This window comes from Chrysemys picta, chromosome 3 (assembly GCF_011386835.1).
Source record: "Chrysemys picta bellii isolate R12L10 chromosome 3, ASM1138683v2, whole genome shotgun sequence".
NCBI lineage: Eukaryota > Metazoa > Chordata > Testudines > Emydidae > Chrysemys > Chrysemys picta.
Window position 1 is genome coordinate 8,767,396 of NC_088793.1, and position 71,857 is coordinate 8,839,252.

Here is a 71,857-nt window from a genome sequence, read left to right on the forward strand (position 1 = left end):
ATGCTGTTAAATTGAATGGTCAGATGCTTCTTGGATTAAGGGACACGGGTGCTGAGATTTCTGTGGTCAGGAGGGACCTAATCCAGGAGAAGGATCTGTTGCCAGGTAAAATGGCAGAATTAGAGCTGGTAGGGGGTTACAAAGTCCTTGCACCTTTAGCTAAAGTACACATGCAAACTCGGGATTTGCAGGCTGAGCTGACTGTTGCAACGGTGGCAAACAATTTTGCACCATTTCTACTGGGGAATGATTTCTTTAGTGTGGCAGAATCTGTCCCAGGGTTGGTTAGCAGTGAGAAGGAATCTTGTGCTAAAAGCCCCAGAGGGGGGGGTGAAGTCACACGGACTGCTGGGGGAATAGGAGAGTGTCTCTTAGGTTCCTCTGCAGCAGTAAAGGATGCAGCTTCGGGGGCAGGGCTGGTTGTGGCCAGTTCCTGTAGCCCTGGGGCTCAAGGGAAGTTCCAGAGGGAGGAGCTGGATGAAGCCAGCTCCTGTCCCGTAATCATCTCCCCTGGGGAGGGGGATGTACCACCTTGTAGCAAGGAGGCCACCACAGCTGCTGACTGCCAGGAAGTTGCAGGTCAGCAGGGGGCTGGGCCTGCCCTGGGGTGCACAGAGGCGTGTGTCCCAAAGGTGGAAGTTGGGGTCCTGGGGACCGCTGTGGTGGGAACAGGCCCCAAGGACTCTATAGCTGAGTGCCAGCCCAACCCGAGTGGAAGGGGAGGGATTTTGCTGGCCAGCGAGAGGTCTGTCGTAGCTGGTAGCTGTGAGTCCACAGCTGGGGCAGGATCACCTTCCCTTTCAGGGGACACAAGAGTGTCGGACCCAGAGGGGAGATCAAAGAGGGAAGCCCAGATGGAAGGTCAGGGGGGGCCAGAGAGTCCACCCACCTTTTGTGGGGAGAGGCTTTCCCAGGAGGAGGGTGAAAAGTCTGCATTCGAAATGCCAGCCCCCTCTCCTGTGGATCAGGTTTTAAGGGAAACCTGGGGGTCAGGTCTCCAGGATGAGGGGGTCTATCCAGCTGACCCATTGGAAACAGAAAGTGGGGTGCCCAAAGGGGTCCAGAGCACCCCAGGGAAAGCTGCTGTTCTTGCTACACTTGCAAGAGATAAAACTCTCTCTCCAAGACGGGGGGGGGAAATCTCTTCATGGGGGGAACTTCACAAGGGAGTGGGGCCCAGCCCAGAGAAACTCCAGAGGGAGGGGCCGAGGACAAGTATGGTTGTAGTACACCCTTTCCTGGCCAAAGACCCAAGCACATGCCCGAACTAGAAGTCTTCCCCAAAGAGGCAGAGGAATCTGCATCAGAGGGTCTACCAGAGGGCATAGAGAACTGGGAAAATGCAATGGGTGCTAAACAAGTCAAATTGAGTGAACGAAGCCTGTTCACTGTAGATTTGCTGTTAACCTTGTGTCTTTTGCTAATTCACCTATGGGATAAAACAAAAGAATTCACACTAGTAGTAAACCCTTTAAAGATGTGGAACATATTTGATTTGTGGAATAAGCTGTTATACATGCTGGGGATGGTGATAGGACAGCCCCACCAGCGTGTTACTTTACAGCCCATACCTGTAAAAAGCAGCAAAAGCATAACAGGCCTATGCTGCTGTGTAGAAGGGGAAACTGAGGCACACCGCCTCATGGCATTGGTGGCTAAATGCCAAGATACCTCCACGTTAAGGAGTATTGCTGCCTGCATTCTGTTAGCAATACTACATCCCTACCTGTTTGCAAGCATCTGGGGACCAGGGACCCCAAAACGGGCTAGAACCCCCAGGGGTGACACCATATGGTTTCAAGGTACTGAAAGGAAGTGTGACCAGAAACAAACAGAAATTTTACAGGTACTGCCTCCGCCATGGACAGTGTCCAAGTCTCTGGCAGTAAGTTCAGGGGGAGGGTGTGACAGTGTACCCCATAAGGCTTTATGGGGAGGGGGTGCTTATAAATGTATGTATGACATAACTGGAATATGTTTTGTGCTGCCTGTGCCATGTAACATATCTCCGTAAGGGTTGTGATCTACTATATCTATTCATCCTATCTGTACGTATATATCATTTTCTACTCGAGCTTAAGAATATGGGCTGTATGCTTGCCTGATTTCTAAGTAAGCTTTGTGAGGCATTTGGTCAGCTTCTTTAGGAAGGAATTTGCCAGGTTAAGTACCTGATCAGGAGACACTTAGGGAACAATGCATCTTGGAATGCTCCAATCCACATGAGAAGTCTTCCTGGAGACATGCAAGATGCCATGTGGACAATGCAAAGACTGAGTCATGCAGGGGCATGTGACTTGCCCAGGTGACTCCAAAACTCCATCTTGGAGCTGGGCTTTGCAGAGGAGGGAGGTCTCCACCCACAAGAGAGAGTCTACTTAAACCTGTGGGAGACCCCTCCATTTTGTCTTCAGCTGGCTAAAGAAGGAGCCTCTCCACCCCCCCCCCCCCAGGATACTTGAAGGAGACTGAAACAAAGGACAGTAACTACAGGGGGTGTGAGTGATTGCTGGACCCAGGCTAAAAGGAGCTTAGCCTGTAAAAGGGAGCACTCTGGAACTGGTGAGGAAATTATCTGTATTCAGTTTGATTAGGCATAGATCTGCGCATTTTATTTTATTTTGCTTGGTGACTTACTTTGTTCTGTCTGTTACTACTTTGAACCACTTAAATCCTACTGTCTGTATTTAATAAAATCACTTTCTATTTAGTAATTCACTCAGAGTATGTATTAATACCTGGGGGAGCAAACAACTGTGCATATCTCTCTATCAGTGTTATAGAGGGCGAACAATTTATGAGTTTGCCCTGCATAAGCTTTATACAGGGTAAAACAGATTTATTTGGGTTTAGACCCCATTGGGAGTTGAGCATCTGAGTGCTAAAGACAAGCACACTTCTGTACGCTGTTTTCAGGTAACTTGCAGCTTTGGAACAAGTGATTCAGACCCTGGATCTGTGTCTGGAGCCAAACAGGAGTGTCTGGCTCAGCAAGACAGGGTGCTGGAGTCCTGAGCTGGCAGGGAAAACAGAAGCAGGGGTAGTCTTTGCACAGCGGGTGGCAGCTCCCAAGGGGGTTTCTGTGATCCAACCCATCACAGCGTCGTTACACAGGTATCTCCTCCCTAACCCAGGGTGAGACAGCCATTCAGTAATCATGTCCATCAGACTTGGCCTGGTTTCCAGTAAGGATACAGACTGGTCTGAGATGTGAAGAGTAGGATCTAGACTGAGGTCTGGTCTACACTGGGGTGGAGAATCGATCTAAGATGCGCAACTTCAGCTACGAGAATAGTGTAGCTGAAGTTGACGTATCTTAGATTGAATTAAAATCACTTACTTCGCGGCACGGGATCGACGGCCGCGGCTCCCCCGTCGACTTTGCTTCCGCCTCTCGCACTGCTGGAGTTCAGCAGTCGATGGGAGAGCGTCTACACTACACACGATAAATCGATCCCTGATAGATCAATCGCTACCCGCTGATCCGGCGGGTAGTGTAGACATACACTGAGACAACCCCTCCTCCCACCCCAGGGATCTCATCATTGGAGTAGCTTGGCTTTGCTGCTCTAGATGAATTTCCCTCCCCACCCCCCATGCTATGCACAAAGACTTTGTTTTGTTTTCTTCCCTAAATACAAAAAATTTTATCTTTCATTATGGATAGAAGATTGTATCTCACTCAGAAGAATGTGTATGCATGTATCCGCAAACTGAGAGCGTGCCCGCTAGTTCATTTGTACAAACAGGTTTGGAATTTTTATCAGTGAATGTCGATTTCATTGTGTCCATACAAACCAACAAAAAAATATTTCCATTGATAATGGAAACGTCTTACGATTTGTGTTTTAAGGGTTATAAAGCTTTAACTACAGGATTTGAATCTCAATGTCTACTATCATTAAATAATGATTGTCTCATCCCCCGATTGCAATGGTCCCTACACTGTAGGGCGCGCCCCCCAAGGGGTTGTGGAGGAACATTTGGGAGGGGCAGAGCGGGGCCCGGGCCAGCCCTCATGGGGGGGTGGGGAGTTAGCACCACCCTGCACCACTCTGCCCCCAGCTCTGCTCCAATCCTAGCTCCTATTGCAGCCCCATCCCCAGTTGCAGCTCCTGGCTGTGACCTCGGTCCCTGGCTCCCAGCCGTGGCCCCCGACTCCCGGCCGCAGTCCTGCCCCAGCCCCAGCCCTAACATTGGTCCCTGGCTCCTGACCGCGGCCCCAGCTGTGCTCTGCTCCCAGCCCTGACTGCGGCCCTGCTCCCGGCCCAACCTCCCAGGGCATGCAGGCAAATTACATTAGGGATGAGGGGGTGACTTAAAAATGTGGGGACCACGGCCCTATTGTGTGACACCCCCATAATTTTGTGCAACTATGAACATTTAAATAGATAAAAATCTAAACAAATAAAAATGAACATCAATATTATCTGTCAAAATCGAATTCTGCCAAGCCTATGTTTACATTAGCTCCACTTGCAATCTGCACATCAGCCGACTACAGGTACAGCCTTCATGGTCCTAAAGGTGTAGGTGACTAGACAAACAAATGGATGTGGATGGTAGGGCACTGGATAAGATCTTGCAGCATAGGCGCTGACTCCGGGGCTGGGTGGAGTGGGGGTGGGACCTGGGCAGAGTTGGGGATCAAGCACCCCCCGGCACTTTGCAAAGTCGGCCCTTGCGTCCAGGAGATGTGGACATGGCATGGGGCACAAATGAATTCTTGGAATTCCACAGTTCTGTGAAGACTTGGCCCTGTCTCTCCTTGTGGGTGTGACACTAGTGGGAGGTGATGCTCATTGCCTTACAATCCTCTGACCCTCATCCAGAGGCAGGATCAGAGTGGGGTCCACAAGTAGGTTCCCCAGAAGCAAGACTAGAGTGGGAAGGAACTGACCCATGGTCCTGGTCTCTTCCTCCTTCCATACCTAAAGGAAGCCAGCTTTCCTCCATGCAGGGTTGGCAACTCTCACAAGTTTGTGATGAGTCTAGCAATATTTTTCATAATGCCCCCAGACCTGGAGTCACATGATGATGTGAGACTCTCAGCCTTCATTTAAAAAAAATGCAAACTTCTACCCTTGTGGCAGGAGAGAAAAGCTTCAAAACCTGAACCCAAGTGCACTCTAAAGGCGCTGAGGCAAATCACCCCGAATGCTTTATTTTATGAAAACATTTCATGATTTTTAAACTAATCTCATCATTATGTTGAGGTCTGATTGGTGATTTTTTGAACAGTTTGGGGTTATATTGTCCATGTAGGGCCTTAGCAGCGGAGGTGATCTTATATGGAGGTTTGTGGGTGGAGTGCTCAGGAAGCCAGACCCAGTGATTGTGTCGATCACAATGATACAGTAGAAATAGTAAACTAATTTATTAATCATTTTTTGCTATGTACAAGTTTAATGGAGAAATATTTGTATGAAACAATTAAAAAGAACTGGTTCTTTTTACAAACAGTAACGGCAGTGACGCAGGTAAGACCCAGGCTCGTTGTTTATTGGTCATGCTTTCATCTGCGAGTTAGGCAGAATAGGGCCGAGCGGCAGGCACGGCGCCGTTTGTCATCCTGGGAGTTACAAAAATACACCCTCTAATGTGACAGCACTGAGACAGCAGCTAGGACAAGATACATGCCATGGGAAAGAGACATAATGAAAACACAGACACCGCTGTAACGCTGAGCAAAGAAGTCAACCCCGGAGTGATTATAAAACCTTGAGGAATGCTGACCAGGAAACCTTGTTTTCCTGCTGCTTCCTGTACCAGCCTTTAACTGACGGGCTGGTGCTGCCTCTGACAACCCTTGTATACCTTACTGGAATTGAACTGTAAATGGATCCCTGTGTTCATGGCAATAAACAGTTCAACTCTTAACTGGGATGGAAGGAGAAGTACTTGGTAACTAAAGAAGGGGACTAGGAGTTGGGATATCTGGGTTCTGTTCCCAGCACTCCTCTGGGCTGACTGGATCACCTTGGTCAAGTCATGTGACTGCCCTGTGCCTGGGTTTCCCTATCTGTAAATGAGCTATAACAATCCAAGAGTGATGTGAGGCTTAATGCGATCAAAATGTGTTAAGTGTTTTGTGGCCCCTGGGGGAAGATGCTAGAGAAGTGCAATGCATTAAAATAGTTACAGTAGGATCAAATTCTGATGCCCTGATTCATACCGAGTAGCAATTTAGTCCATATGTGGGTCCACTCATGCAGTAAGGCATTATTTAACATTATTTCTGTAGTTTCTAATAGCAATATTGATCTCCTAGCCAGACATTTCCTGGCAATTCATGACCAGTTGGGTAAAGGACTCGTGGGGGGAGGCGTGGACCAGCATTTTCTTTGCACTCTCCGTCAGTACCTGGCCCAAGCCAGGGAAGCTTGTGATCTGACCAGCGGACCAAATTCGGTGATGAATCCTGGTCACGTGCCGCCTGAGGCATGTTGCACATACGCTCAGAAGAAGGAGGATGACTCAGGACCTCGCCTGCCAATACTCAGACAGGGAGATGACAGCGCTTTGCATTGTGATAGCACTTGTTCTCTGAACTCAGTGCACTCTCCAGAATAGTAAGAGGGTAAGTATGATCATTACCCCCATTATACAGAGGGGGAAACTGAGGCACAAAGAGGGGAAGCCATTGCCCGTGGTCTCACAGTGAGTCAGTAATGGAGCTGAAAATAGAACCAGCAGGTATTAGAGACACAGAGGCCATAACAGGAATATCATTTTAAATATCCTTACATAGTACCACCACTTGGAATGGCCTCTTGCTATTATAAAATAACTTGGTTTTTTTTTTTTTTTTTTTAACAGGGGAATGAAAATAAATTTCTGTTTAAATTCCAGACCCCCAGATCTAATTTGGGATTTTCAGTGACCAATCAGATGTTAACTCTTTTGTAAAATGTGGTTCCTCCACCTGTTGTACTACCCATAGTCCTTTGCTCTAATAAATTCACAATCCAGTTGCAGATGAATGCACACTTCTTTACATCCTGTCTTTAACAGTTATTGTGCCGTTAAACGGTAATGTTACACAGCTTTCATGCCCCACCACAGAGGTGGCTGCATTGCGGTAGTGGGTAAAGTGATTCCTGAATAAGAGTGGGTAAAGTGATTTCTGAAGTGCTTTGGGATCCACCAGAATGAGTTGGATGCTTTACAGATGTACATGAGATATTTAATCCAAAGGATTTTTCTAAGGACAAACTGAAGCAATGTTCTTACGAATGAATCTGTAGTTACACACAGTGAAGGGGGCCACTAAGTTTCTTTGTTAATTTTTTTTTTAAAAGGGCAATGAATTTGGTGCTGGATCAGCAGTCCTGGAGACTGTAGTCCTCTTTAACCACAGAGCAGGGGCAGTACAGGCAATGGCAATGCCCACTCTCTTTGATCATCTATTACCCACTCCCAAAGTGCCTCGATTCTGTCCTGGAGTGGTAGATTGGGAATGGGCATTGGGAACCTAGTGGTAGAGCTCATTTCCCATGGCCCAATCACCCCTTGGTCTCTGCTGAGGCTGCCAGCCAGGGGCTCTCCTGTTCCAGGTGTGTCTGTGAGCGCTCGTTTGTTTCATGAGAGCGGAGTATTTTGGACTCTCTAATCGTGTACAGTTCCCTCCCGCTGTCCTACCATGGCTCTTTCACCTCCAGCTCTGAAGAGGCCCCCTTTTTATTTTGAAACCCTGCGCTGTAACCGTGCAGCTGTTGTGTAGATATGCCCTAACTCTCCTCCAGGTGGTGCAGGTACACAATCAATCCTCTGACCCCAGAATAATCCTCCTAGCCCACAAAACTGATTCTGGTGTCAGAGTTCTTTCCTCTCCAGCTGCGAGCCTGGGGGTTCATCTCGTAAGTGACACTGCAGCGTCTGGATAAAGTCACAGCCTAAGGGTGGTTGCCAGCTTGATTGAGGAAGGAGGGCAGTGGGCAGGAGCGGGGTGAACTCATGCAGAGAGGAAACATTTTCTCTGGCTTCCTGATGGAACAGAGGGGTCTACATGGGGGGCTGTGGTTATAACACAGATAAAAATTTAGTAACCGTATCCCTGTTACGGGGATAAACCCTTGATCAGTCCAAGGTGTTAACCTGGTGTGGGGACACAAATAGGTCCCATCTACACTACAGCTTTATCCATGTTGAAACTGGGCTATGGGATGACCATGTTCTAACCCTGTCCTCTGCCAAGATTACAGTTGGAGTGTACCTGGAGCTTTCTGGCATGGGTTAAGTCTCAGAAGAGAGCTCAAGGAATGAATAGGCATTGGGAATCAACTCCCCTCTCTGCCCCCGGGGCAGGCCTCAGGCATGGTGGTGGGGCAGTGTGTAGTGAAGTTTCTGTAACCACTGGGGAATGTATATTACAGGTCCCTGTTTATGCCTGGGCTGCAGACAGGGTATCGCAGCCAGAGCTACAGAGCCTGGCTCTTTAGTTCAAGCTGTAGCAGCTCATGTTTTCACGCTCAGGAGGTCCCTGATTCAGTTCGTGGTATGGTGGCCATCAGACTTGCACTCCTGCTGGCCCATGGCATACTTGTTTTGTAGTTGATTAGCCTCCAGGGATGTTAATCCAGCCAGGGCCGGCTCTAGGATTTTTGCCGCCCAAAGCAAAAGCAATTTTGGCCACCCTCCCCCCCCCCCCCCCCGTTCTTTAATTACCCCACCCCCGGCCCTGCCTCAACTCCGCCCCTTCCCCAAATCCCCAGCCCTGCCTCCTCTCCCCAGGCTCTCAAGCCTAGGAGGGAGGGAGGGGGAGCAGCGGCGCGCGAAACGGCTGCTCGGGATCTTCCCCCCCCCCCCTCCCAGGTTTGAGAGCCTGGGAGGGAGGGCGAGTAGCGGCGCGGGAATCAGCTGTTTCGCGCGCCATGGCAGCAGCAGCGGAGGTGAGCTAGGGTGGCCGGGGCACATTTTTAGGGGCGGCATTCTGGCGCTGGCCATGCCGCCCCTAAAAATGTGCCGCCCCAAGCACCAGCTTGTTTTGCTGGTGCCTAGAGCCGGCCCTGAATCCAGCACATTTAACCTGAAGAAAATGTATTTAAAATAAACAAAGATCCCCAGGTGGAGCAGGGAGAGCTGCATGGGTGTTAGGTTTGGAAGGGCTACATTTTAAAAAACAGAAGCCCAAGTTGAAGAAGGAAAGAGTGACATGACTGATTTTAACAACTCCATCTTGTTGGGCTAGAAATTGTATCCCCCAGGGCATGCTGGTCCCAGGTAGAGAGGGATGGCCATGGGATTTCCCTTGGCTGCTCTGGAGGGGGACTACCTTGGTGGTAATGGGTCACAGGGCCCATAGGTTGGTGGATTCTGTAGTTAGTGGAGGTTTGAGTTGCTCATGTAGCCCTAATGAGACTTAGGGTACATCGACGCTGCAATTAAAAACCGGCTGCTGGCCTGTGCCAACTGCGTCAGGCTCGTGTGGGGCTCAGGCTAATGGGCAGTTTAATTGCAGTGAAGGCGTTCAACTCGGGCTTTAGGACCCTGCGAGATGGGAGGGTCCCAGCGCTCGAGCTGCAGCCCGAGCCCATGCAATTAAACAACTCCTTAGCCCGAGCCTGAGTCAGCTGGCACAGGCCAGCCATGAGTGTCTAATTGCAGTGTAGACATATCCTCAGGGACCAAAACACTTGGAAATCCATTTTGAATGTGAAAAGAGAAACCTGACTGATTCTCTCTCTCTCTCTCTCTCTAGTAAACCTAGACTGTAAGCTCAGGGCAGGGACAGTTGTCTTGTATTTGCCTTCAAAAGTGCCATGAAAATGTAGAAGAATTAATAAATACATTGGATGATTCAGAAACAACCACCACGCGGCTTTCCCCCCTTGACTCTGAGCAGCAATGAATCCAGTTGTCTGGTGAACCATTCCTAACACAGGCTCTTTGGGATCAGGGAAGGGGTTGACTTCTTTGGCCACGGCAGACTTAAACCGATTCACTATGTGTCAGTGACATGAAACAGAGTTTCCGGTTAGATCTCGTTCTGTTCATTCAGGTCATTGGTTAAGCTATCGTACTCGCTGGAGCGCGGTGACATGCCCAGGTACTGCTTCAAGAACTCGCTAAACCTCTTCTGGTTGTTCCACTTCCGGGCCGACTTCCTGACCCCGATGAAGCCCCCGTACCGCTTCTGCACCCCCTGCACGGTGGGCTCCAGCACCTGCCTGTAACTGTACTTTCCTTTGAGGAAGCCACCGAGCCGCTTGGAAATATCCTTGGGCTGCTCTTGGAAGTCACCCAGCGGGGTCTCACTCCCATTGCTGACACCCTCGTCCACCTCCCGCTGGCGGATCAGGCTGCTCACCTTGGAAACTCTCTTCTCACCTTCCACTTTGCTAAGATCCACCACTTTGGTGAGGTCATCGAAGTGCTTCCGGCTGCCTCTGAACAGGCCACTATCGTCCATCTCTAAGGGCTGGTAGGAATCTTCTTCCAGGCTGTCAGCGCTCACCTGTATGGACGACTTCCCAGCCACTTTGGTGCAAAGCTCCCAGGTGGTACTCGAAAAGGCCTTCCCTTCGCACTCCATGATGCAGACCTGCAGAGAGGAACAAAGCAAGGAGGCTTTCAATTGGCCATTGAGCCTTTTCTCCAGCGAGTGTTCTCCTGCAGAACACTAGTGCAAAGTCTGTGCTCTGCTTCAAGCCCTACTTAAGCCCTCAGTGACAATTGCTCATCAATGTGAGTTTGTGTAACCTTCTGGGTGTGGTGTTCTGTCCTATCTAGTGGCCCTGAGACCACTTAGAGAAAGAGAGAGAGATTAATGAGTCTGCTCTACTGCCTTAGGTAATAGCCATATGGCTTTTAGCTCATGCGGTAGAAGCTCATGCATTTAGCTCCAGAGGTCCTGGGTTCGATCCTGCCTGCCACTAACCAGGGTCTGTCAGTGTTACACGGTTTCCCAACGTGGCTGTTTGTTAGCCAACAATTAATAGCTGTAGACCATTGTATAGATCTAGCAAAGGCAGCATAGCGTCTTTCCTGGATTTGGCCTAAACTGCTAGGGAACCAATAATCCCAAAATGTTTGAAAAGGGCCGTACAGAATAAGGATTAATTGAAGCAAGTAATTATGCTAATTCCCTGTCCTGCAGGCAGAGCTATCTTTGGTATGCATGCAGTTCTGCACATCAGAGGAATGGCACGACTTTGTCCTAGCTGGGGAGGCCCATGACATAGTATTGCTTCTTTTTTGACCTGATCAACTAGTTACATTTTGGGGCCATAATAGGGTGACCAGATATCCCGATTTTATAGGGACAGTCCTGATATTTGGGGGTTTGTCTTGTATAGGCACCTGTTATCCCCTAGCCCCCGTCTTTCACACTTGCTGTCTAGTCACCCTAGGTCATGGGGATGTTCTAGCTGGAAGTAGAAATTGATGGAGTCTGGTATTTAGCTTTGATGCAATCTTGTTTATTTACAAGGAATGTACAAGGTCCTGCTTCCCGAAACGCAGTAGGAACTACGAAAAAAAGGAGCTGTGCGCACTCTAGCTTTTTCCAGGGTTACACTACGCTCGCCAACTACTGCTGGGCTTTCTTTCTTTGTTCTGTCTGTTCTTGGTTTCTGTGTGTTCTGCCTACACATGTACACCCCCCCCCCCAACCAATACTCAGCAAAACCCCTTCCTCGCACTCAGTCAACGAACTGCTGGGTGGGCTCTCTTAGGCCTTGGCTACACTGGCGCTGTACAGCGCTGCAACTTGCTGTGCTCAGGGGTGTGAAAACACACACACACACCCCGAGCGCAGCGAGTGCAGCGCTGTAAAGCGCCAGTGTGATCAGAGCCTGCAGCGCTGCACGCTCGCTCGCAGCGCTGCGACGACACTCACGCTTCACAGCGCTGCCGCTGTGTAGCCAAGGCCTTAGGCTTTAGTTAAGGGGCCACACCCAAAACGCTTCACAGCTATTTTAAGTGAAGGGTGAATTCGCACATCAGTTTCAATGAGGTTTTAATTTCACCCATCACAAGGTTTAATCCAGTTCATAACAGCAGCATTTAAAATACAGAGTATGTGCGTTAAATGCACCCTTCTGCTGGAGGACATTTTGAAACAAATCTTTTGTTTCAGCCTCCTAGCAAAATATATTCCCATCAGCCACAGCTATCGAAGGTTGTGCTGAGGGGGCTAGATCCTCTTCGTGCTCATCCCAACTGTCAGATTACAGCAGCCTGTAAAATGCCTGCAGCTGTGTAATACTGAGGTTATAAAACTGCACAACAGCCCCTCTGACCTGCAGAATGGCATTTAATTAGCCTTGTGTAACTGGCTAAAAATCGGAGGGGAAAGCAGTTGTGCTCACAATGGGGCTATCTAGCCAGCCCTGTAATCCTGTCACTGAAGCATGTCTGGAAATAGTTAACGCCCTTCAGGTTTTTCCTTCCTCTCTCTGCTTTGGCTGCTTGGCAGCACTGAACTGTCTGTGCAGAGGATTCACAGACAACATTCAAACCTGATGTGGGAATTATCTTACTGCCCCCATCATAATAGTATCTGGGCACCTTTTACAGCCCAGCAGGCATCCCTTTAGACACTGTACGTAGACAGAGAGCTAGATTTTCTTCTCAGTTATGCTGGTACAAAGCCTGAGTAACTCCATTGACTTGCATTGGGTGACTAGTCCACCCAAAATCAGAACGAACTCAAACCTGAACTGATCCTTTTCTGAGCGTTGGAACTGCTCCCTCCCCCTTAGCTTTCATTTGTTTAAAAACCTTCCGGTCTCCGGTTCTAGCATCCCCACTATGAAAGATGCTGAAATACACATGTGGGATGTCTGACCTAACCTTTTGTTGGTTATTTTTACAAGTCTGACCCTGAGAGGCTTCCACCCCAAATGTAGGAGATTTGAGAGATTCCAACAGGTCAAGTAAGCATCTGAACTTATGGGTTCTCAGACAATGTCTCACTGTGTGACCTCGGGCAAGTCACTTTGCCATGTCTCCGTTTGCCCATCAGCTCAGAATGATAATACTTGCCTATCTGGGGGCAGTTAATGCTTGTAAAGCACTATGGATTCCCCTGGGTTGAAAAGAGCCACAGAAATGCAATGTCTTCTAGAAATGCATAATGTATTAATTATCCAAACTGATCCTCAAGACTGTTCACTTCACCCCCGCTTTCGCAAGGACTTATCTGTGGAACCTCTGTGTGACTACTGGGGAAGCAGACAGCAACTGCTTCAAAAAACAATATCCACTCATCGGTGAAAATGATTCACGTTTCCCTTTGAAGTTTGTGCTTCTGTTCCACTCTCCCTCTGCTTATTACGGCTCTGTCCTTAATCCAGGCATCATCCGCATCCTTCCTCCTTTTATCAGACCTAGTTCTCCCCAGGCTAGGACGTGGATCAAACGACGGGTCATGTGGCCACAGCTTTTGCTGTTAGTCATGGTTAGCAAGCCTCGTGTTGATGACTAAAACCAGCCAACGGGGAAAACTGGTCCAGGGGAAAATAGTATTTTTTTGTTATCTTCAGACAGAAACCGATTTGGTCCTCTCCAAAGTTGTTTGTATGACGCAGGCTGGGCCAAAATGACGCACTGGTTGCAGCAACAGATCGGATCAAACTAAACAATGTGTGTAGAGCCTGCCAGTTTAGTCCAGAGATGTAGCTCGCACAGGGAGCAGGGCCGCACAGACACTATCTACCTGGGCTGGAGAGAGGACACACCAGAAGTATGATTGGCAACCTGGGTTTCCTCTGGGAGGTACTGTCCAAGGGACTGCATGACCAGAGCAAGAGAGACCCAGAGAAGAAGGTGGGGGTGATTCTTAACCTCCACTGCCGCATGGAGAGGGAGCTGTTTTCTGACTGTCCCAGTCAGAGGGTCTGAGGCTACCTCAGAGAGCCCATAGGCCACTCTCTGCTCTGGAAGCCAGGAGTCAGCCAGGGCTTGATTCGACTGGGACATCAACCAGCTGCATGCAGAAGCTGCCTGCAGCTCAGACAGTGATACCTACCTGCCCCTCAAACAGCTCTCTTGATCAGGCTGGGGGTGGCCCTTGGGGAGGGGTGGGGGTTCTCTCCTAATACTGCTGGAAATAATCAAGAAAAGGATAGATAATAGGACAAAACATATGATGTTGCCTCTATTTAAAGCCCATATCTTGAATACTGTGTGCAGATGTGGTCGCCCCATCTCAAAAAAGATATCTTGGAATTGGAAAAGGTTCAGAAAAGGGCAACAAAAATTATTAGGGGTATGGAACGGCTTCCGTATGAGGAGAGATTAATAAGACCGGGACTTTTCAGCTTGGAAAAGAGATGGCTAAGGGGAGATATGATTGAGGTCTATAAAATCATGACTGGTGTAGAGAAAGTAGATAAGAAATGTTGTTTACTACTTCTCATAACACAAGAACTAGGGGTCACCAAATAAAATTAATAGGCAGCAGGATTAAAACAAATAAAAGGAAGTATTTCTTCACACAACACACAGTCAACCTGTGGAACTCCATGCCAGAGGATGTTGTGAAGGCTAAGACCATAACAGGGTTCAGAAAAGAACTAGATAAATTCATGGAGGATAGGTCCACCAATGGCTATTAGCCAGGATGGGCAGGAATGGTGTCTGTTTGCCAGAAGCTGGGAATGAGCGACAGAGGATGGATCATTTGATGATTACCTGTTCTGTTCTTTCCCTCTGGAGCACCTGGCACTGGCCACTGTTGAAAGACAGGATACTGGGCTAGATGGACCTTTGGTCTGACCCAGTAGGGCCATTCTTATGTTCTTATGTACTGGTATCGTAGTGGGTTTTCACTTGGTGTTTGTAATATTACTTGCAGCTTTTAGTCACCATCCCTAGCTCTGTCTCCTGTTCCTTTCTCCTCCCATAATGACCCCCTTTCCTGTTCCAGGGTGTAAACGGTTGTTGGTTTTGATGTGGTTTAGATTTGCTATGTTAGTTTTATTAAGAGGTCAGGTCATGGGGTATTAGCCCTGTGTATGCCTGCCTTTAGGTGGGGGCACCCGTCACCTGGACCCAGAGCCCATTGGTCCTAAGGGGAAGGGAGAGGGTCTGAGAGTAACCGAGGGGGGCGGAATCAGGGGCTACACCTCCTTTCCAGATTGGGGCACCGTAGGAGGCGTACCCTTAGAAACCATAGGTGTAGTTTGACTTCTATATTTGGGGGGGCAGCTGCAGTCAGGCCAGTGGGGCTGCGTTTGGTGGGACAAATTCTGTGCCTGCCAGTGCCCCACCAAACCACACCCATATTAGAAACCTGTAGGTTTGTTAAATATATAGCTCATGGGCCTGTCTTCCCAAAGTCCAGGGGTGTCTGGACCTGGAGTCTTGGTTGTGACTATCTCGTCTGTATATCTAATAATGGGGAGAAAACCTTACATTAAAACAGAGGGCCCTGGGAGTATGGAATGCTATTCTCAGCACTCCTGGTAAGATCTCTCCTGAGTTGTGAATGCTCTCTTCAGAGGTAAGTATAGACCTGTTGGTGAACTTTATGCCACTTGAGGGAGCTTTTTCACTGTAACTCCTATGTGGTGGTGTAGTTTTACTCTGTCAGTGTTCAGAGTGGTAGCCGTGTTAGTCTGGCATTTCTATAGCATCTTGCTTCTGGGGAACCCAAAGTGCTTTACAAACACAGTAAAGGCCCACTCTTGTTATATGGGTATTACGAAAAGGGGGCAGCCTGTCCATACAGTACTTAGTTGCAGCCAACTTCTGTTATAAAATCCTATTTTTAACATCCTACAGCTTTGGTTTGGAAAATTCCTTTAAACTAAAAAGTGCCATTTTTAGTCTGAAACAAAGGAGGACTGTTTCTGCAAAGGGCTACGATTTGAGGACTTCAATAACTCAGACATAGGTTAGGGGGTTGTTACAGGAGTGGGTGGGGGAGTTTCTGTGGCCTGCGTTGTGCAGGAGGTCAGACTAGATGATCATAATGGTCCCTTCTGACCTTAAAGTCTGAGTCTAAAGTTTTGAAGAAAATCAGTCAAACTGACTTACTGGTCAATAATTGCTTACAGTGTTTTTGTGAGGGATAGTCTGGGGCTCAGTCCTCCGGCAAAAAATGCCCTTTACATGAATGCCAACTGACTTCATTGGTAGTAGGATTTGGAACCATGGCCCAGATTACTGAAAGCGCCGAGCTCCTATTGTGATGCTTAGGGTCAGAGGAGGAGTGCAACATCTAACAGACTTGGCTCTTCAGTAATTCTGGCCCATTATTTTGATGCCTGACGGGAGCGGAGCTGTCTGGAAAATCTGGCCCCAATTGTGGGTGCTGAATTCTTTTGAAAATCTGTCCAAGTTTTGGTGCATCTTGCTCTCTATTGGCTAGCTGCAGCTTGGGAAGAATATAACGGTCTTTCTAGAGCTAATGGCTAATTTCCTTTAGCTCAAATGGCAGAGATCAGTGTCTTTTGAAGCTGTAGGTCTAGGGCTTTTGCAGGGGGATTTGCTTTAAACCTGACCGTGCCGCACACACACTGAGGACAGCAAGTAGAGCATCACTTCCCCACAAAGATCATGCTAACGCTCAGTTTAGCAAATCAGCTAAAAGACACTATCAACTGTGCCTCCCCATACTGCGCCGCAGCTTCACTTCCAAGCCAGTGAGCAGAAATAGAGGCCCTGAATGCTATTGATTGAGCTGATGGGTGCGGGGAACGGGAATGACATCTGTCTCTCCTTCCCCCACCCTGCTGCCCCCAGACTCTTCTCTGTCAGAATGAGAGCAGGTGCAATTTGTAATGCTTCATTTCCAATAAAAGATAATGAAACTCCTTTGTTGCCACTCAAGCGTACTTGCAAATGGGTTTCCACTTACTATTTAGGCACTGATCTGTGTCCACATTAGGAACATTACATGCTACACATGGCTTCCTCAGGAGGGTTCAGTGGAGCTCTATTGGAGTGAGAGGCCCTTGTTGTCAGGGTTCTCTTGTCTGTCTCTCTTTAACTTGTTCTTGGTGCTGCCTTCCAGGGCACACAGGCGCCTACTGATTATGGCTGACACAGTGACACTTCCAGGGGTTGGAATGGGGGTGGGAGATAAGGGTTGGGACTGTCCCAATTAATGCCAGATCCACTTCCCTACTCCCAGTTTCTAACACCCCTTTGGTTTTAATTTCCCAGAGCCATAATGGTAGATCCTTAGCTGTGAATGGCACCCCATTGGTTTACACCAGGTGTGGATCTGGCTTAGAGTGAGCTAGACTGAATAGCTCATCTACATTTGCCAGATAGACCTGCTCCACGGAGTTTCTCTCCCCAGCCCTTTCCACCTCACCCCAAATTCCTGCCCCACACTGACAGCAAGTTGATACGATGATGAAGGACTTGAGGTCACGCCCATAACTTTGGGGGATCTGAAGCTGGCTATGACATCATTAAGAAGTCTTAACCAGCCAGCCAATTAGGTCACAACACTGAAAAACTACTCCTAAGTTTTCAAAATGTTGTGTGGGGCTTCACCTGCCCATGAGACTGGATGAGAATTAGTTGGCTGATGCTTAGAAAATGTCCCGGTCCAGTATAAAGTTCTCGCTGTCAAAACCAAATCTTCTTTCTAAGTCTACCGTGCCTATCACTGTGGTATCTGAGCCTCCCTGATTCAAGTCATCCTCTGCTATTGTCTCAGTGTCACACACTGGCCCACCACCAGTCATCTCCCCTCCTGAAGCAATTATTTCCAATGTCACAAGTCACCTACATTTTACTGGTCATTGTTGCCAGTGGCTGCATGCCAGCTATCACTCATATCCATCCTGCCACGCTCTCAAGTGGAACAAGAAACTTAGCTCCTTGCAGGGCAAATCAAGTCTGTCATAATGTAAAATGCTCTTCTTCGGTGCTCAACTTGCATCTGGCTTGAAACAAAATGTGAGACTGTACTGGATACCACCCAGTGTCCCAGAATCACGAACCAGCAGGAAGTCTGAACTCTTGCCTACGTCTCACTTTCCTTGATCTTGCCTGGAAATATTTCCAACATGGACAACTATCGGTACTCAACGGGCATAAGATCTAACTACCTGTCGTCCTTGATATTAAACTCTGTCTCTTTAGGGGCAACCATGTACCAACCTTCTTGGCCTTTAGGGCTAAGGAGACAGTCCTCACTACTATTGCACCAGCAAAGAGTATAGCTGAGAGACTGGACAGAACCAGATCCTCTCCAAAACAGAACTTGTCTATATTCCTCAGCGAAAAGCCTGACCTCGCTTACACCAGATAACTCCTTTGACTTCAGTAGTTAAGTCCAAGTGTGACTGAGATCTTGAATCTGATCTAGTCATGCTACAGAACAGGTCGCCTGGATCAGTTTTCCCCAATTCCTGTAAAAGGGAGTTCCAGCTACATGCTCGGTACTCACGAGACACAGCAATCAGAGGCGCTGCCCTGACGAGCTCATGGATAAGCTGCTTACTGACACAGAGAAGCCCTGATAGGCCTGGGAAAGCAGAGACGGGAATAACTGAGCAAGGTTCAAGTTTCAGCCTTTTGAGGTAGTTCTGTGACAAAATGGTGGCGTGGGGGCTAGAACCAGCTCTGGGGAAATAATTTTTCACAATAGAAAAAGGGACTGGAGCGATTTTGCTCTAACTTTAAAGAGGAAAAAAATACATCTTTGAGTCTTGAATCTTAGCCTGAGCTGGGAACTTGTCAGAAATCTGAGCATATGGAAATGGGGGTTTATAGTAGCTGATTTGCAAATTATTGCTAGTAAGACAGAAAGGGAGTGCCACCTCCTGGGCAGACTATGGCCCTGATCCTGTTCCCCTTGAAGTCATTGGTCCTATATTAGTTACCAGAATAAGAGAGCTACAGGATCATAGGAACAGATTTGCTTTATTACCTTCTAGTTCTTATTTACTTCCCCATCCATTCCGTTCTTTTGTACTCATTTGCCACCCTCCCTCCTGCTCCAAATACCCGTTAGTTTAGCTGCCTGCCAGGGGCCACTCACGACGCCAGCTGCTAACGTGGATTCTTCCAGTGCCTGCATTCATTCATCTACCCTAGTGATTGCCTGGGCTACTGAGCCAGAAAGTGACCATCTGCTGCGAGGCCATCACGTCGCTGCTCCCAAGCGCAGCAGCTGCGAGCTCACGGAAGCCATCTCCCTTCTGCAGTGCTCCTGAAGGGCTGTTGAAGGTGCAGCATGTTACGGCAGGGATTAGTCACAGTGCTGAAGCACAGAGAGCGCAGCATGGGATAGTGATGGGTGTTCAAATCTAACCGGAATGATGCATCAGCTGTGTTAACTGTCTGTTCTCCTTTAGAGGGAAATTGGGGGTGGGGAGTCAAGAGCTGGGGAGGTTCCGAACGCTTCTCTCAGAGACCAAGTCAGCCAGCAGGAGGGTCTTCATTAAAGTGCTGCACCTGTGCCGATGCAGCATTTTAAATGTAGACTTGCCCTCAGAATGAATCAAGGGCTTGGTGTAGAACAGGGGTGGGCAAACTTTTTGGCCTGAGGGCCACATCGGGGGTTGCAAAACTGTATGGAGGGCCGGGTCAGGAAGGCTGTGCCTCCCCAAACAGCCTGGCCCCCGCCCCTATCCACCCCCTCCCACTTCCTGCCCTCTGACTGCCCCCCTCAGAACTCCTGACCCATCCAACCCCCCCCCGCTCCTTGTCCCCTGACCGCCCCCTCCTGGAACTCCTGCCCCTAACCGCCCCCCGGGACCCCACTCCCTATCCAACCCCCCCGCTCCTTGTCTCCTGACCGCCCCCTCCCAGGATCCCACCCCCTATCCAAGCCCTCCTGCTCCCCATCCCCTGACCAGCCCCAAGAACCTCCACCCCATCCAACCACTGCCTATCCCGTAACTGCCCCCCGCAACCCCCCACCCCCTTACCATGCTGCTCAGAGTGGCAGAAGCTCGCAGCCCCGCTGCCCGTGCGGCGGCGTTGCTGTGGGGGGACAGGACAGCAGGGGAGGGGCTGGGGGCTAGCCTCCCCGGACGGGATCTCAGGGGCCGGGCAGGATGGTCCCACGGGCCATAGTTTGCCCACCTCTGGTATAGAATATAAACCAGTACCTTCCTGGGACCGAGTCATTTGCACTGCATGTCCTGTGCATGGTTACAGGGTAGAACGTACAACAGGAGGTAACTGTAACTGGGGGACTGTTGTGCTCTAGGTTCTCAACTGGGGGACATCAAACTTTAGGGGAGTGCAGTGAACCAGGTCAAATTTGAGTTAGTGGTGTTGAGACCTGGCACAGAATTCAGGTTGCATTTCTCAAACTAGGCACTCTAATGACTTCAGCTCTATCCCTGCAGCTATGCCCTGAGTGTAGGGAACTCAGACCACCTCATCCAGCCACAACAAAGAGTTTCATTTGTCAGTGAAAAAAACAATCCTAATCATACAGTGACTGAGCCACTACACAACCTTCTTTAAAGTCGCACATCACACACACCAAAGCATTTTACAAATTGTTACCTAGACACAGAAGGCAGTCGTTCCCCACACCTTATTAAGAGCCTGATCCTTCAAGGTGCAGAGGATACTCAGTACAAATACATTAGAAGCAAGAGAAAGACCAAGGACAGGGTAGGCCCGTTACTCAATGGGGGGGGGGGGGGAACAATAACAGAAAATATGGAAACAGCAGAAATGCTAAATGACTTTTTTGTTTCAGTTTTCACCAAAAAGGTTAATAACAATTGGACGTCTAACACAGTGAATGCCAGTGAAAACGAGGTAGGATCCGAGACTAAAATAGGGAAAGAACAAGTTAAAAATTACTTAGAGAAGTTAGATGCCTTCAAGTCACCAGGGCCTGATGAAATACATCCTAGAATACTCAAGGAGCTGACTGAGGAGATATGTGAGCCATTAGTGATTATCTTCAAAAAGTCATGGAAGGTGAGTGAGATGCCAGAGGACTAGAAAAGGGCAAATATGGTGCCAATCTATAAAAAGGGAAATAAGGACAACCCGGGGAATTACAGACCAGTCAGCTTAACTTCAGTACCTGGATAGATAATGAAGCAAATAATTAAGTAATCAATTTGCAAACATAAGAACAGCATACTGGGTCAGACCAAAGGTCCATCTAGCCCAGTATCCGGTCTTCTGACAGTGGCCAATGCCAGGTGCTTCAGAGGGAATGAACAGAACAGGTAATCATCAGGTGATCCATCCCCTGTTACCAATTCACAGCTTCTGGCAAACAGAGGCTAGGGACACCATCCTGGACCATTCTGGCTAATAACCAATATCCTCCGTGAATTTATCTAGTTCTTTTTTGAACCCTGCTATAATCTTGGCCTTCACAACATCCTCTGGCAAAGAGTTCCATAGGTTGACTGTGCGTTGTGTGAAGAAATACTGCCTTTTATTTGTTTTAAACCTGCTGCCTATTAATTTCATTTGGTGATCCCTAGTTCTTGTGTTATGAGAAGGAGTAAATAACACTTTCTTATTTACTTTCTCCACATCAGTCCACACCTAGAAGATAATAAGGTGATAGGTAACAGTCAGCATGGATTTGTCAAGAACAAATCATGTTAAACCAACCTAATAGCTTTCTTTGTCAGAGCAGCAAGTCTTGTGGATGGGGGGGAAGCAGTAGATGTATATATCTTGACTTTAGTAAGGCTTTTTATACTGTCTCGCATGATCGTCTCATAAACAAACTAGGGAAATATAAGCTATATGGAGCTACTATAAGATGGGTGCAGAACTGGTTGGAAAACCGTTCCCTGAGAGTAGTTATCAGTGGTTCACAATCAAGCTGGAAGGGCCTACCAAGTGGGGGTCCCACAGGAATCAGTTGTGAGTCTGGTTCTGTTCAATCTCTTCATCAATGATTTAGATAATGGCATAGAGCAGGGGTTCTCAAACTGGGGGTCATGACCCCTCAGGAGGTCACAAGGTGGTTACATGGGGGTCGCGAGCTGTCAACTCCTTGGGACTGACAGCTCCCAGCCCCCATTAAATTAAATTACCCCTCCCATTTTTAATGGATCGGGGGAGGTCACACTGAGAGGTTTGCTGTGTGAAAGGGGTCACCAATACAAAAAGTCTGAAAACCGCTGGCACAGAGAGTACACTTATAAAGTTTGTGGACAATACCAAGCTGGGAGGGGTTGCAAGTGCTTTGGAGGATAGGATTAAAATTCAAAATGATCTGGACAAACTGGAGAAATGGTCTGAAGTCAGTAAGATTAAATTCAATAAGGACAAATGCAAAGTACTCAACTTAGGAAGGAACAATCATTTGCACACATACAAAATGGGAAATGACTGCTTAGGAAGGAGTACTGTGGAAAGGGATCATAGTGGATCACTGCTACAAAAAAAAGCAAACATCATGCTGGGATGTATTAGCAGGTATGTTGTAAGCAAGACATGAGATGTAATTCTTCTGCTCTACTTAGCATTGATTAGGCCTCAATGGGAGAATTGTGTCGAGTTCTGGGTGCCACATTTCAGGAAAGATGTGGACACATTGGAGAAAGTCCAGAGAAAAGCAACAAAAATGATTAAAGGTCTAGAAAATATGACCTTTGAGGGAAGTTTGAAAAAATTGGGTTTGTTTAGTCTGGAGAAGAGAAGACTGAGGGGGGACATAAGTTTTAAACTACATAAAAGGTTGTTACAAGGAGGAGGGAAGAAAGTTCTCATTGACCTCTGAGGATAGGACAAGAAGCAATGGACTTAAGGTGCAGCAAGGGTGGTTTAGGTTGGACATTAGGAAAAACTTCCTAACTGTCAAGATAACTAAGCACTGGAATAAATTGCTGAGGGAGGTTGTGGAATCTCCATCATTGGGGATTTTTAAGAGCAGGTTAGACAAACACCTGTCAGGGATGGTCTAGATAATACTTAGTCCCACCATGAGCGCGGGGGACTGGACTAGATGACCTCTCAAGGTCCCTTCCAGTCCTATGATTCAGCTGGTGCTCAGCATAACCTGCTGAATCAGGTGGCCAGCTCTCCAAGTGTCCTTAGACACATGGCTAACATGTCTCTGTATGCAAACTTTATTTGATCAGATCATGAAGGTAGAACACTTGTATGAAAAAGGAAACGGTTGCCGTGGTGCCAAAGCAGCACATTTACTACCAGAGCTATGTATGAGAAGTTAGAAAGCTAATATTCTGCAATACACAATTTCAAGACTCGACATGTGAATAAGATAGGCTGGCAACTCTGGGGGCAGTTTGGGTGCCTTGTCTGAGGAGTACACGGTAATGTAGCCGTATCATTTTTGCTGTTGTAAAAAGGGATGGGGCTCTAAGTTTTTAAAAAAAAATTCTACGGTGGGGGGTGATTCAGAAAAGATTAAGGACCTCTGCTTTAGTACAGCAGTTCTTAAACTATGGGGCGGACCTCCCAAGGGAGGCGCGGGAATGTGTCAAGGGGAGTACGAGCTGTGTGCTTTATTTTATTTTATTTTTTTAAAGAGCTCCAGCTTTCAGTGGGAGGCAGTCTCAGGATCTCCTCATCCCCAATCCCTCACCTGGTCAGCTCCGGGTGGCAGCAGCAGTGCAGAAGTAAGGGTGGCAACGGGGCGCGAAGTCTGCTGTGAAAAGTGATATTGACAAATTTCACTTTTCACATTGCCACCCTTTTGTGCTGCTGCTGGCACAGCGCTGCCTTCAGAGCTGGGCACCCAGCCAGCAGCCCCTGCTCTCAGCTCTGCCGTCAGAGCTGGGTGGTGACAGATGTACTTGGGGAGGGGACATAAATGACTACAGACACAAAGAAGGGGGCCTGATCAAATAAGTTTGAGAACCACTGCTCTAGTAGATTGAGTGATAGGATTAGTAACAAGTGAAGAGCTACAAATGTAATTAAGTCAAATTCTCATTACACTCGTGACAAACTAGAGTAACTCCATTGACCTCAGTGGGTCATTTGGATTTACACTGTGACTAAGGACTCAATTACCAGTGTGGGACTGAGTACCTCTGAGCATGTCCTGTGTGAACGTGATGTCTCCAGAAGTCTGAGCAGATTCAAGCGCTGTGCCTGACTCCTGCATACTAAGTTTTACTCTACTGCCGGTTACACTGTTCTGTCTATCTAGGTTCTTATACCACACTCATCCCTGTAGTATCTGAGCCTCTTCCAGGTGGTAGCACTTTTTCTACAAGATGGTAAATTATTTGTATGCGCTGCTGCTCTGAGAGCTGCTAAGCTGTGTGAGGTATTAAATACCCTGTTGCTGCTCTCCAGGTCTAAAAGAGTGCAGACTGAAAATGTCAACTGTCATTCCATGTTTTTTTAAGCAGGAGAATAGAGAGGAAGACTGGTTTTGTGGTGAAGGCCTTGGGAGAGAGGGTTGAGTCATTTGCTCTGACATAGAATCTTTGTGGCTTTGGGCAAGTTACTTCACCTCTGCTCCTTATCTATAGAATGGGGACAAAGATGCTTCCTTTGTCTGTATCTAGTTAGGCTGTAAACTTTTTGGGATAGTCCCTGGCCTGAAGAACTCACAATCTAAATCGACAGGCACCTGTGCAGTAGGCCCCAATCTTCGCCGCGGCCTCCTGATGCTACTGGAATGCATTGCACACAATAATTCTTCATTTAGAGATCTGTGAAATCCACACATGTTAAAAGACAATCCAGGTGCACTTTATGGTGAGTCTTCTCCTGGCAAACAGAGCCAGCCAGCTCAGAGGGTATGTCTATATTGCAAAGAAAAACCCACGGTACCAAGTTTCAGAGCCCAGGTCAAGTGACTGGGGCTTATGGGGATCGTGCTATGGGGCTAAAAATACTAGTGTAGATGCTCCCATTTGGGGTGGAACCCAGGCTTCGAGTCCCTCCCCATGGGGTGGATTTCAGAGCCTAGGCTCCAGCTACAGTGGGAACATCTATGCTGTTATTTTTAGCCCTGAAGCACGAGCCCGAGTCTCATAGACTCATAGACATTAAGGTCAGAAGGGACCATTATGATCATCTGGTCTGACCCCCTGCATGCTGCAGGCCGCAAGACCCTTCCCTGGACTCTACCGTTGAAGTCCCCAATCCTGTGTTTTAGTGACTTCAATCGGCTGAGACCCTCCTGCTAGTGATCCCTGCCCCATGCTGCGGAGGAAGGCGAAAAACCTCCAGAGGCTCAGCCAATCTACCCTGGAGGAAAATTCCTTCCCGATCAATTGACCTGGGCTCTGAGACTTACTGCCATGGGTTTTTCTTTGCAGTGTAGGCATAACCAGAAAAGTGCAGTGCATTCCCCACCACCCCAACCATCTCTACCCCCCACTCCCCCAGCCTTTCCAGGTCGGCACTGGCCAGAATCACACTTATAAAACATAAACCCAACGCAAAGTTTTGAAAGGTTTGGAAGATCCATGTTTGCTTCCAAAATCACTAGGCTGGGTGATGTGGAGGCACCATGATCAGCTGATGTCTTGGTTGGCTGTAGCTAGGCAATTACACTCTGCCCATCATCATAGTATCTGGTAATCATCATCTAAGCATTATTATCCCCATTCTACAATTGGGGAAAGATGGGCACAGAGAATGATTGATTTGTCCAAGGTCACTTGGCAAGTTAATGGCAGAGCCAGGACGGGAATGCAAGACTCTTGGGTCCTAGGGTAGTGCCCTAACCATTGGGCCATACTGCTTCCCACTCCTGCAGCTAACGGGTGCACTGAGCGTCCCTAGAAGGACCCCCCACAATAGGAATTAACTATTTATAGGAGGTTTGCTGATGCAGAAGGTGCCTCCTGCAGGCCAAATCGGGCCCATCTGCTGCAGGGTGATGGATCCTGCAGGGCATTCAGTGCAGAAGATGCATCCTGTGAAATGAACCCAAGTGACTCAGGACTTGTCACCATGACAAACGCAAGTAAAACACTGCAGTGATGTATTGGCTTGGGCTTGTTAAGAAATAGAAAGGGGGAGGGGAAATCAATACATACCAAGTAGAAAAGAACAATAGGGAAAGAAAGTCGCCTACCAAGGCTGTCACAGAGGATCAATAGAGAGGAAAAGAAAGCATTATGAACTGTGAAAAAGTACTGGCCAGAGTCTCTAATGGCTCTCATGCCTGTGTGCTCTTTAATCAAGTGCTGAAGGCAAGTCTCATTTTCCTGCACAACAGGCTAGAAAGATCGGAGCAGTGATAACCAAGGAATGAGAAGATACTGATCTAGACATGCAAACTTCCCTAGGGAAGCTAGGGCCTGATCCGGAGCGTGGTAAGCAAATGCAGCTCTTACTGACTTCCAGGGGAGATGCAGCTACTCATCACCTCTCAGGATCAGGCCCTTCATTTCCATCATAGGATAGGGAGGATAGAAATGTCCTTTTTCCTATCCTTCCAGTCCTGCTCTGCCCCTCTCCACCTGTGTGATCTGCATCAGGAGATGCTCAGAACTAAGGGGTGCTCATTAATCAGTTTATATGTCGAATCAGATCAGAACGTTGCCTTGTATTGAGCCTCGCTGGTCTTGACAAAGACAGTTTTCACTTGTATGTGTAAGGCTGAGTCCTGAGGGACAAACAGCTGGCAACAGGGATGAGTTGTTGAGACAAGTTAGATGGGGGGTGACTCAGGAGACTAGCAAGGCTTAGCATTGTTTCTGAAAATGTGTCTAAAGACTAGATTATAAAGTTACGCGCCAGCTCCCAAGCCTCATGTCTGTTGGGGTCGGGGAGTCGGGTCTGACATGCGGATTCATTCCTTTCCAATTAAAAGTTTCCATTCTGAATGCACTTACTGCTAGCTTGACAGCCCTGGAGTTTGAAGTCCTCTAGTTATCCCCAGAACATTTACAACAGGAGGAGTGCTCGTGCCAGCTTCCTCCATCACTATGCCTCAACCTTGCCCAGGAGGAGAGACCATTTCTAGGAGTCAGATGACCATGCACCCTCCATGGACCATGCAGTTGTTGGTCTCTGTGTTGAGAATGCTGAGAAAGGGGACCAGCTATTGTCCATTATGTTGGGACCATCTGGGCACTGGAAAGGGGGTGGGGGTTAAAGACACCAAGAATGTTTCGCAGAGGTCACCAAACAGGCAGCAGCGGCTTTTGATCATTACCAACCCAGGCTGGATTCAGCCAAAGGTGGTGGTTGTGTGTGTGTGTGTGTGTGTGTGTGTGTGTCTTCAACACACTATTTTGCATGTAAAAGAGAGGCTGTGACTTAATATACTTCAGAGTAATATTCATGCATGAAACTGTAAGGTGGCCAACGCCTTTATTCTAAGTTGTGGGTTGCAATGGCAGGGGCTGAGCTTCCGAAAAGGGACAGAGGTTTAGATGAGCATCCAAAAGTTTGGCTGACACTACTGAGACTGTAAGGGGCAGGGACTGTCTCTTTATTCTAGGTTTGTACAGCGCCTTGCCAAAGGGTCCTGGTTTCTGACTGGGATTTTAGGCGTCCCAGTAATACAAATCATGAAGAATAATCTAGACATTTTGGATTTACACAGCTGAGTCTGGAAATCACACAAGAACGGCTTCTCTCTGAGTATTTAGCACTTCTAGCTGCAGTGCACAGGGTTGTATGAAAGAGACAGAATAAGGATGGGAAAGTTCATCCAAACCCAACTGGCACAGAGGTGGACCTGGGGGGAGTTCTGCTCCCTCGACCCTAGTAGAAGAGGGACATTCCTCCCTCGGCTTTTAGCTGTGTATCCCCACACCTCCCTTATTGTAACCCTTGCCCATCCCTAGCTTGGAGTGGGAAGGCAGATTGCCCTCTAAAATCCATATGAATAATTGGCTCTTCAGAGCCCAACTGGTCAGAGTGGTCCCTGTTAAACTGAGCAGGCTTCCTGCACACCCCCTTACTGCCACCAACGCAGGTAGCAGGGGCCTGGATGGAATCTAAACAGTTGTACAGATAAGAGCACTAACCACTAGATACCTGGGGCAGCCAATATGCATTCAGCAATAGGATTCATTTGGCCTAATCTGTCATCATCATGTGGCCAGATTAGTGTGACCGACTTTGTAAATCCTTTTCCTGACACTTCAATCAGTTGACACCAGGAGGCATCTAAAGCCAGCCCTGAACATGAGTGTTTGTGGATCAGGACTCGCAGTGCAGCAGACTGTGTCAGTCTGAAGTCAGAGACATGGTAAAGCTGGTGCGTTAGATCCCCCAGCTCTGCCACCTAAACCCTGTGATGGGGGGTGGGGGTGGGGGTTGATTTCAGGCCTTGTATCCACCTCTTCCAGTGTAAATACAAATCCTTGGAAATTCTTCCTCTGCACAGCACACCAAGGAGTAGAAACTACTACTGAGGGATAGCTCAGTGGTTTGAGCATTGGCCTGCTAACCCCAGGGTTGTAAATTCAATCCTTGAGGGGGCCCTTTGGGGATTGAGTTGGGGATTGGTCCTGCTTTGAGCAGGGGATTGGACTAGATGACTCCTGAGGTCCCTTCCAACCCTCATCTTCTATGACCCATACAGATGGGCATTCTATCAGCCACTTCCCATTGTTTATTAATATGCACCAGACAGGAATCAAATCCTGACTCTCCTTGAACCCAACTGTAACTCCCTAGGCAAACTGCAGGAGCCCTTCTTCTGGGTGCAGTTACTGAGACTTGTTTTTTATGAGCTGGGATTTTCCGCTCCTTTGCCCGGTGCATTCTGTGGTACCTCTCGTGAGTCATAAACTTCAACAGAAATTTATAGAGCCAGACAAGGCCTTTCAAACACATTGTTACCAATAAAACTGGTCAGGACTCACTGCCTAACAAACACTGTGCCAGAGAGAGAGAAGGGGATGTGAAGAAGAAGAACAAAAGCAGGACCATTCTTCTCCATGGGCTTAAAGCTGCAGTAGAATAGGGGGATAGCAGTGAAATGTTTGGGTCACGCCAGCTGGGATCCAGGTGCTGGTCCTATCACTCCCAACAGCCTTGTCTCTGTCTGGGCTGACTCGAGGGTTGACACTTTGAAAAACTCTTTTTCCCTCAGGACAAAGTCACATCAGGAAATGGCTCAGATTGTATCTATGAGCATCTTGGGACTAGAGATTGTTTTGGAGTAGGGTGGTCAACTTTCTCATTTGTGAAAACCAGACACTGAGCACTGGAACCTCTCCCGCCCCCCTGCTCTGCCTCTTCCCCAGAGGCCCTGCCCCTAACTCCACCTCTTTCCCTCGAGGCCCCACCCTTGCTCCTCTTCCTCCCGCCCCCATCACTCACTGCTCTCTCCACCACCATCCCACTGCCTGCTGAGCAGGGCTCTAGAGGTGACTGGGGCAGGACACTGGAGAGAGAGCTGGGCTCCAGGGGTGAGTAACTGGGATAAGACAGGGGAGGGAGAGCTGGGCTCTGGGGGTTGGGGTGGGGTGAGTGGGGCAGGCAGAGCCGTGCTTGGGGCAGGACGTGGGAGCCACCAGTATCTCTCTCCACCTGAGCCTTTCCTGAGTGCTCCTCCAGGCTCCAGCAGCAGCTGCTGCTCTTCCTGCCCCCTGGTGGCAGAGGCCAGTTACTGTAGCCAGCCAAACTTTTAGTGTCTGGTCAGCAGTGCTGACCGGACCTGGCCAGGTTCCCTTTTCGACTGGACTCTCCGGTCCCTATTTTGGGGAGTGGGAAGCGGACAACACCAAGATCTCAGCTTTCTGATTACCATGGGGGCCCTCAACATATCAGATTGAAACTGCCCACTTGTGTGTCCACAGCCCCAGCCAGCCTGTCTTTCTGTGTTATTTGTAATGCACTCATTGCTGTAGTGTCGCAAGTGTCCTAGTGGAATCGAACTGGGAAATTCTAGGATTGTTGCTGGAAATAAGACCTCTCAGTGTCTAACTGACCTGCACACAGGTGACAGCGGGGTGAGAACTTGTGACCTGCTGCTCCTAAAATGGAGGCCTTTACCCTTGCTAGCCATGCGTATAATACAATAGCTGCATGCGGTGCTATGTAATAGGTATGCTGTGCCAAACAGACGGGTCCCACAGAGTATTCCAGCTTTATGACGTGCCTCCCAGGGCTCCTAACCAATTCAGAGACGAGGAGGGTGGACCTGATTCACTACGGCGCTATTCTAGTTTTACACTGGTGTAACTGCATTAACTTCAGTGGGATTACTCCTGATTTACACCAGGGAAAGCTAGCTCAGAATCAGGCCCCTTGTTTCTATGCTTTGTATTTACTTGACTGTCCCTCTAGCCCAGGGGTGGCCAACCTGAGCCTGAGAAGGAGCCAGAATTTACCAATGTACATTGCCAAAGAGCCACAGTAATACGGCAGCAGCCCCCCATCAGCTCCCCCTGCTCCCAGCGCCTCCCGCCCACCGGCAGCCCCGCCAATCAGCGCCTCCCCCTCCCTCCCTGCACCTCCCGATCAGCTGTTTCGTGGCATGCAGGAGGCTCTGGGGGGAGAGGGGGAGGAGCAAGGGCATGGCAGGCTTAGGGGAGGGGGCAGGAAGGGTTGGAGTGGGGACAGGGGCTGTGGCAGAGCCAGGGGTGGAGCAGTGAGCACCCCCCGGCACACTGGAAAGTTGGCGCCTGTAGCTCCAGCCCCGGAGATGGTGCCTATACAAGGAGCCGCATGTTAACTTCTGAATGTGGCTCCGAAGCCCCAGGCTGGCCACCCCTGCACTAGCCATTGATTATCTTAATCTGCAACCATAAAGATATGGCTGGATGTCTGACACATTCATAGATAATATAGCTCTCCTGCAAAGCAGCCCCCAGGTCTGTCACTGGAAGCCCTAGGTGATGGACGGATCTGATCTCCCCCCTTACTTCCAAATGCACCTGGGAATCCTTTGCATGGGGCTGCCCTGGTTGCTAATGCAAAGGAATAAAGGATTCTGGAGTGGATGGGTGCAGGTGGGGATCTCACTGTGGGGTACAAGATGACCCTGGTATATTTCAAACAAACAAAGAGGGATAGAAGGGCTCATTTAGTCCAGTGAAGCACTTTACCAATTCTACTGCCCCCCACTTCCTGATGTGGCTCTAGGTGATTGCCTATGTTATCTCTTCCTAATGCTGGTGATGCCGGGACAGGGCAGCCTTACTGATGCACCTGGGACATCTGCACGTCAATCGCTGGAGAGTGAGTGAGGCTATGGCCTTGACTGACTTACGAGAACGTTGAAGTTGTCCTGTTGGTTGTACAAGTGTCTGTTGCAGCTCAGGCAGTCCCTCTGACAGTCGCCGAGCACGTGGGCAAACAAACACAGCAGCAAGAGATCCCACAGCAGAGCCCCCATGGTGGCAGTTGCAAGACCTAGGGAACAGAGAAACAAAGACAAGTCGCTCATTGAAGAGATCACTCCCGGTCTGTTAGAAAGAGAAATTCTCCCATTGCTGAGTCACCAGAGCGGCAAAACCTCTTAAGCAACCAGATTATTTCCCCAGTACACTAACAAGATGCATGTGGTCTGACTGGTCAGTAACTGCCAGGGTCACGCTTTGATTTTTGGAAACCGATACTGCATTTGCTTTTGCCCCGGTCAGTTGGTGCTTCCCCAAACTGTCCATGGTTTTACAAAACTAATGATCAGGACTCCACTGTTCCATTACCAACTCTGCCACTGATTTCCTGTGTGACCCTGGGTGAATCATTTAACTTATTCAGGTCAGTTACCCATCATTAAATTGCAGGCCGTGTCGCTCCACAGGGGCAGTGTGAGACTTAATTGTTTGTAAGGCACTTTAAGATCATGGAACAAAAGGTGCAAATAGTCAAAGTAAACTGTTGATAAAGAGCCTCTGGTCTGAAAATGTATCTGTCGAAACTGTTCAGCAAATGTGAATAATGAATACATTCATAGGCAATCAAATTTGGGTTCCAAACAATTTGCTAATTTAAAGAGCAGCTAAATCCATAACAAACAGTATTACTCATAATACTCCATCAGCTCTTAGTGACACATGTAAGGGAGATATTGTCGAACATATGGAACCAAATTCTGCTGCCAGACACATTCATACAATTCACTTTGTCTTCAGTGAAAGATGTGCTTGTCTGGTATATTAATTTTGTATTTGAGATGGTGCTGGAGGAAAACTCCATATCAGTGAGCTAAAGTGGGCCAAGTTGTACTGTCACTCCTACGTTAAAATCAATGGTTGCAACTCTGCCCTTCTTTGAGGCACTCTTCAAACCCAAAGCAAGGCTTCAGTGTAACTACAGCAGGTTTTAGACGTTAATTCGGTGTTGATGAAGGATTGGCTGCCGGAGATGGAATTTGTCTAGACAGCAGAGGTATCCAGAAGTGAAGTTTACCTCAACCCTGGAGTGATCACACATAGGCGGCGAGGGGAAGTAAGTTTTTGTGACCCATCATAGTTTCTGAGCTGAGGCTGCCAGCCAAGGCAGCTGATTTAAAGCCAATTAGGGAGGTGGTTTGTGGGATGTGGTTCCTGGCTGCTAGGAGCTGGGCAGAGCTCGCCTCCCATCTGAGCTAGTAATCTAGAAGTGAAAGTGTTTGCATCTCATTCCCAGTCCTTGGAGACATCCTCTTCTCCAACTTCAGCTAGTGTGTATTCACTTCACTTCTCTCCGTCTCTCTATCGCCAACGCAGCTAGAATACAAGTTACTCTTCTATCTACGCTTCCATAGCCTTTGTCATTGACAATATGACAACCCAAGCCTTCTCCCCAGGTTTGGTTGGCTCTAAGGCTCTTCCTGAAGGACCTTTTTACCTCAGATCCTAATTTCCTATCCCACTCCACAGGTGCCAAAACCAGTTAGCAGGAATCAGTCAGCAGCTGCTGAGAATGTGAACATAAGAACGGCCATACAGAGTCAGACCAATGGTTCATCTAGCCCAGTATCCTGTCTTCCAACAGTGGCCAATGCCAGGTGCCCCAGAGGGAATGAACAGAACAGGTAACCATCAAGTGATCCATCCCCTGTCGCCCATTCCCAGCTTCTGGCAAACAGAGGCTAGGGACACCATCCCTGCCCATCCTGACTAATAGCCATTGATGGACCTATCCTTCATGAATTTATCTAGTTCTTTTTTGAACCCTGTTATAGTTTTGGCCTTCACAACATCCCCTGGCAATGAGTTCCATAGATTGATTGTGCAGTGTGTGAAGAAATACTTCCTTTTGTTTGTTTTAAATCTGCTGCCATTAATTTCATTGGATGACCCTTAGTTCTTGTGTTATGAGAAGGAGTAAATAACACTTCCTTATTTACCCTCTCCACACCAGTCATGATTTTATAGACCTCTGTCATATCGTCCTTAGTCATCTCTTTTCCAAGCTGAAAATTCCCATTCTTATTAATCTCTCCTCATATGGAAGCTGTTCCATACCCCTAATCATTTTCGTTGTCCTTTTCTGAACCTTTTCCAATTTCAGTATATCTTTTTTGAGACGGGGTGACCACATCTGCACACAGTATTCAAGATGTGGGCGTACCATGGGTTTATATAGAGGCAATATAATATTTTCTGTCTTATTATCGATCCCTTTCCTAATGATTCCCAACATTCTGTTGGCTTCTTTGACTGCAGCTGCACATTGAGTGGATATTTTCAGAGAACTATCCGCAATGACTCCAAGATCTCTTTCTTGAGTGGTAACATCTAATTTAGACCCCATCATTTCATATGTATAGTTGGGATTATGCTTTCCAATGTGCATTACTTTGCATGTATCAACAGTGGATTTCATCTGCCATTTTGTTGCCCAGTCACCCAGTTTTGTGAGCAAGAGATCTTTGCAGTCTGCTTGGGACTTAACTCTCTTGATTAGTTTTGTATCATCTGCAAATTTTATCACTTCACTAGTGTTTACTCCGTTTTCCAGATCATTTATGAACATGTTGAAAAGTACTGTTTCCAGTACAGGTCCCAGTTCAGACTCCTGGGGGACACCACTATTTACATCTCTCCATTCTGAAAATTGATAATTTATTCCTACCCTTTGTTTCCTATCTTTTAACCAGTTACTGATCCATGAGAGGACCTTCCTTCCTATCCCATGACAGTTTACTTTGCTTAAGAGCCTTTGGTGAAGGACCTTATCAAAGGCTTTCTGAAAATCTAAGTACACTATGTCCACTGGATCACCCTTGTCCACATGCTTGTTGACCCCCTCAAAGAATTCAAGTAGATTGGTGAGGCATGATTTCCCTTTACACAAACCATGTTGACTCTTCCCCAACAAATCGTGTTCATCTACGTGTCTGATAATTCTGTTCTTTACTATAGTTTCAACAAATTTGGTTCTGAAATTAGGCTTACCAGCCTGTAATAGGGTTACCATATCTCATAAATAAAAAAAGAGGACCCTCCACGGGCCCTGGCCCCGCCCATTTCCCCACCCCCTAGCCCCGCCCCAACTCCGCCCCTTCCCCACCCTAACTCCGCCCCCTCCTCCCTTCCACTCCCAGCCAGGGGGAAAGGGCTGCCCCAGTGCTACCGGCTTCAGGGTTTGCCGGACAGCCCCCAGACCCTGCGCCCCCAGCCGGCGCTTCCCCAGCGCAGCTGGAGCCCGGAAGGGGAAGCGCCCAGCCGGGGGCGCAGGGTCTGGAGGCTGCCCAGCAAACCGTGAAGCCGGTAGCGCTCAGGCTTTGGGCAGCCCCTATGCCTCTGGACCCTGCGCCCCCAGCCGGGCACTTCCCCTCCTGGGCTCCGGCGGCGCAGGGTCCGGAGGCACGGGGGCTGCCCGAAGCCGGTAGCGCTCGGGCAGCCCGGCTCTTAAACAGAGCCGAAGAGTCGGGGAGGAGCAGAGCCGCCATTTTCCCGGACATGTTCGGCTTTTTGGCAATTCCCCCCGGACGGGGGTTTGACTGCCGAAAAGCCGGACATGTCCGGGAAAAAGAGGACGTATGGTAACCCTAGCCTGTAATTGCAAGGATTGCCTCTGGAGCCTTTTAAAAATATTGACGTCACATTAGCTATCCTCCAGTCATTTCATACAGAAGCTGATTTAAATAATAGGTTAAAAACCACAGTTAGTAGTTCTGCAATTTCACATTTGAGTTCCTTCAGAACTCGGGTGAATACCATCTCGCCATGGTGACTTATTGCTGTTTAATATATCCATTTGCTCCAAAACCTCCTCTAACGACACCTCAATCTGGGACAGTTCCTCAGATTTGTCACCTAAAAAGAATGGCTCAAGTTTGTCTCCCTCACAGCCTCTGCCATGAAGACTGTTGCAAAGAATTAATTTAGTTTCTCTGCAATGGCCTTATTCTCCTTGAGTGCTCTTTTAGCATCTCAACTATCTAGTGGCCCAACTGGTTGTTTAGCAAGCTTCCTGCTTCTGATGTACTTAAAAAAATTTTTGCTGTTGCTTTTTGAATCTTTGGCTAGCTGTTCTTTAATTTCTTTTTTTGGCTTTCCTAATTGTGTTTTTTTTATACTTCACTTGCCAGAGCTTATGCTCCTTTCTATTTTCCTCAATAGGATTTAACTTCCACTTTTTACTCTGTTGGTTAGCCACGGTGGCACTTTTTCTGTCCTCTTACTATGTTTTTAAATTTGGGATACACATTTAAATTGAGCTTTGATTATGGTGTCTTTAAAAAGTTTCCATGCAGGGACTTCACTTTTGGCGCTGTACTTTTTAACTTCTATTTAACAGACTTCCTAATTTTTGTGTAGTTCCCCTCTCTGAAATTAAATGCTACTGGGGTGGGCTGCACTGGTGTTTTCCCCCCAGAGGGTTGTTAAATTTTATTATGTTATGGTCACTATTATTAAATGGTTCAACTATATTCACGTCTTGGTCCAGAACCTGTGCTCCACTTAGGACTAAATCAGAATTGCCTCTCCTCTTGTGAGTTCCAGGACTAGCTGATCCAAGAAGTAATCATTTAAAGTGTCAAGAAACTTTATCTCTGCATTGGCAGAAAGGGAGTATGGCAGAAAGGGATCTAGGGGTTATAGTGGACCACAAGCTAAATATGAGTCAACAGTGTGATGCTGTTGCAAAAAAAGCAAACATGATTCTGGGATGTATTAATAGGTGTGTTGTGAACAAGACACGAGAAGTCATTCTTCTGCTCTACTCTACGCTGGTTAGGCCTCAGCTGGAGTATTGTGTCCAGTTCTGGGCACCGCATTTCAAGAAAGATGTGGAGAAATTGGAAAGGGTCCAGAGAAGAGCAACAAGAATGATTAAAGGTCTTGAGAACATGACCTATGAAGGAAGGTGGAAAGAATTGGGTTTGTTTAGTTTGGAAAAGAGAAGACTGAGAGGGGACATGATAGCAGTTTTAAGTTATCTAAAAGGGTGTCATAAAGAGGAGGGAGAAAACTTGTTCACCTTAGCCTCTAAGGATAGAACAAGAAGCAATGGGCTTAAACTGCAGCAAGGGAGGTCTAGGTTGGATATTAGGAAAAAGTTCCTAACTGTCAGGGTGGTTAAACACTGGAATAAATTGCCTAGGGAGGTTGTGGAATCTCCATCTCTGGGGATATTTAAGAGTAGGTTAGATAAATGTCTATCAGGGATGGTCTAGACAGTATTTGGTCTTGCCATGTGGGCAGAGGACTGGACTCGATGATCTCTCGAGGTCCCTTCCAGTCCTAGAATCTATGAATCTACCCCGTCCTGAGATGACATGTACCCAGTCAATATGGGGATAGTTGAAATGGGCTAATAGAAGACCATGCTACCTTGTTTCAAGCATCTTTCATCTGAAGAGCTAAAACACTTTATAGCCATGAATGAAGACTCACACTTCTGTGAGACTGGGGTTGTTTATTGCCATGTTATAGATGGGGAAACTGAGGCACATAGTGGTGAAATGACTCAATCAAGGTGCAGCAGTGAATCAGAGCTGAAGAAGTGGTACCCAGGACTCCTGCCAGTGGCTTGTTTTTTTTTTTTTTTTAATCATCCTTCCTCCCCTTGTTAAGGAGACTTAGTACATCTCAAATTAAGATATCAACTTAAACAAAAGAGAGTAGAGCAGATGGCCCACCGTCTTTTCCCTTAGTTCCCCAAAGTTCTCACCACTGAAATTCCAGCACTGGATATATTATTGTTTATTGTTTGTACTATAACAGCACCCAGGCGCCCCGGTCATGGATCTGAGGGTCACTGGGCTAGGTGCTGTACAAGTACATATAGGCTGAGGTCTGACCTATCGGAAAGCTCCCTCTTCCGCTGTTATATTTAATCAGCAGGGCTGGGAGAAGTGGAACAAGGACTTGGGTCCTGGCACACAGAAGAAGCAGGTTTTCTTATTTGCATGACAGTGAGCGAGGAGACATGCCATGCCATTATTCATGAACAGAGTCCAGGAGCGGCGCTGCATTGCAGGCAGGGTGCCTGTCACCAGGGTGATTTATGCTGTACACAGTGGGGATGCCAGTCTCTCTGCTGCCTGTGAAATTCCTGAGGTGCATTTCCCCTGCATGGAGCAATGACTCCCACAAAGCACGGTGGCGTGACAGATGTTCTGCATTATGTCTCCTGTCTAGCAGGATGTTCTGTTTGTGATTCGCATTCCCGTCTTCGGCGTCACGCAATCTCTGCACGTGTGGCACGAAGCTGGCAGGCTTCGGAAGGCCCCCTCCCTGCAGTGTGACTTTCATTTCCTTCCTGGCCACTGTAAGATTCCGCTCAGAGGTGACAATCCATGAATGGGGATCCGCCCTATGAACTGGACACGAGCTGGGACAGCATGGGGCATTGCTTTCGCTGGCACTGTTCTCCCTGAGCAATACACGGAGGACCAGGCGCGCCTGCTGATCAGAGACCAAGGACTGCATCCAGAGACGATGAGTAGAGCAGCGCAGATTCTACTCACTCACACATCCGTGGATGTGGATGAACAGAAGAACAGTGGGATTCAATCCTGAGACCCGCTCTGGTCCTGGTGCGAAGAAGTTAGAAAGCAGCCAGGGAATCCCGCTGCATGGAGGAGTGCTCCACTGGCATAGAGTCAGGCTAACTGACTCCTACACCACCACCTTCTGCAGCCCATAGTGTAGGGGGCACGTCAGGTCGTTCTTTGGGGCAGAGGGGAAGATGGCATAGCCAGAACATGCTGTGCTCTGGCAAGTAGATGGCAGATGGTTCCTTGGGATCGTAGCCATATGGGCATAGTTGAGACTAGCCAGGGCTTCCCTGAATGGGCCCCAACCTGCTGAAGGAGTGGGCAGTCACAACTGCCACAACAGGTCTGAGATGTGCCTGTAGCATTTAAAGAAGCTGCTTGTCTCATTCCTCACTTTTGTAACCTGTGCCTTAAGACTACCATTTTTTGCCACTGTGAATAAACTTAGCTTAGACGAGGCAGATGTGAATCTTATTCCAGAGGCTCGTTTGCCAATCGTACTCTTCTGGGTGACTAGCTTGCGCAAGGTCTTTAACCTCAGTGCACGTCGCTATTTAAAAATAAAAATAATGAATTGTTTTATGTAAGGAAAGGTAATTCCCTCCACACCGGTCTTATTTGTCAAAGTGTTGTTCTGCACAGTGGGGACAACAGCTTTTATTCAAATGATTAGCCGCTCAGAGCTGAAATTCCCATTCACCTGTATAATCAAAAACATTGTGAATAGTTTTTTTTAGGGTGTTTCTGATGACAATAGTAGGGGATAAACAAATTCTAAGAGGAAACTGTCTAATTGGGATGATTTGGGAGGCTACAAGGTTAACGAAGCATTTGGGTATGCTTTTTACCAATTCCTTGTTGCAATAAGCCATCAGGTATAATGCTTGTGATTACAGCATTTATTGCTCTGTCTGCTATCTAGCTTGTAATTGCCTTTGGACAAATACAAAAATGAGATGTTTGATACAGACTTAATAAACGAGGGCCAAATCCTGATGCAGTTGAAGTCAGTGGCACAATGCCAGTTGGACCTGATTCTGGCCTTGCTCATGCCAGTGTAAATTGAGAGTAACCTGGTCAAAGTCAGCAGGTGTTAAACCGATGTGAGAGCAGACCTGGGCTTGTTGACTTCAGTAATACCAGGATTCGGACCACAACATTTCTTTTTGCTTCTGCTTGTGGTTGCTGGGTTGAGCTGTGTGTAAAACAGGGACTAGTGGAACCCCTAAAAGTCTTTGAGGGGAAAGAGAGAGAGAGAGAGAGAAGGTGGGAAAACAGAGAAGACTGGAGGAGAAGATACTTTGAGACTTAGGGCCAGATCCTTGTTCTGTTCCCTTTGTGCCAGCTGTCTCATTCCAGACAGGGATGAGAATCCAGGCCCCTAGCTCACGCCAAGAGGATGGGCATACCTCCCTCCTGCATACAATTTGCATGCAGCGCTCTCTTGACTTCAGTGAAAAGGATGCACAGGACTGGGCCCAGGATGCCTCACTGGAAGAGATTTAAAAGGGGCTTTGTTACAGGGAGATCATAGAATCATAGAATCATAGAATGAGTCCGCCTGCAGAACTGAAGGGTTGCATATTACATTGTGAATCCTCTTTAAAATCATTCCCCTGGGTACGGTTTACCGCAGCAATACTGTCAGTGGGTTGGAATGTGGTCACAGGATAACGTTACTTAACGACCTGCTGCTGCCGCATCAATTTACCGAAAATAAGTGATCGGATCCCTGTCAGAGCTGCCTCATGTAGCACAGATCTGAGGTTGGGGTGGTACCCACAGGTGGTGCTGCCCCATTCACCTGATGTGGCACCTTTGTAGTGTATAGTTAACCCAGGGACATATGCATGTAGACTGTGGAAGAATCTCCCAAAGGGAAAACTAGACTGGACAATGCACTGGAGTATATACATAGGGAATCACCTTGTACTGGCATCTGAGGGATGGACTAGATCAGTGGTTCTCAACGAGTGGTACACATATCCCTAGGGGTACACAGAGGTCTTTCAGGGGGTACATCAACTCATCTAGATATTTGCCTAGTTTTTACAACAGGCTACATAAAAAGCACTTGCCAAGTCAGTACAAACTAAAATTTCATGCCGAGAATGACTTGTCTATACTGCTCTACACACTATGCACTGAAATGTAAGTACAATATTTATATTCCAATTGATTTATTTTAGAATTATATGGTAAAAATGAGAAAGTCAGCCGTTTTTCAGTCATAGTGTGCTGTGACACTTGTATTTTTATGTCTGATTTTGTCAACAAATAGAATTTAAATGAGGTGAAACTTGGGGTACGCAAGACAAGTCAGACTCCTGAAAGGGGTACAGTAGTCTGGAAAGGTTGAGAGCCAGTGGACTAGATTAACTGCCTAAAAGGGAGAAACAGACCATTGTCTTGTGGTGAAGGTAAGAGAGCTGGGATCATTTCCCAGCTCTGCAACTGTGTGGCCTTGGGCAAGTCACTTCACCTTGCTGTGACTCCATTATCCCATCTGCAAAATGGGGATCATTCACCTTCCTCAGAGGGATGTCAGGGAGTGGAATCCATTAGGGTCCAAGCATGCCTGATAAGCGCTGCCCTGAGCTGGGGTCTCAGTGCTACCTGAGAGGGAGCTGCGGAAGGGATTATGGCTCCTTGGACCTCTGCTGCACCTTAGGATGGTACAGTATGGCTGGCCCTGGTGTCTCCAGTTGGCTCTGCTGGCTGGTGTTGGGACCATGGTGTGTTTTCCCAGCAGTTTGAGGAGGAAACAGGTACAGTCAATGTGCAGGGCATGAATATGCCATCTCACGTACAAAACCAGGCAAAGTAACCAGAGCAGTTCTGAGGTTTGGAGCTAACACGTAGGTTGTTTATCTTAGGGGTTTCTCCTGCCATCCATCACCCTGGCATCTGAGCACACCCCTGTGTATGTCACTGCTGAACTTGGCCCAGAAATATCTATGGATGTGGCAGTTGCTTGTTCCAAGTTGCCTTGTTGAATGTGGTCCCATGACTCTAGTCCTCTTGGAAATGCTCATTTCATTGGTTGATCAGAACCCAACTGTGACGTTGTGCAGTCTATATGGTTTTATAAAAACATGATAATAAGTGAATATAATGTAACTGAGATATGCTTCATGCAAAAGGTCTCTTGTAAGGTATCATTACAAAGCTTATAATCTACTGAGTGTGATCATCCTATTTGTAGAAATGTACCACTCTTGTATCTAAAACTAGAAATATAAAACATAACTCTGAGGGCCTATTGTAATTATGCAAAGTGTGGGCCATTAATGATGGTTTGGAATCTTGATGACTCCCATTAACCAGGACCATTGTCTGCAGATGGCTGTGTTTACCTCTTAGTCTTCCTGTATATGTGTGTGCTGGCAAGTGGGCAATGAAGTCTTGCAGTGACATGTGATCATGTCACCTGAACTGGAATCCATCTTTAACCTGGTGCTTTTCTGGTGAGGAGGGGTGGAAACCCAGAGGGACAAAGGGTTTCCGCCTTATGCAAAAGATATATAAAGGGGTGGAAGAGAACAGAGGGGGAGAGGAGCCATCATGAAGAATCCCCTAGCTATCACCTGAGCTGGAACAAGAGCTGTACCAGGGGAAAGAATTGTGCCCAGGCCTGGAAGGTGTCCAGTCTGAGAAAAAACTTACTGAAGCATCTCTGAGGGTGAGATTATCTGTATTCAGGATTAGACATAGATTTGCGCATTTTATTTTATTTTGCTTGGTGACTTACTTTGTTCTGTCTGTTACTACTTGGAACCACTTAAATCCTACTGTCTGTATTTAATAAAATCACTTTTTTCCTTATTAATTAACTCAGAGTATGTATTAATACCTGGGGGAGCAAACAACTGTGCATATCTCTCTATCAGTGTTATAGAGGGCGAACAATTTATGAGTTTACCCTGCATAAGCTTTATACAGGATAAAACGGATTTATTTGGGTTTAGGCCCCATTGGGAGTTGGGCATCTGAGTGCTAAAGACAAGCACACTTCTGGGAGCTGTTTTCAGGTAAACTTGCAGCTTTGGGGCAAGTGATTCAGACCCTGGGTCTGTGTTGGAGCAGACGGGAGTGTCTGGCTCAGCAAGACAGGGTGCTGGAGTCCTGAGCTGGCAGGGAAAACAGAAGCAGGGGTAATCTTTGCACATTGGGTGGCAGCTCCCAAGGGGGTTTCTGTGATCCAACCCGTCACACCAACGAGTGAGAAAGGGGATTTGGGTAGAGGGAAGTAAGCTGAGTGTAAACAGTTTGAAGCTGAGGATCAAACAGGCATAGGAGTGAACATCTGTCTATTAGTGGAGAATCAAGATTGCGGTGCCATGAAAAACCTAGTTTGTCCAAAGCTCTGACACCTCAGAACAAAGACTCAGTTTGAGCCTGGGTCAGCTCTAACTTGGGCAAACGTTTGAGCTGGTTCCAATCTGATCTGGTCTGACCTAGTTAACTTCTCTGGGGCTTGTGACAGTGGCAAATGTAGAGGGGAAAAGGCTACCCTCAGGATCCTCAAACCATGATTCTTTTTCCAGGCTGAGTAGCGGGAACACATAAGGCAGTAAAGAAATGAAAGCTGGGCTTCTTCTTTCCGCGGAAGGGATGGTTCATACAAAGTTTCCTTAATTCAGTGTTACCAGCAGAGTGGAAGTGTTATGCAGATTCCCATAAAGTCTGGAGTATCAGATTCATAGCACTTTGGTACCAGGGTCACACACAGTTTCTCTCTGGCTGGAGTAGAATATGCCGAGGGCATGGAAGGGTTAATCTCAGTAGCTTGTTTGTTGTTTGCCAACTGTACAAGGGAGAGAGCTGATAAGGTTTGGAATTACTTTAATCTTTGCTGAGTCTCATTAAAGCTGGATGGCAGAATGAGTCAGAGGATTGGCAAAAGCTTCCAGAAGAGGGGCTGGGAATGGCAATCATCCTTTCAACTCGCCCCTAAAAGTCATTCGGATTAATCTCCTCTCTCATGATGCACAGAGGCAGAGTGACCTAAAGGGCTGAGCAGGGTTTAATGGTCCAAGCAGTGGTGTGTTCTAACCCAGGGGTGCCACTGATTCCCTGGGTGTCCTTGTGCACGTTGTGTCACCCCTTTGTGCCTCAGTTTCCCCATCTGTAAAATGGGGGGTACTGGTTCTGGCTGATCTGTCTCACACAGTGTTATGAGGTCTAATTACTGAAGTGCATAGAATATCGTGGAGATGGGAAAAACTCTATAGAAATGCTAACTGTTACTATCCGTGGTATCTCTCTGTCTGTGGCATCTCCTGCTTCTTTATCTGGTCACTACAAGGCTCTGATTTTAAAGTCTGTTCTCATTTTTCAACTCACACGTTTGGGCAGCACCCGAGAGCCTTGAATGAAACGTGCTCTAGTGGTAGGAAGTGCTGTCAAGCACTTATACTAGCCATTCAGGCCAGGCTAGATGATATTAATGGCCCTTTTCACTGAAATCTATTAATCATTCTACAAAGCACAGTGGTGATCTTAGAATTAAGACTAGGATAAAGAAACAACGCCTACCAATACTTACTCATTTATGACCCTTTTATTGGAGTCTACTGTTTAAGACGTCTTCTTTCCCTTGAGTTTATTAATTATCATTTCAGCCCAGAATGGCTGGCACCCCACTCACTGACGTCCATGAGTGTGTGTGGCTTCCATCCTGCTCCCATGCAAGCCAGTGGCTCATTGCTTCTCATGGTGGGGAAGCGGCAGGTGTTGGCTGTGATTAATATAAATGGGATAGACAAGACCCGGTAGTTCTCTCTACTTCCCACACTAACTAGACAAAGGCTGTGCTCTCCCCGTACTACAAAGGGCAAAACTCCAATGGGCCCAATTCTGACCTCACTCACACAGTGTAACCCCAGTGGTTTGAGCATTGGCCTGCTAAACCCAGGGTTGGGAGTTCAATCCTTGCGGGGGCCATTTAGGAAACTGGGGTAAAAATCTGTCTGAGGATTAGTCCTGCTTTGAGCAGGGGGCGGGACTAGATGACCTCCTGAGGTCCCTTCCAACCCTGATATTCTATGATTCTATGTAACTGCGGCCTAGTCTTCACTTACCGGCTGGTCCGGCGGCACGCCATCGATGTTCTGGGATTGATTTATCGCGTCTGGTTAAGACGCGATAGATCGATCCCGGATCAATCCCGGAAGTGCTCACAGTCGGCGCCGGTACTCCAGCTCGCCGAGAGGAGTACGCGGCGTCGACGGGGGGAGACTTCCGGCCGCGTCTGGACCGCGGTAAGTTCGGACTAAGGTACTTCGAATTCAGCTACGTTATTAACGTAGCTGAATTTGCGTACCTTAGTCCGAAGTCCGGACTAAGTGGGGACCAGCCCTGCAACAGAGTTATTCCTGATTCATACCAAAGTAATTGGGATCAGGATCAGGCCCTCCAGGCAGCTTACCACACCCCTTTTGTCCCCAAAAGAGGTTTCAAGTTCACTGTGCCCTAGAAAGGCAGGTTGCAACTGGCTGTCACAAAGTGGCTGAGGGAGACACACAGACAACCATTGAGTCTTTTCTTTCCTGCTAATTGAAAGATCTTATCCGCCCGGTCTCTCCAGGCACTAGCAATCATCACCCAGTGAATGAAATGCACCACAGAGAATTGGCTGGGACAGACCTGTTCTGGTGAGAGAGATAAGCAAAGCGGCGGATTTGTACTGCCGTGCAATGTGAAATCCTGGCTTGGCGCACAATTGCTTGTGGCTCTCAAGGGATCAACTGTGCGGTGGGGTCAGAGCAGCAGCTATGAACCTTCCTGCTGTCGTAAACCTCCCCAAATCAACCCAGTCAGAAAGTGAGGGGGTGGGGGTCCCAGGGATGGAGGGCAGAGATCTGAGCAAGGGCACAGAGGGCTGAGATATGGTCAAGAAGCAGCCACAACTCCCCAGCTAGTGAATGTAGAGCCAGAATAACCAGTTCCTGCCCTGGCTCCACCCACCCCACCTCCCATGCAGCCCCTGATGTAGGGGGCAGAGGGCCAGAGCACTCTGGCAATCCTTGGTTGGTGAACAGCCTTTGGAGCCCACAGCCAGCCAGGGTAGTTCAGAGCAGCCCCTAGGTTGGCTTAAATTACACGAGGGCTGGTGGGACTTGCTACCAGCCCCAGGATTGGGAAGCCACCCCCACCCTTCTGCTGGTTCATAGATGAGGCTCTGGCCCACAGACTTGTAACAAAATTCAAATTCCAAATTTTGGGTTATTAAATATAGCCCCAAATATGCCAGTCTAAGTCTAGCGGTGAGCAGGGTCAGAACTACGAGGCTTTATAAACTGCAGGGAGCATGGGAGGGAGAATGAATTGGGAAGTGTGAAGGCAGGGAATCCAAAGAGATGCTGATAGCTTCTGTCAGAGGCACCCAGTCATGCAAATGGTGGCGTAAGACACTTGAGCGTACTATCCTACAGTCATCACATCTCCACCCACAGGGTGTCAGGAGGAGAGTGTATCCTTATTCACGTAATTAGCGGAAGTATAGATGAAGCTGTAAAGATTTTCTTCCCAGAACAAATACATGCTCAGCAGAAATCTCTGCCTGGAACAGGGATATTGATGTAGCTTCCGGGAGGTAAGGGGAAGAGGGGGAGAGTGAACAGACAGCAAGTGTGAAAAATCAGGATGGGGTGGGGGGTAATAGGTGCCTATATAAGACAAAGCCCCAAATATCAGGACTGTCCCTATAAAATCAGGACATCTGGTCACCTGGGGGGAGGGTGACAGGAAAGGTTTGAGCACTGGCCTGCTAAACCCAGGGTTGTGAGTTCAATCCTTGATGGGGCCAGTTAGGGATTTGGGGCAAAAATCTGTCTGGGGATTGGTCCTGCTCTGAGAGGGGGTTGGACTAGATGACCTCCTGAGGTCCCTTCCAACCCATATATTCTATGAAAACAACATAAGGCATCCCCCTTCCAACCTGACAGGGAGAGGCGGGGGTGTGCAGATTCATTAATTTCTTTGTAAAGTGTTTGGGATCCCTGGATGGAATGTGCTAGGGAAGCATAAAATATTGGTGATTATTATCACTCAATGTACCTTAATTGTGCTCGATTTCTATTGTGAAGTAGCCAAGCTGTAAAGCACTATGGAAATCCAGCCTACCAATTCAGATATTAGGAGTCTGGCTATTGGAGGGGTAGCTGTGGTTCCAGACAGGAGCATGTTGGAGGTATATACAATTATGAATAATACTGAGGCCACTTGTACTGAGCACAGCTCACTAGATCAATCAAGCACATCCATTAATAATTCTTCCCCATATAATACAAGTGGAAAGGGAGGCATAAAAGAATACGCTATTTTTAAAAAGCAGCATATGATTAACCTGTGGAACTTGCTGCTGTAGGATGTTGTTGAGTTGAATAAAAATGGATTAAACATTTAGATGACTAAGAATAGTACCGGCCGGTTAGAACAAAAAACTACAAGGCTCATCGGTCCTCATGCATCAGGGCACAAACTGATCAGTAGCAAGATACTAGGAAGAAATTCCCCATCAGATAACATTTCAGAAAGCACCTTGTTGGTCAAAACATGTTGCCAGTTGGTAATACTGCTGTGAAACAACCTAAGAAGTCAAGATTGAACCAGTTCCTGTGACCTACTGTATCCAAGCCAGCCAGGAACCCTTCAGCTCAGAGCTAGTCTTACTTCACGCTGCAGATAAGCCTAATGCAGTACTAAAGACAGAATAATTCCTCTCATAGGCCTTTTCTATTGCATTTTATCCAGGCAGAGAACCAGTGGCAGTAGGGTGACCAGACAGCAAGTGTGAAAAATCGGGACAGGGGTTGGGGGGTAATAGGAGCCTATATAAGAAAGACCCAAAAATCGGGACTGGCCCTATAAAATCGGGACATCTGGTCACCCTAAGTGGCAGGATCTTTGCCCTCTTGTCGTGTCTTTGGGGAAATCCATTTAAAAGGCACTGATGCTTTTATACTGAGCGTTTGTGAGAGCGGGCTCAAAGTCCCTTCCCCCACTGGCTGTTCAGCGATCTCCTAAGGACGTGGCAGAAGCCCCATTGCTTGGGACATGAGTCTGGACACCATGTCTAGGTGGGAACCATCCCACAGGGGGAGTTGGGATGGGCTGGATGGTCTAGTTTTCCTTCAGCAGAATCAATAGCCATAAAAGTTAGAATCGGCGACAATATGATCAGTTTTCGATAGCTTTGTTGGTGCGTGTGGAGCTGTTGCCCTGTGGGTGAAGTGGTACTGAATCAGTCATGCTCTCACTGAGCTAACAGACAAGGAAAAGGGTGATTTCCATACCAGGGCGTGACAAAGAATTGTACCCTGCATTCTCTAACGTTTCCATTTATAAAGTTAATCCAGCCATAACATTCTTTCATTCATTCACGCACACACACCGAAGTGGGGCCTGAGCCAAAACCCAATTGGAAAGACTCCCATTGTCTTGAATGGGCTTTGGATCAGGCCCTTGGTCTGAACACGCTGTGGCTTGCAGACGTCAGCTTCTGTGAGTCACAGTGAATGTGTCCCGCTGATTTCAGCAAATAGCCACAACATTGTCCAATAGTGCCCCCCACTGGCACCAGTTAAAACACGGGCAGTTTTGCTCTCTGAATCTCCCTTCCAATGCTAGGTATAAAGTTATGACTAGCCTGCCTGGAAGCAAGGAAGAATCCGATTCCTAAAACAGAAAATGCTGTTTTAAAAGACACATGTATACAAAATAATAAGAATATTTAACATTTCTAGAGTGTCTCAAAGCAGTTCACAAACATTACTGACATCACACTCCTTTGGTGAGAATGGGTTGATAAGAAGAAAATTATATTTCTGGTTTTTGTGAGATTTCAGCGAAGGTTTTTATTGGCCATAGATTCCTCTAGTTTATATGATGCTTGCAGAAAAGCAAGTGCATCCTCTTGTTAATTCACTAAATTGTGCAATTGGTCATAATTGGCCAAATTATAAGATGCAGTAAATCTATAGATTCAGAAATGCAATTTAGAGGCAGAGCATTGTTGGGAAAAGGTTTCTCCTTCCAGTATAACCCAGTTGAATCTCAGTCATTCCTACCTCTCCTTGTCCTGCACGGGTGACTGCAAGAATATTCTGTTTACCTTTTTGTGTGTTTTCAAAAGGACAAGGCACTGCTCCTAATTCAGATGTCTTTGAGAACACCCTCCAGTCAAGTTCCAAAGTTAGTGATCTCTCTTGTTCTTGCTTTAAATTAGATGAGGTAGAAATACTGAATGGGGAAAATAATGGTGCCATGACTGAGGGAATTCTGAGCCTGGGTCAAAGAAATTCTCCTGGGAATAACTGCACAAAGCTCATAGCAATTTATTTTTTAAAGCTAGCAAACAAAAAAATCCCCCATTCTGTTCAACTGAGGATCAGGCACCGGCAAAATATTTATGTCTAGAATGAGCAGTCATGTAAATGATACCTGTCTGATAAATATCAATAGAAATAACAGGGAGGGTAAAAATCAATAGACACATTACTAAGAAGATGATGTGGTTTTTCCACAGGGTTAGTAGATTTCGATACGCTGAGCAATTCCATCTCCAGTTGCATTTGGTCTTTCATGTAATTAGGTCCAAGAAAGATTTTCTAGGGAACTGGATTGTGAAGGCAAAACTTTTTTTTTCCTGAACCACTCACCCAAACTAGCATCTTAAGCAAGGTCTGATCTTTCAGTCCCTTTCAGCCAGAGAAACTCCTTAAAGAGAATATATTCATTGTAACCCTTTAAATGGGGGAAAAATCTCAGTAAAACCAAAAGCCTCTCCCATTGTCTTTATACTAAAAGGATGTCCTGATCTGAAGAAGCACCTGCATGCAGAGAGAGAGAGAGAGAGAGCGAGAGCCCTTGTGGTCCTCTGTTCCCCACTGACACAAAGAGAAGCAGTGCTGGTATTATCAAGCAATTGCCTACCTGAGGGTGTGTTGTCAGTAGCAAGGCTTCCTCTGATATGTGACTCTTCCACAGTGTCTCTGTCACAGTGGTGTGTATATATATATACAGTATACATACACACACACACACACACACACATCCACGCATCTCCCGCCCCAGCCTACCACCACGTGCATCTATGAGCCCACCCCCAGGATGCTGGCTGGCTGACACGCTAACTAACAGCTGGGGAGCAGCACTGTGCCCTTAGCATCCCCCCCCCCCCCACCTCCCCCCCCGAAACCTTTCCAGAAACAGTGTCACTTTGCAATCGCTTTACCGGAACCCTTTAACGTACCCGCCGTGACACCAGCCTGCTGCGGACGAGCAGTACCTCACGGTGTTACTCATTCTGAGGAGGTGCAGCAGTAACTGATGCTCAGACCTCCCGGTGCCAGCAAACTGCAGCACAGAACCCCAAAGCTACTCAATCAGAACCACCGCGTCCCAGGCAAGAGCCAAGGGAATCCCGGGTTTCCAGTCAGGACTGAGCTTCCCAATCCCCTGGCCTGCACCTCACTCACAGAGCACTTCAATTGGATCCAGAAGGATGAGGTGTGAACGTTTAGCACCTCTTGTTCTCCTCCCAGAGCTTGTATCATTGCATATGAAAAAACACTGACAGGGAAACTGCGTGGTGATGTGCAGAGAGCCCTGGACTGGGAGACGGGTTCTGTTCCAGTCACTTTATTGCGTTGTGCCTCAGTTTCCCTTTCTGCAAAAGGGGCTAACTGAAAGCGCCTTGAGATCTAAGGATGAACAGTCCTAGATAAACGCTTTGTGATTTTTTTTGTTTTGTTTGAGAGTATTATTAAGAATTCTTTGCCTTTCTATAAAGTTACCGGCAGCTTTCATCCAACAAGCTCAAAGTGCTTTATAAATGTATAAGCTTCACAAGACGCCTGTGAGGTAGGAAAAAGATTGAGAGGGATCAGTCCACCCACCACTGAAACACAGGCAGTGCTGGAATGGAATTCAGCAGCTGTTTAGAAGCACATGTGAACCTACCCAACAGTATAAGCCAGAGTGCTAAGGAGAATTCGGCATCCCACTGAAACTGCAAAGGGGAATTTTAGGAAGACAATAGCTAGAATTTTGCCAGACCATCGGGAATCAGTGGCATTTTTATGTGAAAAGTACCATGAGATCAAAGATACCAAAGGAACAGATCCTGGGTTTTCCACCTCTCCTGAAAGATGGTGCCTCCCATAACACAGCACCCTCCCCCGCCTGCACCTTGCTGGGGTGTTGGCTCAATACTAACTCAGGAAGGAGTGCCAGCTACGGAATTGCCAGCACTACTTCCTGCATCTCCTAGATGCTCTCTGGAGAGCTCCCATCTCACCCCATTCTAAGATCCAAGCACCGCCCCTCTTAGCCCACCCTCCAACCGTGTTACAACAGCATGTCATATCTATAACAGGCCATTCATGCAGCTCTCTCACGATATAGAGCAGTGACAGCAGCGGAAACACTCTCAAGGGCAGGAGGGAGAATGTGGGTGGGGATGTCAGGCAAAGAGGTAGTAATAGTGCAGGGCAAGAGTCTGGCCAACAGCCCACTTGCTACAGGCAGCGGAGAAGCATTGGGGGTCAGGGCTGTGTCATACAAGGGTTGGGAGTCAGGTTCCCCATTTCATCCTGCTGCAACAGCAGCAGGCAAAGGATCAGTCTCTGCTAGTGGGGAGGAGGAGGGAGTGGGGTGGCCTAGGAGGGGCTGTAGCCTTGTGTAGAAATGCAATGGGAGTTCAGAGCACCTGGGAGGCGGTGGAGATCTCTGTGGTTGTGTCCATGTGGACAGGTGAGCGTGATGCAGCATTCTGAACGGTGCAGACCTCCTGGGAGAGCAAATGAATGGGCCCTGCTAGCCAGATGTAGGCGAGTGCTCAGTACAAGTTGATCTTGCATCTGCAGAGCACCAACTGAATGTGAAGCCCCACCTCTCATTTGCTCTATAGGGAAATGCGGTCATCACTTGCCTCTCCCACGGCCTTGCCCCGGTCTGAGGCCCACTGGGTGCCAAGCTGCTAAACAAGAAGCCTCTGAGCAGTTACCTGATCGTCTTATTTTTCTGGCTGACCTTGACTAGAGCCTGCGGTATCCAGCAGAAAATCCCTGCATTGGATTATTTAATCCAGCAACGATCACCATGGATTGTGAACAGACACTAGTTCCTGTGCAAAAGCAGCGAATGGATCTGAGCCTCCAAATTTAGACCCTGAAGAGCAGCACCAGGTAACTAAAATCCTTTTCTTCCCTAAGAAGCTACAAAGGCAGCTGACCACTGATATGAGAGATACCAGCGAACATCCTCTCCAGACAAGTCGTTTGGAAAGTATGTCCCCCTGCCTTGTGAATGGCGTATGCTCAACAACCACTGAAAGTCAGAGAGAAACAGGGATCAGCGTGAGTCACTGGCCACTCAAGCTGAAACATCAGAGTGATGGTGCTGGAAACAAACCCCCATAGAGCAGCAAGAGCTAGACAAAGAATGGCAATCTGGTGGGTCAGATGAGAGAAGAACCTAACCACTCCTGATCAGCAAAGGTCCTTTAGAAGTGATCTCCAGAGCAGGCGAGTTAGTCCCATTTCCCTGATGAATTCCAGCTCCAGCAGTTACATTCTGCTTTCTCTGATTCCCCCACTCTGCTGTCTCGGTTGGAAATAAGATTTTTCTCTGGTTCCTATATTAACTGGTGTTGCTGTTTGTTGTGAAACAACTGCCACATACCACCATGCTAGAGGTGGCTGCACCAGAGGCTGATGAAGTGATCTAGGAACTGTATTTGTGGGAAGTTGGGAAAGCACTTTGAGCTCCTTTAGGATGAAAGATGCTATAAATATGAGCTAGTATGCTTTAAATAGGTACTTACTGAACCTCAAACTAGAGGGGGATCACACACTATCTGGGTAGAGAGTCACTATCAAGTAGCTTCATCCCCAACTGTGACCTTCTTAAAATAGTTCATAATCCTATGGGGAAGATTATCTAGATTCTCGGTCCATTTATTTCAGATCCATTCTGGAGGCATTTGCTGTAGCTCCTCACACACAAAGAACTCAACATCTTTTATTCTTAGCTATTTATCTGGCCTCCATTCCTGTAGTATCTGAGCGTCTCTCATTCTTTAATGTATGTATTCGCACTGCCCTCTGGGCAGGGCTATTATCCCCATGCTACAGCTGGGGAACTGATGCAGAGAGAGACTAAGTGACTTGCCCAAGGTCACACAGGGAGTTTGTAGCAACTGAAGCACTGAACTGGACCTAGTTCTTCTGAGTCCTAGGCAAGTTCCCTAACCACGGGGCCATCCTTATTCTCTGTTAACACACTAAATCTCACAGCATCCTGTGACGCTTCCTGAGGGGTAGCCAGGGTTATGAGCAGTGTTCCCTCTAATTTTTCCCGCTGCATGGGGTTTAATAGGCAGCTGCGTGGCCACATGCACATGACTTTAAGGGGAACCTCCCTGTACCAGAGATTGCCCAAGGCCACATGCACAAAGGATCTAGCCTTTGTGAGCATAAGTATTGTGGCCCCTTACTTAGAGCCATAGCACTTGTATAATAATATTTCTTAGCTAACCCCCACAACACTGCTGTGGGGTAGGGAAGAATTAATCCCATTCTGCAGTGTAGCCCATAGAGCCTGATCTTGGGACAAATACCTGTCAAACCACAAGGGGATAACTGGAATTCTTAAGCAATCAATATAATTAATGCACAAGCCATAGATCAGGCAACAGGCAGGGAAACAGAGGCACAAAGATCAAGTGACTTGAACAAGTCATATAGCTAAACCAGTGGCAGAGGCAAGAATAAAATATAGGAATGTGGACCTGCTCTAACCACCAGACATTCCCTCCCACAGCCAGGAAAGGAACCCAGGAGTACTGATGCTCAACCCCCATGCTAGCCACCAGACCACTCTCTCCATGTTCAGAGTTTCTGATAGCTCTGGGTTGGGGGTGGAGGAGGCAAGTCCTTCTGAATTCATCTTTTCAAGCAAGCCAACACCAACAAAGGATTCTCCTGAAGACTAAACAAACTGGTCTGGAAGGGTCAAACTCTTGTTTCTCCTGAAATCAATGGCAAAACTGCAGGTAACTCAAGTGGGACCATGATCTGGCCCAAATTGAGTAGCAGAGAGATGAGAAAAAGCTTCCTCGGCTCAGTGTTTTAAACTAGACAACAAAAGGCTCGGTGGTGGTGAGATTTTATCTGTGTAATTTCTTGTAACAACACCCTGGCAAGGTCTGAACATCAGTCAGAGAGAAGCATTTGTATTTGTGTGTTAAACATCTCACAAATAAATCTCTCTTTTTTTTTTAAGATGTAACAAATAGACCTGCAGCACAAACAGAGAGGTGGGGATGGGATGCCCAGGACTGGAATAGCGGGGGTGGGGGGCTGTGAGTTAAAATTGAGGTGCACTGGCAGAGCTGGGGAGGGGGCCAGGACTGGAATAGCAGGGGAGTGTTAGGATTGAGGTACATTGACATTGCTGTGTGTAGGAAGCTTTCACAGACCTCACCTGCGGAGCCAGGGAAGGCAAGGAGCCTGCCTTAACCCCGCTGCGCTGCCAACCGGGAGCCGCCTGAGGTAAGCGCCACCTGGCCAGAGCCCGCACCCCAAACCCCCTGCCCCAGGTGAGAACCCCATCCCACACCCTAACTCCCTCCCAGATCCCCACCCCCTGCCCCAGGTTGGAACCCCCTCCCATGCCCAAACTCCCTTCCAGACCCTCACCCGCACCCCAGCCCACTGCCCCAGCTATGAGACCCCTCCCGCAACCAGACTGCCTCCCGGAGTCTGCACCCGAACCTCCTCCACACCCCAACCCCCTGCCCCAGCCTTGAGCCCACTCCCACACTCCAAACTGCTTGGCCCCAGTCCAGAACCCCCTCATTCACCCCAAACCACTCATCTCCAGCCCCACCCCAGAGCCCATACCCCAGCCAGAGCCCTCACCCTCTCCTGCACCCCAACCCCCTGCCCCAGCCCCCTCTTGTTCCCAGAATCTCTCATTTCTGGCCCCACCCCAGAGCCTAGGGGAAGCCCCAAACCTCTGTGTGTGGCCCGTGACTGATTTTTTTCTGTGGGTCAATGGCCCTTGATAGAAAAAAGGTTCCCTACCCCTATCTAGTCTGACCCCCTGTATAGCTCAGGCCAGAGAACTTCCCCACAATAATGCTTAGAGCAGATCTTTTACAAAAACATCCAATCTTGATTTTAAAATTGTCAGTGATGGAGAATCCACCATGACCCTTGGCAAATTTTTCCAATGGCTAATTACTCTCACAGTGAAAAATGTACCCCTTATTTTCAGTCTGAATTTGTCTAGCTTTGACTTCCAGCCATTGGATCATGTGATATCTTTCTCTGCTAGGTTGAAGAGCCCATTATTAAATATTTGTTCTCCATGTAGGTACTTATAGACTGTGATCAGGACACCCCTTAACCTTCTCTTTGTTAAACTAAACAGATTAGGCTCTTCGATAAGCGATGTTTTTGAAGCCTTCAATCATTCTCATGGCTCTTCTCTGAACCCTCTCCAATTTATCCGCATCTATGCTGAGCAGCTCCCAGACCTTAAGGAATTTGGGCCTGATTTTCAGAAGCGCTGAGCACCCACAACTCTACCTAAACTCCTTGGGAGCGCTATTGCTCAGTGCTTCTGAAAATCAGGCTCTCTAGGACTGTGCTACGTTCGGACAGGACTGCAATAGGGGGCTTTTCATTGCTCCAATCCAGCCCAGGGCTGTAATGACTGGAAGCTCTTATTACCAGATGGCTGTGGAATGATTTTAAAGGAATAAGACATCTGGTCTCTGCCTTGGCTACAGAAGCCACCATCTCAGGGTGGCACTAATGGCCACCCTCAAAGAGAGAGGCTAAGGAATGAATGAGCCCTGGAGATGAGCTGTGGCAGTTCAGCTCAGGTTATGTCATCAGGGAGCATGGGGGAAACTTTTGTTGCTGGAGCTTACCCATTGCATGTGTAATGCCGTGCTCCTGGGTGGGTCATCGTTATCGGGGATTGGGCCTCCGTATCTTAATGCATGAGCCTCTAGTGCTTGAAATTAGGTTATAGCAGGCTCATCAACCTCTATGTGACCCCGCCCCTTCCGACGGGGACAGAGTACCACACCAAGTGGGCATGGGTTACACGTGCATGAGCAGAGGGCGGGAATCTTGGATTCTGACACTCCTGTCATCCCTGTGGAATTCTGAAGGAAATAAACACGCAGACGTGGGGCAAATTGTCACTTTCCAGACCTGGAGGTGGAACTTAAAAAAAAAAAACCCTATGATTTTTAGTTTGTAATTGTAAAAGTGGTTTCTTTGGGGAATTTTGTGGTGAATATAAATTGGTGTTATTAATGTGTTACGGTAGCCCCTACCGGCTTCAGCAAAGAGCGGGGCCCCACTGTGCTATGCGCTGTACATACTCTTAAAGAGAAACAGCCCCTGTCCCCAAGAGCTGACTGTCGAAATAGACAAGCTGACAAAGGTGGTCTCATCATTTTCTGTGCCTTCAGTTGAATTCTAATTGAAGAACACTGGGTGTGCTTGCTTAGCTGAGCCACTTACCGTGAAAACCAGCTTGTTAATATAGCTGTGAGTCTTTCCTCTAATACATTTATTTCCTGGGTTTCTTTGGTTTCTCATTAGGGTCAAACTCTGCCACTCTTAGGCTATGTCTACACTAGAAACGCTACAGAAGCACAGCTTGAGAGGGATTCTTCCTTTACTGTAGCACATCCACCTTCCTGAGAGGCAGTAGCTAGGTCAATGGAAGAAATCTTCTGTAGACCTAGCACTGTCTACACTGGAGCATAGGCCGGTTTAACTACATCTCTGAGGGGTAGCTGGGTCACCCCACCTTTCTAGTGTAGACCAGTCCTTGGTCATGCTGAGTAGCACGTTACCCCATAAATGGGCCCACTGAAATAATTGGGTGAGGTTCCGTGCTATGACTCCAAGAGGTGCAGCCCAGAACTTGAAGCCCAAGGTGAAGTGTGGGGGCTGAGGTAGTTTTAAGTCACCTTTGCCCCCTCCTGATCCTGGGCTGCTCCATGGCCCCCAGCACAATTTGAAAGGCCCTGTGGACCTGTCTAAGGTATAGAAACCTTCGCAACTGCCTAGGAGCTGCAGCACTTGGCCTCATCAACAACACCCTTCCTAATTCCCCCCCCACCCCCCGTACCTTATATCAGGACTTGTGAGGAGGTCCTTGGAAGGCAGCCTGTGGCTGTCTCCCTCAGTCTCTGAAAGCTAAGCTTTGCGCTAGCTGTGAAAAGAGTAATTGCTTATCAAGGTTCTTTTGAAGCATGACAACGGTAACCTTTCACTGCTAATCTATTAAAGCAAGACGATAGGAGAGGGACGTTTTTAAAAGACTATGATTATCATGACAATTCACATGCTCAGCACACTAACAACATCTTATTAAGACTAGCTGGCAGGACCCTGCAAGATTGTACTGTAACCGTGTAACTATGATAGGTCTGGAAGCTTTGCTCTAATGCACACCCGTCAACACAAGTAGGTGGCTGTGGGGTACAAGTGGGTGGTTCAAGTTGTTGAGTGCCAAGTTATTTTATCCCCAAAATTACTCAAATGTATCGTCTAAATGAACAAGAAATGGGAGGCCAAATCTCAACAGTCGTCTTTCAATGCCAGTTCAGGGATGTGACTCCTGCTATTTTGGCCACATGGGATTCTTGGCCAGGCCCAAGAACAAGCAAAGACAAGCACAATAATCACAATTATTAACTGTGACAAAAAGAGAGAAAGAAAGAACACAAACAATGGCTATTTCAATTATAAGTTCCTTTATTCTTCTCTGTGGAGAACTTGCAACAGATAGACTCTCTCTTAAAAGGCAATCCTGGTGAGGGTCCTCTTCTCTAAATGACTTTGGACCAAAATTACAAGTCAATCCTGTCTCAGTGTATCATAGATAACTGAAACAAGACAAGGGAATTTCATTTCCAGGCAGGTGAGAGTCCTATCTGGTTTTTCATGGATAACCTGAACAGTTTATAAAGGGGCAAGGTGAGTGGACTTAATTTGTCCTATGAAACCAAAAAAAGTATTTAAATTCAGTTACTTAAAAGAAGCCATTCCAGATGTGGTCTTGAGGCAAACAATGAATGAATATTAAGACTCTTAAACTCAAATTAAATCAGCTATTTTTCTCTTTTTAGCTCTCCAGGAATACATAGTCTAACAATCTGATGTTTACCAGAAGGAGCTTTTACTATCTTAAATTACAAGAGCATTTCAATATCCCATTAAAATCATTACAAGAAAAATTTAAATCTAATCTCTTGGCAGCACTTTTGCAAACTCCATCTCACTTATGCACGTTGAAGTCTTGGTGATGTCATCATCATATTGCAGAAACAGGACTGAACTAGAAAGTTGATGCTTCTTTGTTCTTGCTGCCTTTTTACTGCTGTTGCCGCTTGTTAGCTTGAGATGAGATGAACTTGTTACAGCTGAGAGAGGAGCAGATTGCATTGGCTGTTTGGTTTGCTGAATTCAGAGATTTGATATGCTTCTCCTTCCACAGTTTTACTGGAGGAGGCAAGCACACCTTCAGGTGTTGGCTGGATTTGGAGATCAGCTGCTCTCATCCTTTCATTGGCTCAACACCTTCCTGCGCTGATTTTAGAAGCATCTTCACTTCATGAATATGCAATATGTTAATGCATATGCAACAGAGTTCTGATTGCCTTTACTTTTGTGACGGGAACTCCTAGAACACCTTTACAGCTGAGAGTTTAAACTCTCTTTTTGTTCAGTCTGTTTCTGAGGTTTCCCTTTAGTTCCATCATGGTTTAATAGGAGTTGAAATTCTGCTTCAAACAAGTCCAGACACTCTTATGTCCCAGTAAAGGTCTTTCAGCTCTCAAAATAATTAAAAAAAAACTTAAATTCTTCTTTAAGAGAGTCTTTAATGTAAAAAGTCATCAAATAAGTTATTGTCCCTCCTTCTTAACAACCTTTAAAGAGGTGGTTCTTGTCTTGGGCAAGGACTTGCTTAAGCATTGCCAGGTAACTAACTAATTCCCCAGTATAAATATTCCATACTCAAGTGGCTTCTGGCATCAGATAACCTTCCTCTAATGATACCTAAAATATGTTGTTGTTTATAAACCAATGGTATCAAAAAGTTATTATAAGGTTTGCATTTAGATACAAAAAATGTTTGCAATATACATCTCAAAAGCAGCTCCTGCTATCTCAAGCCTTTAAGGAACAACCAAAGTTTGCGCCTTTAAGTGGAATGATGGATTAGATGTAAAAAAAAAAAAAAATCTTTTGTAAAACTTTTTTCCAGTCATCAGTGTTCTCTGAAAAGTTTAAAGAATGAACACTATACAGTGCTTATAAAAGCAATCACTTTTAATAAGGAAATCGCCAGCACTTTTTGCAAAGGGAAGGTGGGGATGGGGTATAAAGAAAAACCCACTTTTATGACATAGTTTGTGGCTCTTGATAACATATCACGAAACATTATTTCTCTTTGATTCTGAACAAGGCTTCCTTACATTCTTTTTAAGTCAGCACCCTTTCTAAAACATAAATATCTTACAAAGTTTGTTCTCTTCAAATAAATTCATATCTATACCAGCTGATATCTTATGCCACAGGGGTGTGCTCTGGTCATCCATACACAGTCTTGATAGACTCATAGACTTTAAGGTCAGAAGAGACCATTATGATCTTCTAGTCTGACCTCCTGCACAACGCAGGCCACAGAATCTCACCTACCCACTCCTGTAACAAACCCCTGACCCATGTCTGAGCTATTGAAGTCCTCAATTTGTGGTTTAAAGACTTCAAGGTGTAGAGAATTCTCCAGCAAGTGACCTGTGCCCCACGCTGCAGAGGAAGGCGAAAACCCCCCAGGGCCTCTGCCAATCTGCCCTGGAGGAAAATTCCTTCCCGACCCCAAATATGGCGATCAGCTAAACCCTGAGCATGTGGGCAAGACTCACCAGCCAGACACCCAGGAAAGAATTCTCTGTAGTAACTCAAATCCTACCCTATCTAGTGTGCCATCACAGGCCATTGGGCATATTTGTTTGCTTTAGATCAAATGATTTGTAGATTTACAATCTGCTAGGTGTGGTACATTTACAATTTGCAACTAAAGACGTCTAGCAAATATTCTATAAATCCCAATAACCAATGTGTATGTACATTTTTCAAAGACTATTACGAAGTATCAGAAAGTTAAAACAAAATGGAAGTTATAAAAGGTGCATTTCAGAGTCTGTGTGAACACACTAGGGGCACTAAGCATAGTGTCCATGAGCCTGTCCCTGGGTGATGGAAAGCAGAGAGCTCCTAGGGATTACGGTACCTACCTTACATCTTTCATATAATTAATGAAGCAATTAGAACACAAGCATGTAAGTCGTTATATTCTCCAAGTATCATGCCTATGAATGGAATTAAGTATTTCTTAAAAGTTTCAGTAGAGGCAAAGCTAAGTTTGTAATAACAGAGAAGAATAAAATTATAGTAATTTTATTAATAACCATTTTGCAGCAGTATTTCAGTCTTTACCAACTCACTCTGGATTCTCCCAGGGACTTAACCTTTGGTGGTGGCATGGGTTGAATATACAGTCTAGGCCTTCTTTCAAGTCTTTATTTAACAGCAAAGGGCAGCCATACAGCCCTTTCCCTGACTCTAAGCTAGGTATCCGTAACAATCAATGCCAAGTCTAACCCTACAATGACTGGGGAGCTCAGCGGGCTGAAAGGGATCCACTGTCCAGATCTTCCTTCCTCAGGCTGATCCTTCTTCCTTCGTGACACTATTTATAACTTTCCTATGATCCTTGCCCTGAGAGAGCCAAGCTTTAATGATACATTCAAGCTAGCGGCAATCAACTTGAGCAACTGCTGGAACATTTGTTAATCCTTACCTAACCACTTGAGAGAGAGAACAAAAGGAAGGAAAACCTAACTAAGAACATTCAGTTCTACAGTGAATGTGGTAGCATAGGTTAAAATACTGCGGCCTGGTCTACTCTAGTATTTTATATTGGTATAGCTATGAGGTGTGAAAAATCCACCCCTCGAGAGACTAAGCTATATTGTCCTAACCCCTAGTGTAGACAACACTAGATAAATGGAAGAATTCTTCTGTCGACCTAGCTACCGCCTCTTGGCTACCTATGCCAATGGGAGAATCCCACTCATCAGCATAGATAGTATCTACACTGAAACACTACGGCTGCACTACTGTAACGTTTTAAGTGTAGACAAGCCCTCAGTTAATCCTGCAATGAGTTTGGCAGAGCAATTAAAACACTCAGCACTCAGTTGAGCAGTCTGTGGCAGAGCAAGTCACATGCACTCAAAGAGTTAACCCTCAGCTCTGCAAGCAGCAAGATCAGCTACATTAAAGGTGGTCCGGAGGAGGAGGAATAAGAGAGTTCTCTCTGTGCCTGCTACACTGTCCATCCCCTACATAACACTGCGGAATAGTTTGAGTGAAAAATAGTCATTAGTGGAAAAAATGGAGTCGATTACAATGGTTTAAGGCTGTTATAGGAGTGATCTGACATCATTTTTATAAGGTTGTTTTCATTGTTTATCTTTTTCTGCTGAAAAGTTTGTGTAATGCAGACAGCCCCGTCTGTGCCATTCAATGGTGAAAGAAAGTTCAACAAGGACAAGTGCAGAGTCCTGCACTTAGGACGGAAGAATCCCATGCACTGCTACAGACTAGGGACCGAATGGCTAGGCAGCAGTTCTGCAGAAAAGGACCTAGGGGTTACCGTGAATGCGAAGCTGGATATGAGTCAACAGTGTGCCCTTGTTGCCAAGAAGGCTAACGGCATTTTGGGCTGTATAAGTAGGGGCATTGCCAGCAGATCGAGGGACGTGATTGTTCCCCTCTATTTGACATTGGTGAGGCCTCATCTGGAGTACTGTGTCCAGTTTTGGGCCCCACACTGCAAGAAGGATGTGGAAAAATTGGAAAGAGTCCAGTGAAGGGCAACAAAAATGATTAGGGGGCTGGAACACATAACTTGTGAGGAGAGGCTGACGGAACTGGGATTGTTTAGTCTGCAGAAGAGAAGAATGTGGGGGGATTTGATAGCTCAGGGGTTCTCAAATTGGGGGTCGGGACCCCTCAGGGGGTTGCGAGGTTATTACATGGGGGGTCACGAGCTGTCAGCCTCCACCGCAAACCCCGATTTGCCTCCAGCATTTATAATGGTGTTAAATATATAAAAAAGTGGTTTTAATTTATAAGGGGGGGGTCGCACTCAGAGGCTTGCTATATGAAAGGGGTCACCAGTACAAAAGTTTGAGAATCACTGTGATAGCTGCTTTCAACTACCTGAAGGGGGGTTCCAAAGAGGATGGAGCTCGGCTGTTCTCAGTGGTAGCAGATGACAGAACAAGGAGCAATGGTCTCAAGTTGCAGTGGGGGAGGTTTAGGTTGGATATTAGGAAACACTTTTTCACTAGGAGGGTGGTGAAGCACTGGAATGCGTTACCTAGGGAGGTGATGGAATCTCCTTCCTTAGAGGTTTTTAAGGTCAGGCTTGACAAAGCCCTGGCTGGGATGATTTAGTCGGGGATTGGTCCTGCTTTGAGCAGGGGGTTGGACTAGATACCTCCTGAGGTCCCTTCCAACCCTGATATTCTGTGATTCTAAACTCAGCAGGAGAGGACATGAAAGAGGGCTGTCAGCAGCCAATTAAAACCACAAGCTGCACTTCCTTTTTATGTAGAGGATGTGAGGTTTGGTACTGGGGAGGACTGGAGGATCCAAGAGCTGGAAGATTGGAGAGTCAGAAAATTCTTGAGACTGGAGGTGCTTGAAGCTGGAACAACCTGGGGCTGTGCTATGTCCTGAAAAAGGGGGTGAACAGCGAGGTGGCAAAGTTTGCAGCTGATACAAAATTACTCAGGACAGGTACGTTCAAAGCAGATTGCGAAGAGTTAAAGGGATCTCACTAAACTGAGTGACTGGGCAAGAGAATGGCAGATTAAATTCAATGTTGATAAGGGCAAAGTAATAGAAAACATAATCCCAACTACGAATACAAAATTGTGGGGTTTAAATTAGCTGTTACCATTCAAGAAAGAGACCATGGAGTCATTGTGGATACATCAGCTCAATATGCAGCAGCAAACCAAAAAGCTAACAGAATGTTAGGAAAGAGAGAGATAAGACCAAAAATATAATCATGTCACTATATAAATCCATTGTACACCCACTTCTTGAATACTGTGTGCAGTTCTGGTCACCCCATCTCAAAAAAGATATATTAGAATTGAAAAAAGTACAGAAAACAGCAACAAAAATTACTCGGGTATGAAACAGCTTCCATTCAAGGAGAGATTCAAAAGCCTGCACTGTTCAGCTTAGAAATAAAACAACTAAGCGAGGATATGATAGAGGTCTATAAAATCGTGACTGGTGTGGAGAAAGTGAACAGGGAAGCATTATTTACCCCCTTCATGTAACACAAAAACTAGGGGTCACCTGATTAAATTAATAGGGAACAGGTTTAAAACAAACACACACACACACACACACACACACACAGCACAGTCAATCTGTGGAATTCGTTGCCATGAGAGGTTGTGAAGGCCAAAAGCATAACTGTGTTAAAAAAATAATTTGATAAATCCACAGAGGATAGGTTCTTGAATAGCTATTAGCCAAGATGGTCAGGGACACAACCCCATGCTCCAGATGTCCCTAAACCTGCAACTATCAGAAGCTTGGACTGGATGACAGGGGATGGATCACCTGAAATTACCTTGTTCCACTCATTCCCTCTGAAGCATCTGGTACTGGCCACTGCCGGAAGACAGGATACTGGGCTAAATGTATCATCAGCATCATCAGTGCATCTCATCTGACCTCCTGTACATCACTGTCCACATAGAACCCACACACAAACCCATCAATTCGAATTAGCCCATAGCACGACAGCCCTGGGGTGGCTCTGCTGTTATGCACTACAGGCAGAGAATAGGAGGGTCTGAGGTGCACCTGTGCCCCTGCAATGGCGGGGAGTTGATTAAGTGAGGCATAAGAAGTTGTTCCTTTCTTAAGGCTCTAGCTGGAACTGTTGGTCTTATAGATGTGTCAACCAGAGGAATTTAAAATATGCACAAGACCAGGTGCCTTCCAAGAAAAAATATCTTCAGCTGGAACGTTAGTTGATTTTATTAACTCTGTCCCTCTGGGGCACCTGGCATTGTCTGCTGTTGGAAGACAGGATAATGGGCTAGATGGACCTTTGGTCTGACCCAGTCTGGCCATTCTTATGTCCGCCACTTACTGAAATTCAGGTTTATAGGGCAGCGTTCCTTGGAGCATTTGCTCCTCTCTGTTCCATCCAGAATTATTTTCCCCAATGAATGTTGTCTGTATAAATCCTGCTTCTAGACTCTTCATGTGGTCAGAATAACCTATTAAAATACAGCAGTTCCTATTAGAGATGGTGAGTTTTACATTAGCATTTCAAGAACTGATGAGACGGGAGAGGGGGGAGGCAAATTCTACTTATGATGAAACTGGTGTAACGTCACTAATGTTAATGGTTCTATGTGTCAGGGTGAGCTGGCCCTTTAAGAGATTTGTGCTCTGCCGCACCTCCACCTTGTTATCCAATCCCAAGTGATGGGTTTGGGCTGGTGGTTTGGATCAGATGACCAGGCATCAGATGGAGGTGGCCTATAAGAGGGAGCCTACTCCATCAAAGAAAGAGAGAGAGGGTCTCAGAAAGACTATGGAGAGATTGCTCTAGAGAAGCCCAGAATGTAGGTGGGCCCAGCAGAGCTCCCTTGCTCGAAAGCATTTAGGGAGTGGAGAGAATGCTGGGCCCTGAAGCACTGATACAAGGATAAATGAGGAGAGAGACCTGCAAGGACCCAGGGTCAGTCAGAGGGGAGTGGGGAATGGACTCCGTATACCAGCCAGATGAAGAGGCTGGAGCTACCTGCAGTGAAGGGCAGGAGCCATTAAAGGAGGCTGGAGAAAACTCTAGGCAGAAGTTTTGGGAAAGAACTATTGAGCCAGCCAGGGGCTGAGGAAAATGTGGAGTGGGCGAAAGGCTTGTTCTGATTTCCGCTGACTTTTGAACTATGACGTTGCTTTAATAAATGAGATTTCTCTCAAGAAGGGGTGGTGTTTGACTCAAAAGAGTCTGGGTGCAATTTTTGAGATGCCCCAACAGGGGAAATTGAGGCAGCGGCAGAGTCCAGCACTGGGTTGGGTTAGATCCTGTGACAGGCTGCAGTGGTGTTGCTGAGCAGGGAATTTGGTCCACTGGATGCCCCTTGCAGTGTCTGCAATAGCCGGTTGACAGCTGTGTAACACAAAGAGAACACAGAGCAGCAAGCAGCAAACCACGCATTCAATGGCAACGGGTCTGATGAAGAATCTCCGAGCAGTGCCAGTTGGTGACAACTTGGAGAGACTCGGGTTCTACCACTGTGATGGTAAAAAGTTCATCCCCCTTGTCAATTCTGCGCTAGCCAAGCAAGGTGAGAAGAGCCCATTGGAGCCCTGCAGTACCCCCAGAGAGTAGCACCCATAATGCTGCCAACCCTGAAGCCTCAGGCTGGGAATAAGTGAGACTGTCTGGGGTTTGTGGCTGCTGTCTTATCGGTTTCCCTTCCTTTTCCTTAGCTGGTACTGTTTGTCATCCAGTTTCTACCAGCAAGGGTCCAGCCCATTTTATTATCTCCAACCCTGAAGGGAGCCCCTCCTTGCATCGACCTTCCAACATTAAGTACCAGGCTTGAGCTTTCCAGTGATGGAACTATGTTTTTTAACTCATGCAGGAGGAGGAAGCTGCCAACCTGTCTTATGGGGAAGGAAACTGCTCCCACTTAACCTACCATACACTATAGGGGTTACTTCTGAGAGGCGGCTTTGCAAGATCCCTTAAGGTCAGCGCTGGGAAATGACCTTGGTTTTGTCTTTGGGTGATGGTGGTTCTCTGGGATTCTCCCATCATCCCACGGAGGAAGCTGTCTCATGTGCTTTATGTATGTTTCTCAAGTAAGTGCAGTGGGTCTCTAAAGAGAGGTGGACGTGATCAGCTACAGTAAGGACTGACCCAAATGCCACCTCTCTTTTTGAGGCTCAGAAATGTTCAATGAACTCTCAAAAAAATAATCAAACCGCTTTACTTCCTTGTCTCTTTGCATCACACAAAACATAAGAACGGCCCTACTGGGTCAGACCAAAGGTCCATCTAGCTCAGTATCCTGTCTTCCAACAGTGGGGCCAATGCCAGGTGCCCCAGAGGGAATGAACAGAACAGGGAATCATCAAGTGATCCATCACATCGCCCATTCCCAGCTTCTGGCAAACAGAGGCAAGGGACACCATCCCTGCCCATCCTGGCTCATAGCCATTGATGGACCTATCCTCCATGAACGTATCTAGTTCTTTTTTGAACCCTGTTATAGTGTTGGCCTTCACAACATCCTCAGGCAAGGAGTTCATTGCTCTGTAATCAGAAAGCAGACAAAAGGGTTGTACGAGTCCCTTGCATTGGTTAGTGACACTTTCTCAGGGCTCTGCACATGTGGCCCAGCTCAGAAGGTAGAAACTGGATTTCTTCAATCCAGCATTGCTGGGGAAGAAACTGAAACTAGCAAGATTTAGGAGCCAGGTTATTCTTGTGAAACACTGGCCAGACCTTCTGAAGGATGTTCATTGTTTTCGTGAACATACAGGGCTTTTACAATGCCGTCTGGAACTGCTTCATGTTACCACTTGATCAGGGGAATCCAAGTTTGAGTCCCTAGCCCTAATTCCTAGGACTCATTCCTAGGACTTAGAAACACCGCAGAAGTGATACAGTGATTTGACTGAGGGATATGCCTTTGTCATGGCACCCCATTGATCAGGGAAAGGGGAAGACGCTTTTTTTTTTTTAAACCTCCTTTTACTGCGTCCCAGTTAGTCAGAGAGTCAATGTCCTGGTAAATATGTTTTCCTTGCAGTATCTCACTAGCATATGTGTCTCTGGCATGTCGCTTGGAAGGCAACAATTGGCTTTGATTTTCTCTCACTCTCTCTGGTCCTGTGCCACTGAAGTCAATGGGAGTTTTGCCATTTGCTGCAGAGACACAGGATGGGAATGTAATGGAGTGCACAGACCTAGTGAGCAGTGTATGATAGCTAAATCACATAGCTTGTGCCTCGTTTGCATGACGGGGATCATACATACATACACCCACATATCCTCACCGCTGCCCAGCCCCTTTTTGTACTTGACTCTAGTAAGTAAGTATATGGACAAGCAAGGCTTGTGACGGTGCAGACAGCTGCATCCAGTATGTAGCATGACTATTGCATCCACAGGGTAGCCTCCACTCACACTTTTGCTGGAGCGCCACAATTTTGCACACCCTGCTGAGCAACCTGCAAGGACTTGCAGGAGCAGAGCTTTAGCAGATTGGTTTTTGTTTGTTACTTCCTCTGCTTCTGATATTGATGAGTCTTAACTAAGATGTCTAACTCAAGTCCATGCAAAGGGAACTGGGGCCTGGAAGCCCCTCCCTTTGCTCTAGGAGATTAACTGGACTTATTCAAAACAAATGATTGAAGTCATGCTGAGGATGCTTTGGGTTGCCTGGAAACCGACCTGCTTTGGAGGAGAGAGAAGCAGATGCTCTGAGAGGTGGTGGTGAAAGGCAATTAAAACAGAAACGCTCCGAGTCAGATTGCTATAGATTCCTGAAGGGGAAAAAAAATAAAAAAAAGAGCAAGAGACAGACTGATTCTTAGCAAAACATAAGCTCAGTGATGATCACAACCTGGAAATAGAAGCCAGAGGGTGGAAGGCACACAGGAGAGCCATGGAGGCCTGGCTGTGTCATTAACCAGGCAGAGGAGAAATTGAAATGGAGAGACATCCCCTTCTCCGTGGAACAACATGCAGAGAGCAAAGTAAATGCTGAAACCCGGAGCGCTGAACTGTGGGAGAGAGCTGTAACGAAAGGGCCACGCAGCATGTAGCAGCCTGGTACACAGGCTTGGAAATGGCAGTGATGCAGAAAGGGACATAGGGGGCCAGTTTCAACCCCATAAGCCAGGAGCAGGGCCCTGGTGCTAGGACGTTAGCTGGGACGGGAGCCTGCAGTGATGCAAAACAGTCCCAGTCTCCAGGCCATCAGGGAGGTTGCGGGCGGGGGGTGGACCATAGTGCAGCCCAGAAAGCGGGAGTGCTGGCTGGGAGGGGGCATGGCAGGTGTAGCCAGAGGAGAAATTCTGATTCAGCTTCCATCACCAAAGCTCCTGTGGACCCAGCAGTGTAAATAGCTCAAACAGGAGCAGGGACTTGCCAGTTCTGTGGGTTGTCGTGATGGGTCTCGAGGTCGTGGGAGGCTGCAGCGTTGGGTGGGCTTTGGGTGATGGGATACACCATGTGGAAGAGAATGCGGACAAGATATAAAATTGTGTCTGAAAAGTCTTATGCTTAAGGCAGTCTGTAGCCAGCTAAGTGAAAATGTGTATGTAGCATAGCCTGCCCCAGGGAAGGTACGTCTCTGGTGGTCTTCCTCCTTTTTCCTATAAAACCCACCATTTAGACTTAAGCAGCATGAAGAATCTCTGTATTGATTTAAAAGCAACAAATGAAAGGGAGAGGCTAGAGCTCCTTCTCCTGGAAAATGCTGAATGCCCCCCGAACCCGTTCTCCTGCATTTTACAACATAGTTTAGTGGGAGGGTTTCCTTCACAAAATCATTATGTTCTACTGAACTGTTCAACAGCCATGTATCTACCCCGACCCACGTGTCACCACACATCCCCAGAGCGCATTATCCCTTCGACCTGGGCTCTTCTGTGCATCTCCCGCCTGAGTCTGTCTCTCAACCCCCCTTCTCCCACCCCTATGCTGTAACATCTCTGGAACAAGGGCTGTCTTTGTTACTTGCTTCTACAGGGTCTAACACAGGGGTGGGCAAACTATGGCCTGCGGGCCACACCCGGCCTGCCAGCCGATTTTATCCGGCCCTCGAGCTCCCGCTGGAGAGTGGGGTCTGGGGCTTGCCCCGCTCCCGCCAGTGTTTGGGGCCACTCCGTACATGTGTGCTGCAGCTCCATGTGGCTCCCAGAAGCAGCAGCATATCCCCTCTCCAGCTCCTACGCATAGGGGCAGCCAGGGGGCTCCACATGCTGCCCCCGCCCCAAGCGCTGCCCCCACAGCTCCCATTGACCAGGAACTGCAGAGCCACCTGGCCACGCCTCTGAGTAGGAGCTGGAGGGGGGACATGCTGCTGCTGCTTCCGGGCGCTGCTTGAGGTAAGCGCTGCCAAGAGCCTGCACCCCTGAGTCCCTCCCATGCCCCAACCCCCTGCCCCAACCCTGATCCCCCTCCCACCCTCCGAATCCCTCGATCCCAGCTTGGAACACCCTCCTGCACCCCAATCCCCTCATCCCCAGAGCCCACACCTCCAGCCAGAGCTCTCACCCCCCTCCCACACACCCCAACCCCTGCCCCAGCCTGGAGCCCCCTACCGCATCCTGAACTCCTCATTTCTGGCCCCACCCCAGAGCTTGCACCCACAGCCAGAGCCCTCACCCGCTCCTGTACCCAACCCCAATTTCGTGAGCACTCGTTGCCTGCCATACAATTTCCGTACCCAGATGTGGCCCTTGGGCCAAAAAGTCCTTGACTAGGTTTCCCAGGGGCTACCATGGCATAAATAATAATAATGTGGCCCTTTTGGCCCAAGAGGATAGCAAAATTTGGGACCTTCCAGGGCTGTTTCCATTTGATTGAGAAATCAGTGACATGAGTCCTGGTGCAATCATGTCTATTTATAAGAAATGAACACCAAGTCCTGTTTCCCTGAACACAGTAGGAACAAACAGCAGGCAGCTTCCTTGCTCAGGAATTCCCAAATCTGCCACTCCAGCAAACTCTGTGCCCAAGAAGCTGTCTCTCTGGTTGCTCTCAGGATCATGCTCACAACTCCTCCTGCTGGCTTTCCTGCCTCCTACACACACCGCCTGCAACCAACCTCTTAGCTCCTGTATTTGTAACAAGGGAAACCCCTGCTAGATACCTGGTTAAGCTCTGCCTATTTCCATGGGTTGTCACCACTATTGTCTACAGCTGTCTTTACTACATAAAAGGGCTTGATTGCATCTTCCGTTGAACCTGAGCATGCTTGGCATCTCCATTGGCTTTAACATGGTCTGTGATTTTCTTTGGATCCAAAGCTCATCTGGTGGCAGTCTTCAGCAGAACAGTGATACACAGTCGTATCTCCTGACATCTATACCAAACACGGAGGGGTACTTGCAATGTGAGTGCTTAATATGTTCCAGAGGAACTAAAATCAATGTGAGGTAACAACACCAACACCATGAGAATACGGTAGAGTAGATGCTTGTTTGCAGCAACACCGTGTAAGAGCAACTGCCGCTTACAAGCAACATTTCCCCTGGGAACACTTTCCCTATTGTGAACTGTTGATGCTCCCCATGACAGCAACAGCTGCTTAGGAACAACATAGCAAAAGGGCACCAATATGCTGCTACTACTGAGTGTCTACTGCATTGCCGTCCACTAGGCGTTAGAGCTCTTGGCAGAAGTTGTGGTGGGCACCTTCTGAGGCCTTGAAGATTTTCCTCTCGTCTCGTTACAAATTAGAGTTTTATTGAAAGAACAATTTCACCCATTTAGCAGTCACTCAGCTGGTGCTGCAGCCGCTTATTAGCATTGAAACCGTGCTACGAGAAGGAGCAATCTTCGATATTTCTGGAGATCATGGGTCCTTTCACAAATTATCTTTTACTGGTAAATTAAGCTTGTCAATACCAAGCACGCCTGGCTGTGTGCTTTAAGGGTATAAATGTTTAAGAAAGAAATGAAGAAGATACAGCACACACCAAATGCAGATTTCACATACGATACACTGTGTCGTGTAGCAACCACTAGAGTTAAGGCTGCAGAACAGTTTCCATTCTAAACCCCTTTGTTTTCATGTGCTTGTTACTTTGAATCATTCCCTGTTGGAATGAAGGGCTGAAATTTCCCATGTTTGGTCTCCATTGTGGAAACGTGAAATGGTGAAAAAGAAGCTGGCATCTGAAATCTAACTTGGCCAGGATGCAGTGCTCTGTTATCTTGCGTGGCATGAAAATAGATTAACTTTGATTTAAACAAAGACACCAACGCTTGAAAGTTGCAGCGGAAGTAGAAAACATCCTTGCCTGCAGGTCTGCACTTTCACATATATGATTCTGTGTATCTGTGAGAAGTAAATTTAATTGTGCACTGGTTGGTTCAAGTAACTTCTTACAAGCTCCCCTAGTGGCAAGGTGCACAGCAAAGAATTTACAAGCGTTGCTGTTAAAGGTCCTACTCTTACCATAATATCTGCCCCGGCAGATCCTGGTGCGAAGCCCACTGGGTCTCTGTGTAGCAGCAAGGATTCACCTGGACAGACCTGATGACTAGATGGGAGCCTAAGCCAATAAAGTTTGTAAGCTTCACAAGCAAACTGGCTGCAAACATTGACACTTGTATTTTTAAACCTGCAGTGTTTCCCATCTTGCTTTACTGCAAGCTGATTTTCCTTGTTCCTTGTGACACTCATTGAACTTCTCAGGTAAGACCTCAGCCAATAATTTCATAATGCAGTACAGCTGTGAAACAACAAAATCGCAGCAACATTTAAAAGTGGTGCAGTACAAAGAGGCTGGGTGCCCCAGTTGGGTTGGTTTCAAAGGTGGGTAGAAAATAATAAATGAAATGAGTTTACTGGTCCTCCTTCTAGCCCCCTTTGGATACATGTCCGTGTTACCAAACCTCTCTACGGTTAGCTGTAATTTGCCAGGAATGGCACTCCCCACTAGGAGCAGTGAGGAACAGAATAGCAAGGCTTGGTGCAAATCAGGATTGAGACTCATTGGCGGGGCTGTGCAGGTACGTCTACACACTCTGTGGAAGCAAGCCTCCCAGCTTGGGTCAACAGATCCCTGCTTGTGGGACTCCTACAGTAAAAACAGCCATGTAGACATTGCATCTTGGGCTGGAGCTCAGGCTCTGAAGCCTAGGGAGGGGGTGGGCTTCAGAGCCCGAACGGTAACTTCAAAGCACTGTCTATGCAGCTTTCTGTAGAGTGCTCACATGAGCCCTGCAAGCCCAAGTCTGTCAAGTTGCACTGGGAGGCTCAATTCCACGGGCTGTGTAGACGTACCCTATGAGGAACAGTAAGGGTGGTGGCAGGTCTGGATTGTGATGCACTGTGTGTTGTGGTCCCAGCAAGGCAGAGCTGCAGTTCAGGATGGAGGTGCATTTGCAGAGCTGTGTGGGAGCCCACTCCTAGATTAGCTCAAGGGGCTGCCGGTAATGTCTGAAGTACAGGGGTAAAATGGTGAGTTAAGAAGCTTGCACAGCATCTGTTGTTTCTTTGCACTGCAGTAGCACCTTGGAGCCCCAGTTACAGGCCAGGGGACGCTATTGTGCTGGGTGCTGTACAAACACAGAGCAAAAAGATGCTATGCCTGGCTATAATCACACCTTGGTCCCTCAGTTTAACAAACAGTAACATAAAAGTGGACTAATTGGAGCTACTGGAGATTGTGGAGTTGCTTTTTACTTACTCTGGGCAACTGAGCAAAACAAAGAAACAACCGTACCAAAGACCGTCTTCAGCATTAATAATACAAAACCTGTTGGATTTAACTTATTTCATCCTCTTTTGCAGGATTTCTCAAACTGGGGTCTGCAGACCCCTGGGGGTCCGCGAGGATGCTCCAGGGGGTCCGCGAGTCATGCCTGCTGTGTAAGCTCATCTATAGGGTTCTGATCTGATAGGCAAGGTCTGAGGACACTTATTAGATCAGGCCCCGAGAACACCCATCTTTCCCCAATTTGTGCATTGCATCTGGCATGGGGCTGCAGTATGCATGTACACAGGCACCGAGGGAACTTTTACTGCAAAAATTTAGGCATTGAGTGAGTGTAGATGCCTACCGGCTTCAGTAGCAGCTGAGCAGGGGCTCTGTGAATCCCTCACGTACACTGGTGCAAATCAGGAGCAAGTCCATAGATATCAGGCATAAGAGATATCCGAATTATCCCACAGATGGCTATACTTGAAGTTCCCTGCTCTAACCACTAGACAGACTTCCCTGAAGTTTTATGATTCATGTCTGTTCCATTTGCAAA

At 47.3% G+C, this 71,857-nt stretch overlaps 1 protein-coding gene across 1 annotated transcript; it reads right to left on the reverse strand.

Annotated features, from left to right (window-relative positions):
- Nucleotides 1-5,353: 5,353 nt before the first annotated feature.
- On the reverse strand, nucleotides 5,354-48,786 carry PNOC (prepronociceptin). The gene is made up of 4 exons (XM_005308457.5): nucleotides 48,629-48,786; nucleotides 31,019-31,161; nucleotides 8,825-10,543; nucleotides 5,354-8,743 (listed from the first exon to the last, which is right to left on the reverse strand). Exons 1-3 carry the CDS (start codon nucleotides 48,747-48,749, stop codon nucleotides 9,977-9,979), a joined length of 831 nt encoding a protein of 276 aa, XP_005308514.3. The 5' UTR covers nucleotides 48,750-48,786; the 3' UTR covers nucleotides 5,354-8,743; nucleotides 8,825-9,976.
- Between the last annotated feature and the right edge of the window lie 23,071 nt (nucleotides 48,787-71,857).

What these genes read in the sequence shown, in the direction of transcription:
- PNOC (XM_005308457.5), bottom strand. Translation starts at nt 48,749, where the DNA reads ATGTGTGTGTGTGTGTGTGTGTGTATGTATACTGTATATATATATACA. An exon ending in TACTGACAACACACCCTCAG is followed by an intron (nt 31,162 to 48,628) that starts GTAGGCAATTGC and finishes TCTGTTCCCTAG; the next exon opens with GTCTTGCAACTGCCACCATG. An exon ending in AGGACAACTTCAACGTTCTC is followed by an intron (nt 10,544 to 31,018) that starts GTAAGTCAGTCA and finishes TCCTCTCTGCAG; the next exon opens with GTCTGCATCATGGAGTGCGA.